The 72,089-nt window shown below is 43.6% G+C and overlaps 1 long non-coding RNA gene and 1 pseudogene across 1 annotated transcript; one reads left to right on the top strand and one right to left on the bottom strand.

Annotated features, from left to right (window-relative positions):
• Positions 1 to 35,592: 35,592 nt before the first annotated feature.
• Positions 35,593 to 46,620, bottom strand: LOC136485958 (uncharacterized). The gene is made up of 3 exons (XR_010766618.1): positions 46,576 to 46,620; positions 35,861 to 36,012; positions 35,593 to 35,771 (listed from the first exon to the last, which is right to left on the bottom strand). It is a non-coding gene; the product is annotated as an uncharacterized lncRNA (long non-coding RNA).
• Positions 46,621 to 61,259: 14,639 nt separating this feature from the next.
• LOC136489283 (uncharacterized) lies at positions 61,260 to 64,022 on the top strand (annotated as a pseudogene).
• Positions 64,023 to 72,089: the final 8,067 nt, after the last annotated feature.

Raw genomic sequence — 72,089 nt, 5'->3', positions numbered from 1 at the left:
ACTTCTATAATGGTTTCAAAATTGCGCGGCCAAATATACTACTTAACACGTCAATGATGCTGTTACTTTGTATATACCACTACTACGAAAATAGTTTTATAAGACATGTTATTTTTAGAAGCAGTCAAAAAAGTTTTGTCACCAAAAATACCTAGTCAATTTCAGAGGCGGCCAGCCTATCTTAGGAGGAAAAAACTACCAAATGCCGAAGAAGCTGAGCAGGTAGATGAGGAAGCAATGACGGTGAATCGGAATTTGGAGAGCATCTGAACGAGACTGACGACATAGAGTGGCCTGATGGATCAGATCTTCTTGCACCACCTATGCATGTGTAAGCTAATGACACTGTGAACATGGCCAAGAAGATGATGTTGGTGGGCCAAATCAAGTGTGATGACACAGCTGTAGACCCGCGCACACCTGGGCCAGCGGCTATCGGACTGCCACAGCAGCCGCCGAACGTGGCCAAGAAGAACGGGTCTTCAGTGACTTCCTCTGCTACTGGGGACAAGGGCGGGTGGGGGTGGGGGTGGGGGTGGGGGTGGGGGGGGGGGGGTGGCGACCACGGGGAGAGCGGCACTCGGTCCTCGTTGCCGGCATTGAGATGAGCGAGTTAGTACCTGTCGTTTCTTTTTCCAGGGCCCCAACACGCAATTCTCTTTTTCCAACGGTTGAGGTCGAAACCAAGAGTATAATTAATGGTCTGACCGAACATTATTTAAACAACAAATTCTAGCCCAGGACGAAAAAAATTAGGGGCCATGTGTTTTGAACTATATACAAGACATCCAAACAGGCCCTGATGAACAAATACACCACATGCATGCACCTTTATGCGTCAAGTGATCACTTGATGACAAATTAAGCAGAGATGTCTGCCAACATACATTCATTTGTTTATATGGTTGCACTTTCTCCTACACTAGGAGCTTAGAGACGACTCCTACGTGCTGGAGGCAAAAAAACTTGTGCATATACAGGAGAAACTCAGCAATATGGGAGATAGACAGACACGCGTCTCATGTACCTTATGCTACTGGATGCCGACTGGTGAATCATACTAATTAAATGCACTCAAAAACGCTATATATATAAATATATAACTCACGCGCCACATCAACAAGAAATCCATTTTAGTCTTCTCCTCAAAAGAGGGCGTCACTGGTCTGGCTAGCTAATCAGTTGGAAGTGTACAAAGCAGTCAAATGATGCTTCTGCATGCAGTTTCACTGGTAGAGAACCGAGCTTTACTCCCGGTGGGGAACCCCCTCTAGTCCCGGTTCCCCACCCGGGAGCAAGCATCCGGGACTAAAGGGGGGGTCCTTTAGTCCCGGGTCAGGAACCGGGACTAAAGGTCACCAACCGGGACTAAAGGTGCCTCCTGACATGCCACGATGGCCGGCACCTTTAGTCCCGGTTGGTAATACGAACCGGGACTAAAGGTTTTTTTCTTTTTTCTTTTCTTTTCATTTTTTGTTTTCTTTTCAAAATAGGTTTTCGAAGTCGTATTGTACGCTGCTAATTATACATTTATACGCGCATATAGTATGTTTCGGTTCAAGCACAATGAACGTATTAAATCACACAATTCAAGCATAGAAATATATATATATATATATATATATATATATATATATATGCATGCATGCATCATATATATATTTACATGCATGCATGCATATGTGTATTTTACATTATATTATTTCATGTGCATATATTACAAAAGATTGCATTATAGTTGTTGTGACATAACAAGTTTCTTCTCATCCTCTAGCTTGGCTTCAATGGCAGTGTTGGGTCGAAGTAGAACTCGCCCTTGGAATCGATGACCTGCTCATTAAAAAATCCGGCTATAGACTCTTGAATTGCTTTGATTTGGTCTTGCCGTATGACCTTTTCCTCCAACCATCGAGTCTACAGGTTTGAATTAAAGGAAAATAAATTAATATATGTACATATATATATATAAAGACATAGTAACACAATCAATAATAATAATTAAATGAATATATAGTGTATTTTTAACGTACTTTGAGTCTCTCTGTAGGAGTTCTTTGGGAGAGCACCTTGATAAACTTGCAAACATAGTAACCACAGTAGTTGTTCCCCTGTTCCTGCCTCAGACACCACTTTACGAGAAAAAGATTTGTCATCCAATCTGGTGATCCGGTGAAAGCTATATGTTTAATTAATAAAGATGATGCGATTCAGGGGACTTACTTTCAATGGGATTACATTCAGTGGCGCTTTGCATTTTTCCATGTGTTGCTTCTCAATAAAGGTTTTCCAAACACTGCCCAATAAAAAATTTGCCACGTCATCAGATATAGTTAATCATCATGTTTGTGTGTATATATAGTTGCTAGAGATCCCGAAATTACCTCTGGATAATATCTATCATATCTTGGTAGTCTTGTTGTGGTTTTCTCATCGAGTCATAGATTATCAAGTGACTTTTCACCAGATCGATGTCCATCAATATCCAGTGATTGCTGCATGTGTTTATAGGATATAACGCATAACACTCATTAATTAACTAGAATCAACATATGAGCCATTAAGGCTATGATCGACATGATTAACACTCACTTGAAGTTATAGGGAAAGAGTATATCCTTCTTGTGGCGTTGGTTCACTAAGAAGTTCATGAGGTTACTCTCTGACTCAGACTTCCAATTAGTCATTGGAGTAATTGGGTCTTTGAATACTATATGGGGATCAACAAAACCAATTTCATTGCAGCCTTCCTTTCTGAGCTCTGTCATTGTAAATCTGCATATATATAGTACTTGTTAGGATAATTTATATGCATATACACACATATGATTAGTTTAATAATAGATCGAAAGAATTATTACTTACAGGCAATAGCAGCTAATGATAACTTTGTCCAGAGAGGTCAGGTGGCATAGTTGATGAAATTCTGCAAAGTCAACATACATAACATCATCGCCACGGAACCAATGTTCGTCTCTAATTCTGACACCAACGCAGAAGTCTCCACTGGTAGACGCCTGCATGTACCACTTGTTTAGCAGGTACATTTGCGTCCCCAGATCAGATAAGGCTTGAGGGTTGTATAGACTCTGGCCTAGTACAAATTTTTTCTTCCAAATATCAACCTCCGCCGCACTCTCAATGTTTCCATCACCAAACATCTGGTAAAGGTCGAGACCAGTCTCATCAAGAAATTCACCAAGGTGATCCAAATCGACATCCGGAGGTATGTTTGCCTGATGCATTAATCCTAAATTCGAACCATATTCATTACCAACAACTAGCGGGGGGATTGATTGGTGCGCTTGTTGTCCGAGTTGGGCAACTCCTTTCCCTGCCCGCTTCTTTTTCTGTGCCGCCTCAATTGACTTGGTGAGAGTGCGGTCATAGTCTGATAACGTTGATTTGGACGGCTTACGAGATTCCCGCTGTTGATGCTGGTAAGAAGTCACCTTTTTTCTTAAAATATCCGGAGCTACGAAGAAGTACGGTTTCTCTGGGTTTCTCCTTGCTTCTTGATTCATTTTAAGTTTGTCATAGAATCTAGACATGTCTTTTTTATATGCATCAGTTCCTTCTTCCTTCTCTTCAGATATTATTTTGGGAATAGCCCTTGGTTTCACGGTGGCTTTCTTTGCAGGTGGGGACTGATTCTTCGTTTGAGGGGCTGGCCTCTTGCTAGGCTTCTTGGTAGGCGGGGGTGGGGGAGGCGTTGGAGACCTCCTTGGAGGTGTTGGCAGCGGCGTTGGAGACCTCCTTGGAGGTGGCGGCTGCGGCGTTGGAGACCTCCTTGGAGAGGGTGTGGATGCAGCCTCGTCTTCCAACACAATGTCATCGTACAGAGCACTATGATGATCTGGCGATTGAACAATTGGATTTAGGTTGGGGGAGGATCTGCTACAAAAAAAGGAATGACATATTATTATGAGCAGATTGTTAATTATTTAAGCCAATACAAATTAATGATGTAGTGTTTTCATCCGCACGTACCTATGGTGAGGTAGTTCAGGAGGAGGTGGAGCCGACATCCCTGGAATGATGATGTAGCGCTTGCGCCATAGAATGAATGTCTTCTCCGCTTCTCCTAGAGTCTTCTCGCCATCACCTCCAGGAATGTCAAGAGGCAAATCACTAAAACCTTTTTCAGCTTTATCTACCGAGATGGTGGCATATCCTTCTTGGATTATATTCCCATGAATCCTTGGTGTCTTGGTTCGGTCGATAGGATTAACAAGACCGATAGCCACCTTGATTGTGGAATTCTCCTTCGGAATGTGTAGCTCACACGTTGTACAAGGTTCAGTGACGTCATCCACAGGGAAGCGCAGTCCTGTGTCCCCTTGATTTGGTATCTCCGTGGAAGCGCAGCTGCTTTTCAACTGAACAGATTGGCTAATGTTGATTCCTGGCTCTGATGCCTGCTTGCTTGCACTCACTGCTATTTGCACTTGCCTTTTGATTTCCTCCTGCATTCTCGCTTCAAGGTTTTTTTCCCGCTCCTGTGCTTCACGCACCGCTTCCTCCAACCTCTAGAGCCGGTGTGCCTCTTCTTCCTTCTTTCTCTGGCGACTTCTGTAGGAAGGTCTGTCCTGAGGGAATCCATGCTCCCACGAGACACTTCCTTTGCCTCTAGTTCGGCCACCATGTTCAATAGTCCCGATGGCGTATGTCAGCTCATCCTTCTCTCTGTTGGGCCTGAACGCACCACTAGCAGTAGCTCTCTGAGCATAAAACAATCTTTCTGCTGCTTCTTGCAATCTTGCGCCATAAACGCACTTCCCTGTCTCCTGGTCTAGTGTTCCCCCATGAGCAAAAAACCAATTCTTTGCACGTTCTCCCCACTCGAGTGATTCTGGTCTGATACCCTTGGCAAGAAGGTCTGCTTCCATTTTGTTCCACTTCTTAATGGCAGTTGGGTAGCCACCTGATCCCAAGGTATGGTGGTATGTCTTCTGTTGGGCATTACATTGGTTCTTTATCACCCGACTCACACCCTCTTCCGAAGTCTTATACTGTACAAACTCATCCCAATAGGGCCTCTGCTTTGAGATCGGGCCTGGGACAGTAAAATCTGGTGCTATGTTCTTCTTGACATACGTCGTGTATAGGTGTTTCTTCCAAGTCTGAAACTGGGTGGCCATCTTCTTCATTGTCCAATCCCTAACTCGCTCCTTCAATTCATCACCATCTATTATATCATCATAATCATCTGTTTGGAGCGTGAAATGTACCAAGACATCATTCCAAATTAACGCCTTGTCACGATCGGAGACAAAACTGATATGAGGAGCATTGGTCTTCTTCTTCCATTCACGGGTACTAATCGGGAGCCGGTCCCGTACAAGGTAACCACAGTGGTGCACAAATTTCATTTTATTCGGCCCCCCCGGTTCTCCTGTATCCACATTGAACTCCGAGATGATGAAGCGACCCTCCAATGGCTTTTTGGGACCTCGAACATTTTTACTCTTCGTTGTAGTTGTTGATGTCGATCCAGAGGGCTACAAAACATAAACATTATTTTTAATGTCATGAGCACACATAAGACATATGATAATATATATATATAGCTAATAATAAAAAATATATACTTGGCCAATATGTTGTTGCTCATTTTGTTCAAGAGCTAAGTACTGACTCCCGTCATCTACATCCTCTTGCACGTTATTTTTAGCACCATCATCGCCGGCAACTTGAGTGCCAGTGTTGATCAAATTCATCATCAACTCCTCCTCATCCATATTTCTCGGGTCGGCCATCTAGCTTCAAAAAACAAAACCAATATATAGTACGTCAAATCTTTGCTTATTACATGCGTAAAATCTACAAACAATATGCATTATTAAATCTTGCCCCTCGATCACGGACGCAATTCGCCACACTAGGACGAACTACATCGGTACTAGGGCGAATTAGGGCACGAGAAAGGGCGGTGTGACAAGAGTGGCGGTGCTCCACTCCGCCGTATATATGTCTATACACATGGGTGAACGAGGGCGGCGGTGCTCTGCCGTATACATAGAAACGCATGGACGAAATGCATATGAATACAAATGACGTATATATACGTGTCGGCGCGGTGGCCGGTGTGCTGACGACGATGACGTGAGGCGGGCCGGCGTGCTGACGACGACGACGACGTGAGGCGGGCCGGGGCGGTGTCGGTGCGTGATGTTGTGATCCTATGTACCATGTGATCAACCATGTAGTCATTCATCATATGAGAAAATTCTATGTTAATAATATAAGTATAAGTGATATCAAAATTCTATGTACATATATATATATATAAAACGCTTAGTTTACAAACTGGGTATCAAAATTGAGTTCCTATTTGACCATTATATATCCTACAACAAATCCTTCAAAAAAAAAGACCCTACATGAATATATTTGGATAAAATTTCGTTAACAAACATTGATCTATGAAGATAGAAAAAATTCTTCTATTGAAACTGCATCTTGAAATAATGGCATATCATATAGTGATGAATATATGGCGGTTGATGGGCTGGATCATTAGTGGATGGTTCGTAGCGTTGTTTCCAAATAATATATATAGCGTGTTTATTATACAAGCCATGAATTTACATCGATCTAATTAATTTCTAAAGTAATTTCATTGGTGATCCTTAATTATACTTGTCATTTAGAGTTCCAAATATTCAAAACTTGCCTTAAGATATGTTTTTATTTAAAATCATTTAGAGTTCCAAATATTCATTTTTAGTTTCTAGATTTTGTGATTCAAAATTTGGAATTTTCAATCGACCTCGACCGTTGACATGGCTTACACCAAAGTTGTAGTTTTCGACGTGATCTATAACTCGGCAGTGGAGGGCTCGGACGAATGTACAAAGAGATCGACGAATATATCACCTCGAAGCTCGGCAGTGTACGTACTGGAGGGCCTCGGGCCGGCGCGGTGGGGCAACGCGCGGTGGAGGGCCTCGGGCGCGGAGGAGGGCGCGGTGGAGGGCCACGGGCAAGAGCGGAGGAGGGGCACGGGCGCGCGCGGTGGAGGCCGCACGAGGAAGAAGACGGCGGCGCCGGTGTCACGGAAGGCGAACGGACGCGGCGCGAGGAAGAAGAGGGCGGCGGTGTTCGACGAGGAAGAAGACGAGCGGATCGATCTGCCAGGCGCTGGAGGTTATATAGCAGAGGAGAATTACTCCTGGTGCCAGCCACCAACCGGGAGTAAAAACCCTTTACTCCCGGTGCGTATTACCAACCGGGAGTAAAGGTGCCTTTACTCCCGGTGCATGTTACCAACCGGGAGTAAAGGTATACCTTTACTCCTGGTTGGTAACACGCACCGGGAGTAAAGGCTTTTTTTTGGCGGGCCACGAAACTGCAGCCCACCTTTACTCCCGGGTGGGCTTCCCACCCGGGAGTAAAGGTGGCCTGCAGTTTCGTTTCCCGCCTGTTTTAAGCAATAGTCTTGTTAAATACAATAGAAATGCAATAGTTTTTATTAAATACATAGTAAATTAAATAAAAGGCATAAAATTATTTTGTTAAAAATATGAATTTTATTTTTGTTTATTGCACATAGGAAAAATCGATAACCTAACTTTTTTTATTTTTTGTTAGAATTATAAAACATAATGTAACTAATATTTATTATTTCGTTAATGCAAAAATGTAGTGTTTAATTAAAATTATTAAAATTATTGGTTTTGGACAGGAAATTTGTTTTCACATCATTTTAACGTTAATATTTTAATTTTTCATCACTCAGTATCCTAATTTAACTTTTTGAGAGAGAAATCCCACCAAATCAAACATTGATTTAATTTGAAACATGACATAATAAACATCTGAATTCACAATTATTACATAATATCTCAAACACACACTATATTAAATCACTATATCATCAAGTGGGCACAGCAGTGAACTTCTTCTTTACGTATGTCCCTTGGTTATGATCGCTTCGTAACCATGGAGTGTCCTCATCATTTACCAAGATGCTAGGGTCTTTGTTCACTTTGAATGGCGGAATTCGGTCATCCTTTTCATATTCTTCTGACATGTCCGACTTGTCCTCAATTCCCACGATGACTCTTTTCCCTGAAAGAACTATGTGGCGCTTTGGCTCTTTGGTTGAGTCATTATCGTTTTTCCCTCTTTTTGGTTTGGTAGACATATCATTGACATAGAACACCTGATTCACATCCTTGGCAAGGACGAATGGTTCGTCTTTGTACCCAATATTACTAAGGTCTACTGTTGTCATTCCATACTCGTTGTCTACTGTTACCCCGCCTCCGGTCACCTTGACCCATTGGCACTTGAACAATGGGATCTTCAAAGTAGGTGCATATTCTAGTTCCCATATTTCATCTATGCGTCCATAATATGTCTGCTTATTCCCATTCGGGTCTGTGGCATCTATGCGGACACCACTGTTTTGGTTGGTACTCCTTTTATCTTGGGCTACTGTGTAGAATATGTTCCCATTTATCTCGTACCCTTTGTATGTGACGATATGCCATGATGGTTGCATAGCCAATAAATACAGTTGCTCATGGATGCTCTCATCACCTTGACATTTTTTTCGCAACCAACCGCCGAAAGTTTCCATGTGCTTATGCGTAATCCAAGCTTCAGTCTTCCCTGGAAACTCGGATCGTAAGAGATCCTTGTGTGTCTCAATATACGGATCTACCAAAGAGGAGTTCTGTAGAACTATGTAGTGCGCTTTATTGAAATAATCATCATCCGTACCAATATATGTTTTCCTCCCTAGTGTCCCCTTTCCGCTTAGTCTCCCCTCATGTCTCGATTCAGGAACACCAATCGAGTCAAGGTCGGGAATAAAGTCAACACAGAACTCAATGACCTCTTCTGTTCCATAGCCCTTGGCGATGCTTCCTTCTGGGCGAGCACGGTTGTGAACATATTTCTTCAGGACTCTCATGAATCTCTCTAAGGGGAACATGTTGTGTAGGAACACAGGACCGAGAGTGAAAATCTCCTTGACTAGGTGAACTAGGAGGTGTGTCATAATATCAAAGAAGGAAGGAGGGAACACTAACTCAAAGCTGACGAGACATTGAACCACATCATTATGTAGTTTAGCTAGATCAGTTGGATCAATTGCCTTCTGAGAAATTGCATTGAGGAATGCACATAGCTTTACGGTGGCTAGACGTACATTTGGAGGTAGAATTCCTCTTAATGCAACTGGAAGTAATTGCGTCATGAGAACGTGACAGTCATGGGACTTTAAGTTACAGAATTTCTTCTCTGGCACATTTATAATACCCTTTATATTCGAGGAGAATCCAGATGGTACCTTGATGTTGTTTAAGCATTCAAACATGATTTCCTTCTCCTCTTTGCTTAGAGTGTAGCTAGCAGGACGTAAGTAATGGCGTCCATCATCTGTCTTCTCTGGATGCAGGTTGTCTCTTTCTCTCAAACAACGCAGGTCCTGTCGTGCTTCAAATGTGTCCTTAGGCTTTCCATACACACCCATAAAGCCTAGCAGGTTCACACAAAGATTCTTCGTCAGGTGCATCACGTCGATCGAGCTACGGACCTCCAGGACTTGCCAATAGGGTAGGTCCCAAAATATGGACTTTTTCTTCCACATGGGTGCGTGACCGTTAGCGTCTTTCGGAATAGGTTGGCTTCCATGTCCTTTTCCAAAGACGACTTTCACATCATTGACCATATCGAGTACATCCTCACCGGTTCGGTTGCGAGGCTTGGTCAGGTGGTCTGCTTTCCCTTTAAAATGCTTACCTTTCTTTCTTACGGGGTGATTTGCAGGAAGAAATCGACGATGGCCAAGGTACACGACCTTTCGACATTTTTTCAAGAATACACCTCTAATATCACCGAAGCAGTGTGTGCATGCATTATATCCCTTGTTTGATTGTCCTGAAAGATTACTTAGAGCAGGCCAATCATTGATTGTTACGAACAACAATGCTCGCAGATCAAAGTGTTCCTGTTTGTACTCATCCCACACACGTACACCTTCTTTATTCCACAAAATGAGAAGTTCATCAATAAGTGGTCTCAGGTACACATCGATGTCATTGCCAGGTTGCTTCGGGCCTTGGATGAGCACAGGCATCATAATGAACTTCCGCTTCATGCATAACCAAGGAGGAATGTTGTAGATACTTAGAGTAACAGGCCAAGTGCTATGACTACTGTTCTGCTCTCCAAAAGGATTGATACCATCTGTACTTAAAGCAAACCTTAAGTTTCTTGCGTCATTTGCAAACTCCAGGAATTCTCTGTCGATTGCTCTCCACTGGGACCCATCAGCAGGGTGTCTCAACATATTGTCTACCTTACGGTCTTCTTTGTGCCATCGTAACAATTTTGCATGTTCTTTGTTTCTGAACAGACGTTTCAAGCGTGGTATTATAGGAGCATACCACATAACCTTGGCAGGGATTTTCTTACGTGGACGTTCGCCCTCAACATCACCAGGGTCATCTCGCCTGATCTTATACCACGACGCATGGCATACCGGGCATGCATCCAATTTCTCGTACTCTTTGCCACGGTATAGGATGCAGTCATTAGGACATGCATGTATCTTCTCTATTTCTAGCCCCATAGGACAGACAACTTGTTTTGCTTCGTAGGTAGTGGCGGGCAATTCATTGTACTTCGGAAGCATCTTCTTTTGGATTTTTAGTAACTCTCCAAATCCCTTGTCAGATACACCATTCTTTGCCTTCCATTGCAGCAATTCTAGTGTGGTTCCCAACTTTTTCTGCCCTGCATCACAAGTTGGGTACAACAATTTCTTGTGATCTTCTAGCATCCGCTCGAACTTGATCTTCTCCTTTTCACTTTCACATTCTCTTTGTGCATCACGAACGACCTGACAAAGATCATTAGCCGGCTCATCTTCTGTGGCTACCTCTTCTTCAGCTTCTCCCATTGCAGTATCATTGAAGCACGCACCATCAGGAATAATATCATTGTCGTCCCATTGTTCTTCTTCATCTTCTTCCATTACAACACCGGTTTCTCCGTGCTTTGTCCAACAAATATAGTTTGGCATGAAACCCGACTTGAACAAGTGTGAATGAAGAGTCCTTGAGCAAGGATATTCCACCGTATTCTTACATATGGCACATGGGCAGCACATGAAACCGTCGCGTTTGTTTGTCTCGGCCGCACGTAATAAAGAATGCACGCCGTCAATGAACTCTTGTGAGCGGCGATCAGCATTATACATCCAATGACGGCTCATCTGCATTACATGACATAAATATCATATTAAAACCTAGATCATAATTAATTATTTATACAACATGCGTGCCACCACAAAAGATACAAATTTATGAAAGCATCGCTACAATGTAGACAATCCCAACTACCACTAAAAGAACTAAAGCTAAAATACATTTCAGGAGCACAAGGATTTCGCGACCAATCTCAACTAAAACAGACAGATCCCCCGATTGTGCAACATCTTTGGGCTTCTTCGGCTGGATCACTGCCTCATTAGCCGCCGTATCTGCCTGTTGTGCAAGATATTTTTGCACGAGTTCAACATACTCTTCCTCCCAGTAGAAGCCTGAACATCGTCCACTGCTATCCCACTGAAATTAAAACAAAAAATTAGAACTTTAATCACAACCATCATGAAAATAGGTATAAACTAACCATAATCATTAAATACGATAAAATAACTCACATTGCGATCCGGACACTTGTAGAAGATACGCTCCTTGTTGGGACCCTCCTTCTTCACTCGGTACTCCATCACAATCTTCGTCTCATCACGACACTTGCCGCATGGAATGAGAGGAAGGCCCGGCCTAAGTCGCTTTGGAAACCCATGAGAGGCCGAGGACCCGGAAGCAGTTGCCATCTACTCTCTATACTCATTTTTTAATACACTATAAATTTCTTCTTTTATAAACAAATAAAATTAACAAACTATAAAATTATCTAGATCTCTAAACAATGATATTTTTAATGGTCATTGTGTTCTCGTCTTTTACTGCGGCAGGTAAGTAATTCATATGATATTTCCGCAAATTAACAGAAGAATGGGAATGTACACACATAACAGACTACTACGACGATATCGGGACGTGTGAATAAATAACCATCCGTACTAGTTGACCTTGCTTACGTGATCATCTCGGCGAGCATTTCTCCACCGGACAGCACCGTACTTGGTCAAGGAAGAGCTCCGATTCTATGAGGAAGGGAACACGGTCTCCCACGACCGTTGTCGCTCTCCCTCGTAGAATCAAAGCTCCTCCTTGATGTCCGTTACCGCTCGACAGAGAACATGCTTGCCGAGCTGAACACGGTCCGCAAGTTCAACTAGTACGGATTTTCTATAATTTTCTAACTATTTTCTAAGTTTTTATTTATATATACTACGTTTAGGTACGGTGATTGACAGACTACTACGACGATATCGGGACATGTGAATAAATAACCATCCGTACTAGTTGACCTTGCTTACGTGATCAGCTCGGCGAGGATTTCTCCACCGGACGGCACCGTACTTGGTCAAGGAAGAGCTCCGATTCTACGAGGAAGGGAACACGGTCTTCCACGACCGTTATCGCTCTCCCTCGTAGAATCAAAGCTCCTCCTTGACGTCCGTTACCGCTCGGCAGAGAACATCCTCGCCGACCTGAACACGGTCCGCAAGTTCAACTAGTAAGGATTTGCTATAATTTTCTAACTATTTTCTAACTTTATATTTATATATACTTTAACCTTCTTTCATGTAAATATGCAAGCTTAAAGTGATTTTGAGCTCAAATTGCTTACAAATGAAAAAAAACCACAATAAAGAACCATAAATATATATAGTGAATAAAATGGCATAAGAAAATGGTAAAAAATGAGAGTATGAGATTGGTAACCTTTACAACTGAAGAATCGACGGAGGAATCGAAGAATGGATGGAGGAACAATGGAGGGAGGGAGGAAGCAAGAACACTACTGCAGTGAGCTGCAAAATGTGCTGAGCTCGGGCTCGGGGAGGAAGGAGGAGACGGCCGATTTATAAAGGGAGAACATTTAGTCCCGGTTGATAGATCCAACCGGGACTAAAGGTAACTTTCCAACCCCGGGCGCAGCCACGGCCCGGGAGTAGACCTTTACTCCCGGTTGGAGCCACCAACCGGGAGTAAAAGTATACCTTTAGTCCCGGTTGGTGGCTCCAACCGGGACTAAAGGTCCCTGCCACCTCTGTCTGGCGTAGTAGCCGTTGGGCAGGGACCTTTAGTCCCGGTTGGATCCACCAACCGGGACTAAAGGTATTTCTAGTCCCGGGGGCAAAAAATTTCAGGACTAGAGCCCATTTTGGCCGAGGATCAAAGGTCTGTTCTCTACTAGTGTTTCTCAGAACACTAGTGGGATATTTCCATCCAATTGAAGAGTGAAACCCAGACAGATGCGTACAGGTGGTGTCAAGCTAGTTCCACCATGGGTTGATGGCCACACTAAGTTCCGGATACCTCCCACACTTACTACAAGGGATCACAACTATTGGTGCGTTTGGCTGTTGATGAATATAATTATAAAATCTAACAATTGAAATGGACCACCAGTTATTACTTGCAACTGTTGGGCAACTGACCACAAGTAGCAACTATAGATTGATGGGCAGCGGCGGCGTACCTCGTCGACCGGGAGCGGATCGGCACGCTGGCTCTCGGTCTTGGTGTGGGCGGGCGCGCCGCGGCTCTCTTGGCCTTGGGCACGGGGTGCTTCGGCGGGCAGTGCGGGACGCCGGGGGCGGGCGCCGGGGCGGCCCGGCGCGGCTACAGGAGGCCGCCGGCGGTGGTGGCTGGGGTGGAAGAGGGCGGCCGGCGTGGGGCGCGGGGCGGCCGCCGGTGGGAGCTGAGGTCGGGGGAGGGGCGGCCAGGCGCGGGGCGGCGCGTAGGCGGGGCGGCCAGCGGCGTGGCAGGTGGGCGGCGAGGTGAGCGGCGGCGGGGGTAAAGAACCGAGCGCGGGCGCGGGCCGGAGGGAAGAAGAGGGATTTTGGGGAATTTGGGCCGACGTCGGTTTTTTAGGTTTTGGGTCTTTGCCGAAGGCCCAGATCCAGGGCCCTCGGCAAAGATGTTTTTATTTTTTCTAAAAAAAATCTTTGTCGAGTGCCCCTGGCCCAGCACTCGGCAAAGACAGTCTTTGCCGAGTGCCAAGCTGGCACTCGGCAAATTTTCAGTTTTTTTTTGTTTTTTTGACCCCAAATTTTTTGTTGGGCCCACCTACATTGTTTACAACTTCATGTTCAAATTTGGTGCTTTTTCTAGTTTTTTTGTTATATTTGGTTGATTAATTTGATTATGTTGAATTTTTATATATAATTCAAATTTGAATTGCAAGTGCATGGAATATTGTAATCTAGTGCTTCGAAAAATGTTATTCATGGTATTTGGTGTATGTTGATTCTCTATCCATGAACTCGCATCAAATTTCACGCATCTTCTTCACGTAACATGACGAGTCACTTGCCGGAAAAGTGTTTTAAAATTATATAAAGTCCATACGAAGTCCAAAAATCATGAAACTTGTCGAGGTGTCATGTTATCGCATGTGTAGGCTGTGGTAAAAAATTGAGAATGTTTCGAGCAAGTTGCGACGTCAGATGCATAAAACCCAGACATCTCCACAAGTTTCGAGCAAGTTGCGACGTGGAGATGTCTGGGTTTTATGCATCTGACGTTGCAACTTGCTCGAAACATTCTCAATTTTTTACCACAGCCTACACATGCGATAACATGACACCTCGACAAGTTTCATGATTTTCGGACTTTGTATGGACTTTATATAATTTTAAAACACTTTTCCGGCAAGTGGCTCGTCATGTTACGTGAAGATGTGCAAAATTTGATGTGAGTTCGTGGATAGAGACTCAACATCCACCAAATACCATGAATAACATTTTTCAAAGCACTAGATTACAATATTCCATGCACTTGCAGTTCAAATTTGAATTATATATAAAAATTCAACATAATCAAATTAATCAACCAAATATAACAAAAAAACTAGAAAAAGCACCAAATTTGAACATGAAGTTGTAAACAATGTAGGCGGGCCCAACAAAAAATTTGGGGTAAAAAAAACTGAAAATTTGCCGAGTGCCAGCTTGGCACTCGGCAAAGACTGTCTTTGCCGAGTGCTGGACCAGGGGCACTCGGCAAAGAATTTTTTAAAAAGAAAAATTTCAAAAACGGTTAAAAAGTCTTTGCCGAGGGCCTAACGGTGATGCCCTCGGCAAAGATTGACGGTAGGGGATGGAAGTCGTGTCAGGCGGTGTTGCCGAGGGCTTAGCCCTCGGCAAAGAATTATTGTTGCCGTGTGCTTGTATGTGCCGAGGGTCTGGCCCTCGGCAAAGAGTCTTTGCCGAGAGCCTGAGCATTTGCCCTCGGCAAATCCTTAGGCCCTCGGCAAAGATGCTCTGTCCGGTAGTGATGCGCTTAGAGGACGAGAGTTGAATCTGCATAGGGACTTCAACTTCTATGGAGGAGACAAACCATATGACTTTCTTTTTTATTGGATAATTTGACTGCAACACAACTTAAGGATTTTTTAGGTCAGAAGAGAAGTTATCGTTCATCAACCTATCAATAAATAGGATATAATAAACCGAATGTTTTGAAACCAGGGACTGAGCCGATCGATAACTGGTATTTGGTCTTAATAATCTTAAATGTATGATTAAATTATTTTGTTGTAAACAATATGTTGGATACTATATTTGTTGCCATAGAGTTTGGGTGTGAAACGCTGGCGTAGCGATGGAAAAAGGAGTACTTGTTTTACTACATTGGAAAGGAAAAAGATCATGGATACATTACATGCAACAACATCCTGGTATTGTCTGCATCCATGAAATGAGTCAAGCCATGCATGCTGTCCTGTCCATTTTATTACTCTATTCAATGTAGAAACCCGCTATTATCATTTGTGCTGCCTTTGACTTCCAACATGACCAGTTCCGAGTGGAGGAAAAAAAGTGCAGCAACATTCATTTGGATTAATATGAACCTCGCATCTGATCTTCTTTACAAACTTTTTCAGCCTGCGTTCCTTGACTCCACATTCCGATAAGCATTTGTCGTTAGTGCATGGGTGCATAGGGTCACATAATGTTTCCTCTGCATGCGATACAATTTACATCTCACTTAGAAAACCATGAACAAATTAAATGATGGAAATATATAAAAGCAGATAGATACGTACCATCGTCGCAAGACGATAGCGTCGAAGTCAGTATCACAAGAGCAATGCATAGTGCAGCACAGACGATCCTCTTTGTTGTGCCTTGGACGAGTGCCATGTGCAGAAGTAGAGTTTTTGTATATCTGTATCACTTCTATTCTAGTATCCTTGTTGCCTTGTTTGTTCATAATTATATAGATGACGTATCTTTAACTTAAAATACCATATACATATCCGTGTGCCACCGTCCCGTATTAGTTTTAATATGTTATCTAATAAAGGAGACCATATTCAATATTTTATTTATTCATCTTTTGTTCGGTGTTTATTCTTTTTGCATTGTTCATATTAACATCGAATGTAAATGAGAACCTTTCTATAACAATTAATGTCATCAAGTATGGAGAAGAAATTTTCATCCTCTTTACTTTTATGCTCAGATGCATTGTCACAACGAATGGGTGTACGACCTGTTTGCCTGCCTTCTTGGTAGGCGGGCAGGAGGAGAGAGAGTGTACAGACAGACAAATAGATAGATAGATAGATTGATAGATAGACAGGTGGACAGACAGGTAGACAGGTAGATAGATGGACAGATGGACAAATAGACAGGTAGACAGATGGAGAGCTGGGCAGACGGAAAGACAGACAGATAGATAGATAGATACATGGATGTATTGCGCATGGAGATTACCAGATACAAGAATCCGTGTGCCACCGTTCTGTATTAGTTTCAATATGTTATCTAATAAAGGAGACCATATTCAATATTTTATTTATTTATCTTTTGTTCAGTGTTTATTCTTTTTGCATTGTTCATATTAACATCGAATGTAAATTAGAACCTTTCTATAAAAACAAATGTCATCAATATGGTGAAGAAATTTTCATCCTCTTTACTTTACATTTATGCTCACATGCATTGTCACTATGAAAGAAAGCATTTTCGCCAGCGACACTTTCACTGCTGGTTTTATAAAAATGGTCTGTAATGTTTTTCCACGATGCTTTGTAATACAAACCGATGGTCAAAATCATTTTCACTATCAGTTCATATTACGAACCATCGGTGAAAATCATTGACACCGTCTCCCTGCGTGTGCTTCCCCATGTCAACTGACAAGCAAGGTCCACTTGGCTGTGTGTCACCAATCACCACATGACTAGTGCACGGGTGGGGCCATGGATCAACAGGCCCATGTGCCTCTTCTTCTTTTCTCCTACCGGCCACAAACTCACACACACACGCACTCTCCCTCACCCGCTCTTCCATTTACTCCTCTCTTCCTCTTTCTCCAAAGCCCATCATGAGTCTTTAACTTAAACTAGTAGAAATGCACGTGCGGCATGCACGTGCTTATCAAAAAAAATCTTTGTAATGAAACAGTAATAATAACAATGAAACTCTGGAGAGTATTCGCATATATCATTTTGAAAATTATTGAATGTACTGGTGCCACATCTCTAATACATCTCTGAAGACAATATTTTTTGTGCTCTTTCCAGTGGGGTCAACATCCTTATTTGTGTTGGCCAAAACCCACGCACTATTACGAGAAACACCTCTTGACAGTGCTACATACAACTAGCCATGGGAGAAAACTGGTTCAGGGAGATACACATCAACATTTGGTATGGTCTGACCTTGGGCTTTATTTATTGTCATTGCAAAACTCAACCTTATTGGGAACTGCTTTCGCTTGAACTTGAATGGCAATGTATGGTCTTTGGAGGGGGGACATGGGAATCCTTGGTATGAATACTCTGGTTCTTGCATGATCTCCATTAACTATTTCAGCATCAATTGTATTGTTCTGAAATCCTCTAATGACCAATCTAGTGCCATTGCAAAGACCGTTGTGAGTATCAAGATTACGTAGTAGGATAACAGGGCAGTGTTTTTTAACCTTAAGCTCATGAGGAGGCAACCCATTAGGTGTAATAGAATTTAGAAAATCAAGAGGGTAATTATTCCTTGTATCATCATCCACTGAGTCAAAACTATAGTATAACTTCTCATTTACAGGAAACCTCTCGATTATTATTCCATTCATTGCATCGACATGCTCATTTGTATTAGAAAGAATCACACGTTTGCGCATATAATCTGCAGAGGTACAATTTGCCTTGAGTTTCGGAAACACTTGTTCGATAACGTTGTCAATTGGATTGTCTTCTGAACTTATTTTATTTGCATTCTTATTGGAATTTTGCCTCAATTCCACGATGATATCATCAGGCAATTGAACTTAATTGTCACCAAATGTTTTTTTAGTTCCATTCCCAATTCTTAACAGGTGCTCCGCAAACCAATTATCATTTTTAGCTCGCATGTTATGGGTAAGCCGAATCCTTTGTACATTGCCCCATATATATGACTTTAGTAAAGTAGCATCAATGATCCGTGCTCTTGTTCCTCGTACAACGGGAAGAATTTGTCTGAAGTCACCTCCAAACAACATGACCTTACCACCAAAAGGTTGATTGCAACCCATTATACCTTGCAATGTTCTGTCGAGTGGTTCTACTGCTTGTCTCTTTGTCATGGCTACTTCATCCCATATTACCAAGGCAGCCCTGCTAAGCAATTCAGCAGTACCACTTTGTTTTGTAAAGCTACACATAGTGTTATTATCTAGCTTTATGGGAATCTTGAAGCGGGAGTGTGCAGTGCGTCCGCTGGGCATGATACTTGCTGCAATACCAGATGTGGCTGTAGCAATTGCTATAAGATTCATGGAGCGCACCTTTGCAAGCAAAGCCTTATAAAGATATGTCTTGCTGGTTCCTCCTGGTCCATCGACACAAAATACCTAGCCAACTTTCTTCTCCACATGATTCATAATCAAGTCAAAACCAGCTCGCTGCTCAGCATTTAGTGTTTGTATCATTTTCAGATATTCTTCTTCATATCCAATATTCAATTCTTTCATAAGCTCTCTATAATGGTCTCTTGACATCTCATCTAATCAAATAAGTGTAAAGGGTCATTCAAAATTCAAAATGATGAATAAGAAGCATTAATTATTAATTATTAATAAAAAAAGTTTTTGGGAATTTTAATATTTATCAGTTTACCTGAGGCATCTAGTTCAAGAAGTCCATAGTTTGTAATGTCTCTACCCATATATTTAACATGTATAGATATATCTCTAAGCCCCATTTGTTCAACCATTTTGGAGTTGCAATTTGAGCGACGATAATCCTCATACATTGAATCAATATGTTTGTCCCATAGTGCTCGGACATTATTACACTCGTAGAAAACTATGATTGATGCAAATAGCCTCCTCAGAGCACAAGGCATCTTGAATTGTGTAGATTCAGTGAGGCAGTCATCTAGGCGCTTGTCAGTTTCCATATAGCCCAAGGCCTCACAGGCATCTCTAAATGTTGCATATGTAGTTCCGTGTCGACTTCTAACATGCTCGAATGAAGTTGCACCCCTGACATGGTTAAGAAGCACATGGAGATAGTATCGCTCTCCTTCAGCAGGATGGGCATACACCAATCTTCCAATCTGACCACCTTTTTCTCTAGGTTTCCAAAACTTTTTTGACTTTATCCAAGTGAAGTGCTCAGGGAACTTTCTATATAAATACTTTCGTGCGCCAAGATCATACATGTTTGTGCTGAAGTACTCTGTAAGCATGGACCTCTGAGAGTTAGGATTTTGCACAACATTGTTTAGATCATCCCTAGCTTTGTAGGCAACCATGTGCTTTCCTGGAAGGTGAACTTGCATTTGTAACACAGAAGGTGACATATCATACAAAGGAAAACCATATAATCTATAGATTGCCTCTATAGCTGTTATACACCTTCTATCTCTATACTGCTTAATCTCATTAATAACCAGTGGTTTCCCATCCATATTTGCCTGAGCTTGATTTATCGAAGCCAAAACACGGTCGTGGCCCTTAAAGACATACTTGTATAGATACTTGGCACACTTTATGCTGCTGCAAACCTCTACATTAATATGACAATTATACCTCATTAGAAGGATTGGATTGTATGGCACAACCCATCTGTTGTCCAACCATTCCCTTCTTATTTTTACTTTTTGTCCATCATCTCTCCTTCTATAAATAGGATATGAGTTCTTTCCCTGCAGGGTGGTTTCACAAAAGTCACGGGGATAATGAAAGCGGCAATTACCATCTATCATACATTGGCACTTACGGTTGAGGACACCACATGGTCCATGCATCATATGTTTGCACACAAGTCTATGCAATTTTGGATATTTCTTCTGATCAGGAAGCTCTACCGATATATACTTGTCATAATCATCGGGAGTACGTACTTTGTTCTCGTCTTCCATAACCAAAAGGAAGTGTTCGTGTGGTAATCCCCTTTTCTAAAACTCAGTGACATGTGCCAAGGCAGCAACCTTGCCCAAATGATTTTTTAAGAAGGAAATCTTGGAGGTCTCGTAGCTTTGCTCTATAAACCCTTGGCACGATGTCTGGACAATCTTGTGGCATTTGTCCTGGCAATAACTGTTCTACTATCTCATCCCAATATGGATTAGATGTCATTGTCACACAAAAAATCTGGCTTTCCATATCGAGTAATCAAAGCCATGGCATCCATATACCTTGAGTGCACATCACGGTCACTTCCTGGGAAATCTTTTGATAGTACAATTCTATGACCAACTTGTGACGCACGGGCTTCTCCAGCTGCAAGAGTGTCTAGAAGGCCCTGGTGAATATATGTGTTAAAATATTATAGGTTTTCCTTGGGTTTGAAAATAGAAAAATCAACTTTTTCAACTCAAATACATCTAACATGGTATAGATCAGCACGAATTAGATCTTGATGCGCCTATTTTGAGTACCAATCTAATCGCATTGACTCCACCTTCACATACATATCAATAGCCCATTACTGAAAAAGCCTCCCACCATGAAACATGACATTAAATTCTTTGTCATGAATTCGTAGCCTGAAACATAGATATTCCCTAGCGCTGATGTATCGCCGTGACTCTGTAATTTACGTTCATAATAACAACAAAAAAGATTAAATTTGATTATATTTTGAGTTTATTGAATGGCTGAAACGTCTTAACTTCATCATGTTGAGAAAAATAATAATTAATAATATTTCGAATAGATAAAAAATTTTGCAAAGGAAATAACCTTCTTCTTCATGTACATTCGTCTCTGAGACATCATTGATCTAAACAAGCATTGGGCCTATATAATAAAATATAATATAAATATAAAACTAAGAAATTTGTAGTTAAGAAGGTTCACAAGAATCTACAGGACATCTACACTAAGATGGTCTTGAGCTTGTGATATCCTCATTGGAATGAAATTGATTATGACTTGGAAAAGCGCTATCACTTCGAGGAGCAAAGTCATGGCCAATGCCCTTAGCAATGGAGAATTATGCTAAGAAGGTTCGGGTGACACCAAGAACTAAGAATTATATTCCAAGTTCGAGCAACTTAACCGGAATCATTAATGTTTTGAAGATTGGTGGTAGATTCTCTTTCTAATCAAGAAAGTGAAAAGGCTCCGTTGGAAGGTGAACATATGAAGAAAGAGGTCTAATAAGTATGGACTAAAAAGGAAAGGTAGCCTAGTGATTGAAGTTACCTGAGAATTGTTCAAGGTACCTGTCAAAATCTTGGAATCAGTTGGGCAAGTTACTTGGAGTAAGGTCCACAGGTATGCAAGGTAAAGAAGAATCCAAAGGCGGAGAGTCTGCATCTCTTTTGTCACCATCTCCGCGAATCTCGAGGACGAGATTCATCTTAAGGGGGGTAGAATTGTAACACCCTAAAATTTTCAATTTTGAAAATAGGATTGAAATGAGTTGTTTGTGAATTTTTATGCACATGAAATATAGGAAAAAATATTTTTCATTTTATTAAAATTCATCATAAGGAGTAGCAACATGGATGTACATACATGCTAGTACATTTGGCCTATTACAATGAGTGGTTGAATCCAAAATTCAAAATGAATTCAAAAAGCTTTTGGAAATGAATTTGGATATGGCATTGAAATAAAATAAAAGAAAATTTGAAAATAAAAGAATTTAAAAAGTTGTAAAATTTATTTTTGCAAAGCCTACCAAAATTGCTCATTTTTATTTGAATAGAAAAGTGTATTTGAAACCCTATTCAAACTTGATTTGGTTCATATTTGAATGTAGTTTTGAAATAGAAAAAAAAAGAAATTATTCTTCTCCCCTCATTGTCTTTCGGCCTGGCCCAGCTCTATCCCTTCCTGCATAGCCTAGCAAGGCCAACGGCCCATCCCTCCTTTCCGTTTTCCCCGCCTTGGCGCCGGCCCATTCTTGCCGGCCCAGCTAGCAGGCCGTGCCGCACCGTGCCTCCTCTTCCCTTGTGCGCAGTCACTGACGAACTGGGCCCGCATGACAGCCGTCTCCCACCTCGCGCCATCTCCTTTCTCCCATCCACGCCGGACACCGTCGCCGAGTCCGCCTCCACTACGCCCGTTGGCGTGCGTTCCACACACGACCCTCTCATAAATAGCGCCCAATGGCCTCGCCACTGTCCTATCCAGCCCTAGCGCAAGCCGCCACCCCTATCTGAGCTCACAGCACCGCAACCCTAAGCGCCGCCGCCGCCGTCGGTTTGTTCGCTCCCCGTTGCTGAGATATATCTCGGTGAGTTCGTCGTGCCGCCCTCTTGCTTTTTATGCTCTCGGTTCGCTCCGTTGTGGCCTGTAGGCTGTTCTTCAATATCGCCGACGAGCTTCCTCACCGCCGTGCATGGTGCCGCCACCAAACTCGCCACTGGCCATGCCACCCGCTCTCTCTCTAATTCATTTCCATCCATCCGATCTGTGATCAAGGGCCAAGAATAGAAGATACCCTTTTGTCGCCTTTTTGCTAAAGAGACCCCCGACTTTTACAAAATCAACCCGCGGTCCATTTTGTGTCTTCCTCCTCCCATCTAATCTCAGCCATCCAATCTCAATCCAACGGTTGAGATTAACCCGTATCGTTTCGGCCCGTACTTTTGCTAAAGGGTCCCTGCAGCGTAATCTACCCACCATCTAGCATAGTTTAAAATAATTCAATCAATGCCCCTAGTTTTTATGTTTTGACCCATGTGTTTTCTTAAAAACGATGCCAAGTCCACAGAGAAGTTTTAATTCATTTTCTTTTATTTTAAAACTAAAAATGAGTTCAAAATAATAACAAAATTGTCCACTAGATTTATTTACGCTATAACTTTGTCGTTTTAACTATGATGTGACCTGTTCCAATTGCATTAGAATCCTATTTATGTTGTCTACATGTTCATACTACTGTTAAGTATGTTTTCAACTTTTAAAATTCGTGATTAGATTTAATCTATTATTTTAATAAAGGAAATCTTGTCTAAATCCTAACTTATTCGTTCTAGCTCCTATTCGATCCATTCAAGATGTGTTGGATTCGTGACGACGTAAACTACGCATTAGTATCAATGTCAAGAGCTCTGGAATATCATGGTTTAAATCCTAACTTGATTAACAACTATTCAACTGGACTTATAAAAAAATATGATAAATTTCACTTCGGTTTTCAATACCAAATATAAGTTTGACTTAATTCAACTTAGGTATTTCTCTGAAATATCTTATAGATGTTTTTATATCATAGAATAAATGAAGCTTATGGTTTTCTATTTTAGAAGCAAAATCTTTCGGTAGTTATATCTTTTCAACAGTAGCTCCGATTAGTGTGCTTTTCGCGTCTGTGTGTTCGTAGCAATACATAGATTTGTTTTTAAATCCTTTTCCACTGAATGGTGTATTGTTCTAATTTGGCTCTATTGTTTGCTTCATGTATGATTTAATGGATGCTTGTGTGGTGCTTTATGATCTGGTCCAGTCGGTGAGCTATACGAGATAAATCAAGAAGCAGATCTTTGAAGATTTGGATTGGAAGAAGGATCTAAGTTTGAGGCAAGTATAGCATGGGATCTTTCTTGTCCTATACACCTTTAATCATTTAATTCATACTGCATGTGTCTACCTTGACTACCACTAAGGATTTTCTAGTACTAATGGTATGATGCTAGTGCTCAACTAAAGTCATGATCATGGTTGTAGTTGAGCACTAGCATCATACTACCCAATGCAATATCCCATAGGTGACAAGGTATGAGGTAACAAAGTACTAGGAAATCCTTAGTGGTAGTCAAGGTAGACACATGCAGTATGAATTAAATGATTAAAGGTGTATGGGACAACAAGCAACATCCTATGCTATACTTGCCTTAAACTCTGATCTTCTTCTAGTCCAAACCATCAAAAAATTGCTTCTGTTTTCACCACGTACAGCTCACCGACTGGACATGATCATAAAGTACCACACAAGCATCCATGCAATCATACACGAAGCAAGCAATAGGAATAAATTAGAATAGTACACCAGTAAGTAAAAAGGTTTTAAAGATGTTCTACACGTTGCTACAATCACACAGGCACGAAAAACACTCTAATTAGAGCTATAACGAAGAAGATATGAATTAAACAAGATTTCCTTTAATAATTTTATAGATTAAATCTAACCTCAAATTCCAAAAGGTCAAAATATATTTAACAGTAGCTTGAACATGTAGATTACTCAATGACGAATCTAATGCAACTTGAACAGATCAACTCGGAGTTAAAATGGAGAAATTATGGCCTAAAGAAAACTAGTGGAAAAACTGTAAATAAGTGGATCTTCTATTTCGAATTAAAATACATAAAAATTGGAATTTTGAATCTGGAGTGGACCGTGGGTTCTAATATGGAAAAGTGCAGGGGCTCTTTAGCAAAAGTGATAGGCGAAGGGGTACGGTGAGATCTAAGCCGTTAGATCTAAGATGGACGGCTCAGATTAGAATCGAGGAGGGAGAGAGAGCCACCGGCTGCCATAACAGTGCTAGGCGCCATGGCCAGAACGAGCGAGCTAGCCGGCGTAGTGGGATCTAGGCCCACGGGTCACGACAGCACAAGGCGAGGGCACCAATAGAGAGAGGAAGGCAACCTGAACTCACTAAGGTAGTTTACCACGGTGCGGAGCGGACGGAGGCGGTGCTGTGCTTGGCGAGGTGGCCAGCTCATCGGCGGCTAGAGTTTGGCAGCGCTGCGTCGACTTGGCGAGGCTCCGGCTGCGCTGAGAGTTATGCCGGGGTAGCGGCGCGGTGCGGGCTCGGTATTTAAGGCTCGGAATAAACATGGGGCGCACGCCAGGGAACGAAATGGGGCAGCGGCGAACTCCTATGCGGCGGCGGTGAGTCCAGGTCGGCGACGGCTCGGGGAAGAAGAAAGCGATGCGACTGACAAGCGGGGTCACGATGACAGTGAGGGAGAGTGAGGCAGAGAGAGGGGCGTGGCATGCTACTGTGCCACGGGCGAAGCAGGCCTGAGAGAGGAAGCTGGGCTGGCTGAGGGAAGGAGAGAGTTGAGTGGCTTGCGGTGGCTTACTAGGCCAGTGGAGAGGGGAGCGGCTGCGCGGGGAAGGAGAGAGGCCGAGCTAGGGCTCGGTGCGGGAGAAAAGGTGGAAGCGGGCTGGTAGTGAAGAGAATGGGATGGGGAGCTGGGCCGGCTGGGCCAGAAGGGGGAGGAGGGTAGTTTTGCTTTTTCTCTTTTTTTATTTCAAAACCATTTTCAAATCATTTTAAAAGCATTTGAAATTATTTTGAATTTTGGGCAAAACCACTCATCACAATAAATAAAATGCAACGGCATGGATGCTCAAATATGTTGCTACCTTATGATAAATTTTAATTTAATGAAAATTTATTACTTCCCTATGTTTTCATGAGCATAAAAAATCAAAATTAAATCTTTTTAACCCTATTTCAAAAACATGAAATTTTTAGGGTGTTACAATTCTATCCCCCTTAAAATGAACCTCGTCCTTGAGATTCGGAAGACGTTGACTAGGAGATAGGGATATTCCGTCTTTGGATCCTTCTTTACTTTACATAACTGTTAACCTTACTCCAAGTAACTTGCCAAACTGATTCGAAGATTCTGACAGATACTCGAAACCATACTCTGGTAACTCCAATCACTAGGCCACCTTTCCTTTTTAGTCCATACTATCAATTCTTTCTTAAAATATTCACCTTCCAACAGAGCCTGACGAATCTCTTGGTCAAAAGGAGATTCTACTACCAATCTTTAAAACATAAAGGATTCTAGTTAAGTTGCTCGAACCTTGAATACAATTCATAGTCCTTGGTGTTGTTTGAATCTTCTTAGCATAACTCTCTCTTGCTAAGGGCATCGGCAATGACTTTTCCTTCTCCAAGTGATAGCACTTTTCCAAGTCATAATCCTTTGACTACTTCAACCCAACAATGACAGGGTGCATCATAGTGGATATAAAGCTCTTGTCCTGATCTGGCAAAGCTAATACATAGTTTTTACTTCAACCCCTTTTTTTACTCCTTCAAATACTTAGCTAAGGTCTCTTGATCCAAGCACACTTAAAAGCTTCTTTAGTAGCTGTATCAATATCTTGGTAATATTGGTTAAACTTCCCTTGAACTTCTAACCAAATCTCATCGTTGAAAACTCTGAGTTTCTCTCTCACATCCTTGAGTACCAGCTTTCTCATTAGATTAATCAATTCTTCCAAGTGAGAGCTAGGGAGTATAACTGAACTTCATATGGAACCTTGAGCATTCAGACCCTTCTTAGTTGGATAGTTTGCATATGCATGATCGTCTATCTTATTGATCTCCTCCAAAGGTTTCGATCCTAGGACCTGTGGGTTATAGCCCACCACGCTTCCGCTGCGCTAACTAGAACGTAGGATACTTCATCTTGCAAATTCTTCAACTTGGCTACCCCCTTAAGATGAGATCAACTAGGGGACACAAAAGGGCAGGTTTCACCTTCTTCTAGATGAGCTAACTAGTATCAAGACGTTCTGACATCCCAATGATACTCTCGTGCATGTGCAAGAACAAGAAATCCGAAATTCCTCGCAAGCAGAAAAACAATAGCTCAGTAAAACATCTGTAACTCTCATTCTGTTAATCCAATAGAGTTATAGCTTATACCGTTGGAAAGCTTATCAAATCCTCCACAACTTCCTTATAGAACGCTTTTCCAAATTCTACAGTTCAAGTATTCAAAAACAGTGCAAAACCGAAACTGTTCTAGGCTTCAGACAGCACAGGTGCATCGTCTTGTGATTTTCATAAGTCCATAACCAACATAGCTATCAAGGTGGTTCTTGTGGTCGGAGAAAGATGTTGGAGTATACTGTTGTACAGAATTTTGTCATGATTTTTGGTAGTCCAAAGATAGAGATATAAACTGATAAAGATAGGTTGCTACGAAGGCAGGATAGAGAAATACAGGAGAGAACCAAAACCCTACTATTTATTTCATTAATCCTTATACCTTAGGCCTATGAACTAAATAAAATTGTTGGAACACCCCCAAGATTATTGCAATCATTACAAATATTCAAAACAAGCATAAGCATAATGACAATTCAACAAACAATAAAGATGCACAACTCAATCATTGACTCGACTTGTGATACTATCGTCCTCATTGTACTAGGGGTAACAATCCAAAGACTCATCTTCAGATTATGCAAGAAGGTGGTGAGGAACAGTTCTAAAAGCATATCAAATTAAGGAGTGAAGATGAGAACAATGACTTTAAAATAAGCACCAAGGTAGACTGATGCAGTGGAAAGCTAGGTTTTAGTAGTAAATGTATCTAGCGGTGCAGACATGGATGGGGTCACACGCGCTTGCGTGTAGAAGTGTCCTGTGTGCGCCTGTCAGTAAGATGCCTAAATGCAATAACGAACTCAATGGTGGAGGAAATGCAACATTGAGTAGCTGCCAGCCTCATATTGATAAAGAATGACTTATAAAAGACAGATATCCTGATCATCCATCTGGATGTATCATATTATCATCCACTTGTGTCTCAAATGTTACATCTCCTCCATTTCCTTTGTCTTGGTTATACTCACACCGACATTCATGGTGTTGTGAGACTCAGAGAGATTGCAACAGGATAGATACTAACGATTAAAATCTATAATCTAAGTGCGCACATGGCAATAGAAGGCGTCAGGAACATCATCTGCTCATCTGGGAAAAATCAAGCAGCAGCAGTTGGAGTGTAATCTTCGTTTCCTTCCATTCACGCAGCTCTACCTTCTCCCGACATGGGACATTGATACAGTGTTTGGTGTTTTGACCACCGGCCTGAGAGAGGGATCGCCTTCAAGTGGACAGGCTGCTGTTGGTTGCTCAGGACTCGAACTGAATGTACTACGGGGCAGATGATCTTGCTCTGCACTGCGCCTAGTGCTGCTCCTTGTTTGCGCTAACATTTGATTTCCTGGGTTGGTGGCGCGACGTTGATGTGCAGTCGACTTAACCATGCAAATGGTTGGAATTGGTTGACCGAACATGACCCAGGCTATCCAAGTTCATAGAGCTGTATAGAGTGTAAAGCTCCAATCATGTTCTATATATGCCTTGAACCTCCTAGCTGCATGTCAATAGAAACAGGGTTACAGCATGTCAACTGACACTCGATCCTCTGTCTCAGGATGCACAAGATCATGAGAAAATCATCTGCATCTCAGACCATCACAGATGCAAGCAAAATATGACTGTCTATGTGTAATCACATAATTTTGCAGGTGATATGAGGGTGACTGAGCAGAGCTAGTCACTACTGGAGGCCGCGGCTTTGCCGAGTGTTTTTACACTCGGCAAAGAGCCCTTTGCACTCGGCAAAGGCTTTGCCGTGTGTAGCACTCGGCAAAGAGCCCTTTGCACTCGGCAAAGGCTTTGCCGTGTGTAGCACTCGGCAAAGTCCACTCGGCAAAAATTTTCTCGGCAAAGGGTCTTTGCCGAGTGCTTTTTATCTGGGCACTCGGCAAAATAAAAAATAATTTGCCGAGTGCTTGGGGCGGCACTCGGCAAAATATTTTCGGCTGTTGCGGCGCCGGCCGTTAACGGTTATTTTGCCGAGTGCCTGACCCAGCACTCGGCAAAAAAAAAATTATTTTTTTAAAAAATTACTTTGCCGAGTGCCCTAGCACTCGGCAATTTTTTTTTTTAAAAATCACTGTGATCACATGTGGAGATGTCTGGGTTTTTGGCATCCGACGTCACAACTTGCTCGAAACCTTCTCAATTTTTTACCACAGCCTCCACATGCGATAACACGATGCCTCGACAAGTTTCATGATTTTCGGACTTCGTTTGCATTTTATATAATTTAAAATCATATTTTCTGCAAGTACCTCGACATGTTACGTCAATGAGATGCTCGAGATTTCATGTAAGTTCCTAGATACGGTCTAAATATACCCTAAATATCATTAGTATCAATTTTTGGATGACCAAAGTCCATTATTCCATGTACCAGCAGTTCAAATTTGAAATATCCCGAAAAATTCGACAAAACGAAATAAACTAATGAAATATTTAAAAAAAATCAAAATTGCCCCAAATTTTAAAATAGAGTTTGAAATACTGTCACAGGGCCCCAGAAAAAAATTAGGGCCCAAAATAAAAAAAAAATATTTTGCCGAGTGCCATGCGGGGCACTCGACAAAGTGGGCTTTGCCGAGTGCCGGCCCAGGAGGCACTCGGCAAAATATGTTTTTAAAAAATAAAAAAAAATTTGTCGAGTGCCTGGGGCTGGCACTCGGCAAAATAAGTTTTTAAAAATAAAAAAAAAAATTGCCGAGTGCCTGGGGCTGGCACTCGGCAAAATAAGTTTTTAAAAATAAAAAAAAAATTTGCCGAGTGCCAGCCGTTAGGCACTCGGCAAAATCTGACGGCAGGTGGCCGCCGTCACGGGCCGGCCACCTTTCGCCGAGTGGGATCTTTGCCGAGTGCCGCGGCTCTCGGCAAAGCCCAGTTTTGCCGAGAGCCAGGCTTTACCGAGTGCCTGGCACTCGGCAAATCCACCTTTGCCGAGTGCTTTATTTTGCCGAGTGCGGCACTCGGCAAAATATTGCTTTGCCGAGTGCCCCGATAAAAAGCACTCGGCAAAGTCTCAGGCACTCGGCAAAGTCCAGTTTTCCAGTAGTGAGTGTAATAGCGTTACAGTTGAACAATTGAATGTGCGTGATCTCATTCCAGAACGTGCTATGCTGCATTGGAAAATAACGTGGGTATCTGTCACATGCAAGTTCTTTTCATGAGGGCAGGGCTGGTAAAATTAGGGGCCTTTTCGAAACACTAAAATGGGCCCTTCTGGCTTAAATAGAACAATAAATGCTCCTATGGCACCAACATATAGCATTCAAGGAAATATTTTCAATCATAATACAAGACAATTAGTCAATTGTGTACAGAACTTAAGAATTAGACTCGCTGCTTGTTGGCACTGGTGTACAGGTGCCCAACCATGTCAAATTTTCGAGGAATCCATGGCACTACAATAGTTTGGCACTTGCTAGTACAGCCTCCTAGCCTCCCTTGCCGCCGCTTTGCAGTTGACACTTTGATGTTTGAAGTAGAGTAGTCGAATCAAGATTCCTTGACTGTCTAGCCTAGATGGTGACTCATTGACTTTGATTGAGAATGAGGAGTCGGACAGGTGGACGGATGTAGATGGAACTGCTGAGTGCTACTCCTCTTTGGACAACAACTGAATTATTGTAACCCGAATTATGCATAGGATTGTTATAATCAAAATGTTTGGGTCCCTGATTATGGTAATTGATTATGGTTGGGTAAAGTAAGAATTGTCTCTTGTAGCAGCGGATCTCTTGTGGATGACAGGATACTAGTATCATGTGGGGTAAACATACACTTCTACACATATGAACATTAGAGCCACCACCCTTTTTTCCCTTGACTGTTGACTTTCGAACCGCACCTACAAAAGCCTTCTACTTTGGAGTGTTTGTGTCCCTAGATTGTGTTGATTGATTATGGTTCGTTAAAGTGAGAAGTATTTCTTGTAGTATCGGATCTCTTGTGAATTACAGGATACTAGTATCATGTGGGATTAATATACACCTGTAGTAGAATTGCTTGAGGGCCACTTGCTACAGCCTACAGACCTTGCAACTTGATTATTTGATCAATATATACCAGGTTTCCAACTTGGCAACATGGTTTGATGGATCCGAGGCCTAGAACAGACAAAGCAAGCATATGACTGGGCTACTCATATGTGATTATGCATGTGTAGCATTGACCATATTTGTTATTAATAAACTCGCCACTAGCTTCCGATTCTCTTTCGTTATGTGAACAGTACTCTGATCTTTTCCTTCCCTGTCTTAAAATATATATGTAGCTGTAGTCTTGCCCTTGCCTCCATCCCAAGAATTATAAATTTTTAATGTTAGCTTTGTTCTAAGTCAAACTATCGTATATCTGACCAATCTTAAATGAGAAGTTACCGGTATTTGTATATAATACTAGATAAAATAGCGTTTGTTTCACTACGGAATATATTTTCATGGTACAATTACTTGGTATCATAATTATTATTAATACTTCTATCTGAAAATCTCCACTGCCGTAGTTTCCATGATTCGACATGCCTGTTTGAAATTGGGTCGATCGGCCTCCTTATGAAGTACGGACCAAAACCACATCAAATACGTCACCCTGAAAATAACCTGTAAATAAGAGTGTAACGCTTTTTTATCAACACCTATGTCATTTCTGGTCAACCCGTTTGATACATTCTTCCCATGTCTCAGAGAGACCCAAAAACTGGTGAAGAGCCAAATGATTTGAATGGCGAATGGTCAAACCATGCTTCAAAGGAAGTATACCTGAGTAAATCACAGAGTTCAATTGTCATAGTGTGGTTGAAAATAATGTTAAATCATTCACATACGAATTATACTAACTTCAGTTATGCTGTTTGATATTGGATAATGCATGTACCAAAATTATGGAGAGAGAGTTACAATCCAACACATAGACCCTTACAACATAAGAAGAGAACGTTCTTTTCCAGTCAATGTACAAGGAAAGCACCGGAAGCAAAACAACTAGGCTGCATGGTCAAGGGTACTTGTCGAAATATCCAACAAGAACTCATATGATGAATTCCCAATTCCTTGAACAAATCATCCCTGACTTCCTGTACAAAGGAATTCTGTAGTAGTGTTGCTTGAGGGCCACCTGCTACAGCCTACACACTTTGCAACTTGATTATTTGATCAATACCAGGTTTGCATCTTGCGACATGGTTTGATGGATCCAAGGTCTACAACAGACAAAACCATGGAAGTAACACCAAAACAATTGGCCAACTAATTCACATGATGTACCAAATATTGATCCAAGAAACATATAGTATATGTTTATCGAGGGCAACATGTCAAGCTACTAGTAGTTAATTAGATGCGTAAAAATTTGGTGTATGCCACCGACAAGCTGAATGTCAACATCTGTCGGTTTTTGCCATTTCCCTGTCAGGTTTACACTGACAAGGAAATTTTGGTTTCCAGTAGTGTGATGCTTTATGTCAACCTTATAATCAACCGGTCCTGAAATTGTCAGTACAAGTTATTATTATGGATTCAAAAATTGTACTGGATGCATTCTATATAAGGTGCATGTGCTCAAGGTTTGTTAAAACGACAACCATATTATCTGGAGAAACTCTTTAATTGGGTTTATTCAATGGCTTTGATCTATTAAAGACGTCCTACACTACTACGTAAAGTTTAATGGAGGCAGGCATTTTTTATTAATGGTGGCGGGCATTGCAACCGCCTCCAATCAGAGGTCACCGCTAATGGGGACTTTACGGAGGCGGTTGCTTTGCCCGCCTTCGTAAATCAAACAAGAAAAGTAAAAAAAAAGAAAAACCCGTGAATAGGCCCTCCGGGCCCATCCATGTGCCCGCTGAGCCTATCCACGGGCCACAGTCACCGCAGTCGCTCGCCAGAACCCGGACAGCGCGCACCATCGGGATCCGGCCTCCTGCCGCTTGGATCTGGCCTGCCACTACAGGATCAAGACGCCCGCCACCGGGATCTGGTCTACAGCAGCCCACAATAGCCACCCTTTGTCGGGCTCCACGCTAGCTTGCTCGAAGCTTGCTCGTGGTTGCCGAATCGGGCCGCTGCTTGGGTGGGGGAGCGACGCGCTGCCGAGGCCGCCCACCACTGAGGCGTGCGTACGCACCAGGGCCACCAGCGTCCGCACCACCTCCGTCCGCGCCGCCGGGGCCGCCTCCATCCGTGCCAGGGCCGCCCACGACCGAGCCAGGGCCGGCCACATCTGTGCCACCGGGGCCGGCCACTCTCGTCAGCCAGGGCAGACAGAGGAAGAGGGAGAAGGGGCGCCGCCGTTGGAGGGAGGGGATGAGATGGCCTAGTTGAGGGAGGGAGAGGGGCCACCGAAGGGAGAAAGAGATGGCTGAGGGAGGGAGAGGGGCAGCTCATGGAGGGAGAGATGCTGATGGAGGGAGAGGGGCGGCTCAGGGAGGGAGGGAGACGACTAAATGATAGGGAGTTCGATGCTGAGGTGAAACCCTAACTTCTATTTATATATAAGCCCGATAGGTGTATTGGATACGGACTTTTGCTAGGTCTCATGTATATTTTCCCGGACAGGCCTTTTAAGAGGCCCGCCTCCGAAAATGGCCTAATTTTTGGCCCGCCTGGTATTTTAGGAGGTGGTTGAATTTGTGCCCGCCTCCGTTAATGTTTGGGCACTGCCTCCTAAAATCATTTGTGTAGTAGTGCTATTCCCTTTCTTATATATATTCAAATTTGACAACCAAAAAATTATCAGAAATACTTATCTTATATTAGAGAACTTACCCATATGTCCCTCCAAAAAAAGACTCCGAGCATTGCCGCAAAGATCACTACCAGCTTGATTAGAGCCAACAATGATACAGTGTGACCGCTGGATCTTTAAAAGACTGGTATCACTGCCAGTTTGTAGTGGGAACTAGTGGTGGTATGAGATCGGCATCTAAAATCTTAATCAAAATGGATTTCATAAGACGAATTCACTTCTGCTGCACTCTCCCTCCCTCTAAAGTACTTCCTCATTATCAACAACTCCCCGCCCTATTCCCTAGCTCGTCATTCTCTCTACAGTGGCCTGACTGCAATCGCCCTTTCCTCGTCTCATGTTTCCATTTTTGGATCAATATATCTCTACTCCTCTTGACGTCATCTTCTTGACACTACTACAGGATGACCTTGTTGTCCCGGGCGGTAACGGCCTTTAGTCTCGGTTACCGCGCCGGGACAACGATCCCGGGACTAAAGGTGGAACCTTCAGTTCCGGGTCATCGAGCCGGGACTAAAGAGGGACCTTTAGTCCCGGTTGGTGTTACAACCGGGACTAAAGGCGTTCCAGCCGAGCAAACGTGGCCGCATCCTTTAGTCCCGGTTGGTAACCCCAACCGGGACTAAAGGTTCCTTTTTTTTCTTTAATTTGTTTTCAGTTCAGTTACACATATTTGTTTAATATATAATTGTTTTTATGTACGTATTCTACGCTGCTAATATAAATACACGCACGCATATAATTACATCTAATTCTCATCTCGAGCATTATTATATTCGAATAAAGTATGAAACTATATATATTATAGATATATATGTATATATACAACACTTTCATAATCTTGTTCTCGAAAATAACGATATCAATAAACATTTAATTTACATCATTTATTCCTTAGGATCAAAGTAGAACTCGCCGTTGGGATTTAGCACTTTTTCTAGAAGAAATCCTGCTATTGACTCTTGAACTGCTTTCAGATGGTCTTTTTGCATGACCCTTTGTTTCAACCATTCAGTCTTGCATTTGAAATAAAAGGAAAAGTATTAATACATATATACATATATATTCATTTAAAAATAAATAAAAAAATTGATATATACATACTCTGAGGACATCTTCAGGAGTTCTTCTTATGTGTGCAGTGATAAATTCACAAACATAGTATCCACACAAGTTATTACCTGGTTGCAGCCACAAACACCACTGTACGAGAAGAAGATTATTCTCATCATCTCACACGTAAATTGAAGTACGATATAGTAATTAAACACGTGGGGAAGTATATATAGTACAACTTACTGGTATTTCAACTACATTAAGTGGTGCCTTGCGATCCTTGCGGTGTTGCCGAATAAACTCTTTCCAAACCCTGTGCGACCAATAATGTACGATCGTTAATAAATTATGGCAAAGTCTATTCAATAATAGTTGTACACGAGAGATCGAAATTACCCCTAGATAATGTCTATCATATCTTGGTATAGTGCCCGTTCTTTTCTCAACGAGTCCAAGATTACTAATCGACTTGAGTTTAACTCAATGACAATGAGTATCCAGTGAAACCTGCATTGGTTTATACACACACGTACGTGCATATAAGTTGTATTGATATTACATAAAATGTGTAGACTACATTATTATTAACACTTACTCAAAGTTGTACGGGAAAAGTATTGTTGTCTTGTCGTGTTGCTTCACGAAGAACCTCATGATATTCTTCTTTGCTTCAGATACCCACTGCTCCTTGGCAATAATATCGGTTTTGAATACGATATAAGGATCAATGAAGCCAACACTGGTGTCTTGTATTCTTTGGAGCTCTGACATCTGGAATCTATATATAAATATAAGTTACATGTGAGGATAATTATATACACGTACGCATGGAAGTGAGTTTATTAAATAAAAGTACGAATCACTTACAAACAAAAGGAGCTAATGATTGATTTGTCCAGAGCGTCCATGTGGTATAGTTGATGCAATTCTTCGAAACTAATATGTAAGATGTCATCGCCACGGAAGTAATGATGGTCTCTAAATCTGACAAAGATCCACTCCTCACCCCTGCCACACGCCTGCATGTACCACTTGTTGAGCAAGTACATTTGCGTACCCAATTTATTCAGAGCCGTAGGGTTGTACAGACTTTTGCCAAATTTATAAGTCTTCCAGGTATCAACTTCCAGGTTCTGGATTGGAGCTTTGCCCATCAATTGATCCAAGGTTAAACCAGTTAGTTCAAAAAAAGCATTAAGGTCTTGAACCGATACTTCTCCAGAGTTATCTGGTCGATAGACTTCTATGTTGGAATCATATTCATTAGCAACAACAAGATTTTGCATTGGTTGCTTCTGTTGTCCGAGCTATGGGACATCCTTCCCTGATGCTCTTTTCCTTTTCTTATCTGCATCATGTGACTTCACGAGGGAGCGGTCATAGTCTGATAGTGGCGGGGGCTTATGAACTTTAAGCATCTTTTTCTTGTGAGCTTCGACCTTCTGCCTCAGCAGATCTCGTGGTATGTAAAAGTATGGCTTCTCCTTAAGCTTCGCTTGTCTCTGCTTTTGGATATCTATAAAAAATCTTTCACTTTTTTGTCTTCTTCAGCTGCTATTTGCTCATCAGTCTTTTCAGGAAGTATTTCTTGAGAAATAACTCTTTTTTTGGGGTCTTCTTTGCCGCCAGGACCTTAGACATCTCTGTAGTGCGTTGCTGTGGAGGGGGTCAGCGTGGTGTTGGAGACCAGCATGGAGGCGATGAGGCCGGTGTTGGAGACCGGCGTGGAGGCGTTGGAGATCGTTGTGGAGGCGGTCGGGCCGGTGTAGGAGTTGGAGATCATTGTGGAGGCGATGGGGCTGGTGTAGGAGTTGGAGATCGCCGTGGGGATGAAGTCGTCTCGCCCCCCGTGACGCTGTGATGAGATGGGGAATGAATGATTGGGCAAGGCTAGGGGGAGACCCTGCTACAAAAACAAGTTGTGAGTCAATTATTTTTGAAGCCAATATAAAATTAATGGAAAATAATATTTCATTCACTTTCATTCATACCTAGGGTGAGGTAGGGGAAGCGGTGGCGTCCTAGGAATGATGATGAAGCGTTTGCGCTATTGAATAAATGTCTTCTCTGCTTCTCCTAGTGTCTTCTCCCCATCACCGCCTTCAATGTCAAGAGGAACATTGTTGTAACCTTTGAGCACTCTATCGACCGAGACGCTAGCATATCTAGGTTGAATAACTGACCCATGGATTCTTGGTGTCTTCGTTCGGTCTATTGGAGATACAACCCCGACAGCCACCATGATTGATGCATTATTACCATCTGGAATGTGCAGCTCACATGTTGTTAGAGGCTCGGTAATGTCATCAATAGGGAAACGCAACCCAGCGTCATCTTGAATAACTGGCAGCTCCGTGGAAGCACAACTGCTGTTCATCTGACCAACGGGGCTAATGGTGACTCTCGGCATTGATTGCGATTGCATTTGACTCATTGCTAGCTTCACTTGCCTCTTGATCTCCTCCTGCATTCTTGCCTCAAGAGATTTTTCTCATTCACGTGATTCAAGCAATGATTGTCATGACTCATTAACAAATTACTCCAATACACGGATTCGGTCTGCCTCGTCATCCTTCTTTCTCTAGCGGCTTCTGTAGGTATCCTTCTCTGCTAGGAATGCTTGTAGCCACGGAACCACCCCATAGCCTCTTGTTCGACCACCATGTTTGGGATTCTCTAGGGCATATGTCAATTCATCCTTCTCTCTGTTGGGCTTGAAAACACCACTATCAGCTTCTTCCCTAGCACGAGCTAGTTTTTGTGTTGCTCTCTCAATTTTTTGGCCGAAAATTAGCTTGCCAGTGTCTAGGTCTAGGCTTCCCCCATGAGCATAGAACCAATTCTTCGCGCGTTGAGGCCAGTTCTTCTCTATTGTTTCAGGTATGATTCCCTTGGCAGTAATCTCTGCTTCTAGGTTCTGCCACTTGGGAATAGCACTCCTATAACCACCTGATCCCATGCGATGATGGTATTGCTTCTGTCAGGCATTCTGCCGATTCCTCATCACACGTTCCTCACTCTCTTGAGATGTCTTGTATTGTATGAAGTCATCCCAATGGGACTCCAACTTGACAAACGCCTTAGCATTGAAATCCGACGTTTCATTCTTCAAGATAAACTTTTTATACAATGTCTTCTTCCAACTCTAGAAAAATGTTGCCATCTTCTTCGTTGTCCAATCCCTCACTAGCTCCTTCAAAGCATCATCTGCTTGTAATGTGAAATGCTGAGTGATATCTCTCCAAGCTAGGTTCTTGTCACGATTAGATACAAAACTAACATTAGGAGCGGATATCTTCTGCTTCCATTCACGAGCACTAACTGGGATCCTATCCCTTACAATGAACCCACATTGATTGACATATGTCTGAGCATATGGTCCCAATGGTTTGCCGGTGTCGGTGTCGAATTCTGATATTATGAAACGGCCCTCTAATGGCTTTTTTGGCCCTCGGACTTTCCTACTCTTGCCGGTGGTTGATGTAGATCCAGAGACCGACTACATGAGTAGAAACACAATGATTAACAACAAATATACGTACGCATGCATCTATAAGAGATGATAGATAATCGAATATACCTCGCCAGTATTTTCTTGCGCGACAATTTGTTGATCTTCAACCACCGGGATATTCAGGATATCCTCATAATCAGCAAAGTACTGACTCGTGTCATCTACATCCGCATTGGTGTCGGCATTGATAATATCCGCCATTATGTCATCATTCAAGTTATCATCCGGAGCAGCCATTTGTATCTTCAAGATAACACATAGATAGAATTACTATGGCACATAACATAAGTACATGTGATAACACATATAGAATTACTAAATCCAATTAAATATAATAACACATAATATTTCATAAGGATAAACAATAATAAGGTATAGGCTTTAGAATCGAATCAAAAAACACTTTCGATCCAAAAACATGGAAATAAGTACATGTATATATACACATAGAATGATATAATTTTCTCTCTCTCTCTCTCTCTCTCAACACATAGAAATAAGTGCATATGTATATATCTAAATAAAGTACTAATTAAATTTTAATACATTTAAATCTAATTAACATATATCAAAAACTATCTAAAAAACTAACTAAAAACTAAGAATACACTACTAATTAAATTTTAATACATTTTAATCTAACATATATATCAAAAACTATCTAAAAAACTATCTAAAAAACTATCTATATAAACTATCTAAAAAACTATCTAAAAACTAGCTGGGGCGGATGGCGGGCCGGGCAGGGCGTGCTGGCCGGCCACGGGGCCATGCTGAGCACATCGCGCGAGGCGTACGACTCGGTGACGGCGAGATCGCACGGCCAGGCGAGACGACGACGGCGCGGTGCGGCAGACGAGAGCTCGACGGCCGCCGGGCGGGGCTCGACGACGAGGCTGGGCGGGAAGCGATGCGGGCGGATTGGCGCGGTCGGGCGGGGGTAGACAATGACGGCGGCGCGGCAGAGACGAGCTCGACATGGCCGGGCGCGGCAGAGATGAGATCGACGTGTAGATCGAAAAGTAGAAGATGAACAGGCAGGAACCGTTCGATATATATAGGCCGGGACCCTTTAGTCTCGGCTGGTAACACCAACCGGGACTAAAGCTCCTTTAGTCCCGGCTGGTAAGCCGAGCCGGGACTAAAGGTCCAACCTTACCAGCCGGGACTAAAGGAGCTTTAGTCCCGGTTGGTGTTACCAGCCGAGACTAAAGATATTGTTGGGCGGGCAACTCCGCCCACCCTTTAGTCCCGGTTTCTGGCCTGGGCTGGGACTGAAGGCCTAAAAATTTTGATAGCCCGCTAGAGTAATTGGAAAGGCCTAGGATTTTGATTTTGTTCTCCTTGTTTAATACTAGGTTAATCAATTAATTCTATAGCAACTTCAATACTTTGCAATATTTATTTTAAAAAATACTATTGATTAACTAATTATTTATTGTAAATAGGAAGATTTTGTAACCTAAAGTTTTTAATTTCTTTTATGAATATAGAATATAAATGTTACTAATACTAAGTATTTTGTTAATGCAAAAATATATTTGTAACTTAAAATTAATAAAACTAATATTATTGGATAGGAAATTTATTATCATATTATTGTAACGTCAATGTTTCAATTTTTTCTCGATTTTTGACCAAAATGACAAGAAATTTTTGTTGAACCTATAAAAATAAAGAAAATGTAGTATTTTTGTTCTACAATTTTTTTCAAATAAAAAAACGGCCTATATAAGGATTGTAGATCTTGATGAGCTGAACAAACTTGGTATTCAAAACTTTTCAAATTGAGATAATCTAGGGTTCCGAAAACTAGTTTGTAGGCGTCGAAATTTAAAAATCACAAATTTGAACCATCTAAACTATCTCAAATGGAAAGTTGACCAAAACAACAATTGTAGATCTTCATGAGTTTAACAAACTTGGTATTCAACACTTTTCAATTCGAAGTCATTTAGAGTTCATAATACTAGAGTCAAAGTGTTCTTTTTCATTTTACCAAATTTGACTTGGTCAAACTTGCTCAAATGAGACACTAAATGACCTCAGATGAAAAAACTCTGAATACCAAGTTTGATCATCTCAGCAAGATCTACAATTTTTACATAACTCATTTTCTCATTTGAGAAAGTTTTATCAAACACTAGTCACAAATTCTTGAATCTCATATAGACTTTCTAAAACTATGTCACACACTTGTGAAATTTGAACTACATTTTTTTCAAACTTTTTCAAATGAAAAAATGGCCTATATAAGGATTGTTGATCTTGATGAGCTAAACAAACTTGGTGTTCAAAACTTTTCAATTTGAGACAATCTAGGGTTCCGAAAACTAGTTTGTAGGCGTTGAAATTTAAAAATCACAAATTTGAGCCATCTAAACTTTCTCAAATGGAAAGTTGACCAAAATAACAATTGTATATCTTGATGATCTGAACAAACTTGGTATTCAAAACATTTCAATTTGAGACAATCTAGGGTTCCGAAAACTAGTTTGTAGGCGTCAAAATTTAAAAATCACAAATTTGAACTATCCAAACTATCTCAAATGGAAAGTTTACCAAAGCAACAATTGTAGATCTTGATGAGTTTAACAAACTTGGTATTCAAAACTTTTCAATTCGAAGTCATTTAGAGTTCATAATACTAGAGTCAAAGTGTTGTTTTTTCATTTGACCAATCAAACTTGCTCAAATGAGACACTAAATGACCTCAGATGAAAAAACTCTGAATACCAAGTTTGATAATCTCAGCAAGATCTACAATTGTTACATAGCTCATTTTCTCATTTGAGAAAGTTTTATCAAACACTAGTCACAAATTCTTGAATCTCATATAGACTTTCCAAAACTATGTCACACACTTGTGAAATTTGAACTACATTTTATTCAAACTTTTTCAAATGAAAAAATGGCCTATATAAGAATTGTTGATCTTGATGAGTTGAACAAACTTGGTATTCAAAACTTTCCAATTTGAGACAATCTATGATTCCGAAAACTAGTTTGTAGGCGTCAAAATTTAAAAATCACAAATTTGAGCCATCTAAACTTTCTCAAATGGAAAGTTGACCAAAACAACAATTGTATATCTTGATGAGATGAACAAACTTGGTATTCAAAACTTTTCAATTTGAGACAATCTAGGGTTCCAAAAACTAGTTTGTAGGCGTTGAAATTTAAAAATCACAAATTTGAACCGTCCAAACTATCTCAATTGGAAAGTTTACCAAAGCAACAATTGTAGATATTGATGAGTTTAACAAACTTGGTATTAAAAACTTTTCAATTTGAAGTCATTTAGAGTTCATAATACTAGAGTCAAAGTGTTGTTTTTTCATTTGACCAAATTTGACTTGGTCAAACTTGCTCAAATGAGACACTAAATGACCTCAGATGAAAAAACTCTGAATACCAAGTTTGATCATCTCAGCAAGATCTACAATTGTTACATAGCTCATTTTCCAATTTGAGAAAGTTTTATCAAACACTAGTCACAAATTCTTGAATCTCATATAGACTTTCTAAAACTATATCACACACTTGTGAAATTTGAATCATGCGGGCACAACAGTGAATTTCTTCTTGACGTATGACCCTTGGTTATGATCTTGTCGTAACCATGGAGTGTCTTCATCATTTAACATGATGCTTGGATCTTTCTTCACTATGAAGGGTGGAATTCGGACATTTCTTTCACAATCTTCTGACATGTCTGACTTGTCTTCAATTCCCACTATATTTATTTTCCCAGAAAGAACTATGTGGCGCTTTGGCTCATTGATCATTGAGTTGATGTCTTCGTTTTTTCCTCTCTTTGATTTTGTAGACATGTCTTTCACATAGAACACCTGACTCACATCGGCAGCAAGGACAAATGGTTCGTCTTTGTACCCAATATTGTTGAGGTCCACTGTTGTCATTCCATACTCTTTGTCGACTATTACCCCTCCTCCGGTCAGCTTCACCCATTGGCACCGGAACAAAGGCACTTTAAAATTAGGTGCGTAGTCTAGTTCCCATATCTCTTCTATGCGGCCATAATATGTTTGTATATTCTCATTTGGATCTGTGCCATCTATGTGAACACCACTATTTTGATTGGTGCTCCTTTTATCTTGGGCAACTGTGTAAAATGTATTCCCATTTATCTCGTACCCTTGGTACATGAGGATATGCCACGATGGTTGCCTAGCCAACAAATACAGTTGCTCATCAATATTGTCATCGCCTTGACATTCTTTTCGCCACCAACCACTAAAACTTTCCATGTGCTAATGCCTAATCCAAGCTTCAGTCTTCCCTGGAAACTTGGATCGTAAGAACTCCTTATGTATCTCGATGTATGGATGCACCAATGACAAGTTCTGAAGAACTGTGTAGTGTGCTTTATTGAAATAATCATCTTCGATGGCAATATATGTTTTCTTCCCTAAAGTTCCTTTACCACTGAGTCTCCCCTCGTGTCGCAATTCGGGAATGCCAATCGAGGCAAGGTCAGGAATAAAGTCAACACAGAACTCAATGACCTCCTCTGTTCCATAGCCCTGGGCGATGCTTCCTTCAGGCTTAGAACGAACTTTCACATATTTCTTCAAGACTCCCATAAACCTCTCGAAGGGGAACATGTTATGTAAGAACACAGGTCCAAGAATACTAATCTCCTTCACCAAATGAACTAGGAGGTGTGTCATGATATTAAAGAAGGATGGAGGGAACACCAACTCAAAGCTGACAAGACATTGAACCACATCATTCTATAGAGTAGCTTGTTCCACTGGATTAATTGCCTTCTGAGAAATTGCATTGAGGAATGCACATAGCTTCACGATGGCTAGATGTACATGTGGAGGTAGAATTCCTCTTAAAGCAACTGGAAGCAATTGCGTCATAAGCACATGGCAGTCGTGGGACTTTAAGTTTAGGAATTTCTTCTCTGGCACATTTATTATACCCTTTATATTAGAGGAGAATCCCGATGGGACCTTGATGCTGCTTAGACATTCGAACATGCTGTCCCTCTCTTCTTTGCTAAGTGTGTAGCTAGCAGGACTTAAGTAATGACGTCCATCATCTGTCTTCTCTGGATGAAGGTTGTCTCGTTCTTTCATGCCCTGCAAGTCCTGGCGTGCTTCAAGTGAATCCTTTGGCTTCCCATACACACCCATGAATCCTAACAGGTTCACACAAAGATTCTTTGTCAGGTGCATCACGTCGATTGCGTTACGAACCTCTAGGACTTGCCAATAGGGTAGCTCCCAAAAGATGGACTTCTTCTTCCACATGGGTGCGTGTCTCTTAGCATCTTTGGGAACAGATTCGCTGCCTTGTCCCTTTCCAAATACTACTTTCACATCCTTGACCATTGCGAGTACATCTTCCCCGGTTCGGTTATGAGGCTTCTTCCGGTGGTCTGGCTTACCTTTAAAATGCTTCCCTTTCTTTCTTACTTGGTGATTCATAGGAAGGAATTGATGATGGCCAAGGTACACGACCTTTCAACATCTTTTCAAATATATACTATCAAAGTCATCAAAACAATGTGTGCATGCATTATATCCTTTGTTTGTCTGACCTGAAAGATTACTTAAAGCAGGCCAATCATTGATTGTTACGAACAACATTGCTCGTAGGTCAAAGTGTTCTTGTTTGTACTCATCCCAGACACGTACACTTGGTTTGTTCCATAAAACTAGAAGTTCTTCAACTAATGGCTTCAGATAGACATCAATGTCGTTGCCAGGTTGCCTCGGATATTGGATGAGGATCGGCATCATAATGAACTTCCGCTTCATGCATAACCATGGAGGAAGGTTGTAGATACATAGAGTAACTGGCCAAGTGCTATGACTAGTGCTCTGCTCCCCAAAAGGATTCATACCATCTGTACTTAAGGCGAACCTTAAGTTTCTAGCCTCATTTGCAAACTCTGGAAATTCCCTGTCTATCGCTCTCCACTGGGACCCATCAGCTAGGTGTCTCAGCATATTGTCTACCTTACGGTCTTCTTTATGCCACCGCAACAACTTTGCATGGTCCTTATTTCTAAACAAACGTTTTAAGCGTGGTATTATAGGAGCATACCACATAACCTTGGCAGGGATTTTCTTTCTAGGACGTTGTTCACCCTCGACGTCACCAGGATCATCGCGCCTGATCTTATACCACGATGCTTTACATACCGGGCATTCATCCAAATTCTCGTATTCATTGCCATGGTAGAGGATGCAGTCATTAGGACATGCATGTATCTTCTGGATTTTTGATCCCAAAAGGCAGACAACCTTTTTTGCTTCGTACGTAGTGGTGGGCAATTCATTTGGCTTTGGAAGCATCTTCTTTATGAGGTTCAATAAATTCCCAAATGCCTTGTCAGATACACCATTCTTTGTCTTCCACTGTAGCAATTCCAGTGTTGTACCCAGCTTTTTTTACCCCTCTTCGGCCGTCGGGTATAGCAACTTCCTATGATCCTCAAGCATGCGCTCGAACTTAACTTTCTCTTTTTCACTTTTGCATTCTTGTAGTGCATCACGAATGGCATCGCCAAGAGCATCACCGAGATCATCTTCTGCCGCTACCTCTTCTTCATCTCCCCCCATTGTAGTATCATCAAAGGCACCATACTGAGCAATAATGTCATCAATGTCTAAATCTTCTCCTTCACCTTCTTCCATCATGACCCCGCTTTCTCCATGCTTAGTCCAACATATATAGTTTGACATGAAACCTGACTTAAGCAAATGTGAATGAAGACTCATTGAGCTTGAATATTCCTTTAAATTCTTACATAGGGCACATGGACAGCACATGAAACCATCCCGCTTATTTGCCTCGGCCACACCTAAGAAATAGTGCATGCCCTCAATAAAGTCTTGGGAGCGTCGATCGGCATTGTACATCCAATGGCGTGACATAATCTGCATTACACGACAAATTATGAAAACCTTGAACATAATTAAGTATTTTATTACACAACATAGATGACACACACACGGTTGATTAATTAACTAAGCCTGGCTACAACGTAAGCAATCCCAACTATCACTAAACAAACTAAAACTATAATGCACTTCAGTAACATAATTATTTTGTGACCGTACGCAACTAAAATAGTCAAATCATTCGTCTGTTGAATATCAATAAGCTTCTCCTGCTGGCTCACTGCCCCATCATCAGCAGCCGCTACCTCAAGCACACCCGAATTCTGCACGTATGTAGCATAATCTTCCTCCCAGTACCAACCATCACATCCATTGCCCTCCCACTAAAATTAAAGCCAAAAAATATTTAGTCAAAAATATTCAAGAAAATCAGGTCAATTAGCCATAATAATCAAATGCGTAAGAAACTCACATCGCGATCCGGGCACTTGTAGAAAACACGACCCTTGTTGGGTCCCTGTCTCTTGACTCGGTACTCCATCACAATCTTCTGCTTACACTTGCCGCAGATAATGAGAGGGAGTTCTGGCCTCAGTCGTTTCGCAACCGAACGAGAGGCCGAGGACCCGGTACCAGTTGTCATCTACTTTCTATACTTATTTTTGCAAACTAGTGTAAATTTCACATTTTCTAAAATAATATATTTAAACAAAACTAAAATCATTTATTTATCTAACTAAACCATGAAATATGTACTATGTATAATACTAAAATACCAAACTATCAAGTGATTTTATTATTGTAAATCATCATGTGATTTTGAGCTAAAAATGACATAGAAATCATAATCAAATCCACCATATCAAGTTACTTTCTATACTTATTTTTGCAAACTATTGTAAATTTCTCATTTCTAAAGTAATATATTAAAAAAAATAAAAATATTTATTTATCTAACTAAACCATGAAATGTACTACATATACTAGCAATACTAAACTATCAATTGATTTTGATGAACTAATTTAACTTTTGTTTATCCAAACATATATGCAAATCATCATGTGATTTTGAGCTAAAAATGACATAAAATCATAATAAAGTCCAACATATAAAGTTACACATGCATCTACATCGCAAAATGAGATAAGCTACTGATAAAACATAAGAGGATTAAGTTTGTTACCTCCAAAATCGAAGAGCAACACCAATGGAGGGGGAGAGAGCAAGAAAGCAAGCTGAAGAATAGAGGCAGTGAGTTTGAATGGAATGGCTCGGGCTCGGGGAGGAAGAAATGAGCTGTTCTATTGGCCGGGATAATTAGTCCCGGTTAGGGGGCCAAACCGGGACTCAAGATTAATCTTTATTCCTGGGGCATCACCCAAACCGGGACTAAAAGAGTCCCGGTTGGTAATACTAGCCGGGACTAAAGATCCCTGCCCCGCGGGCGACCGTTGGGCAGGAACCTTTAGTCCCGGTTGGTATTACCAACCGGGACTAAAGGAACCTCTAGTCCCGGGGGCAAAAAATGCCGAGGCTAATGCCAAATTGGGACATCGTTCTAAAGTCTGTTCTCTAGTAGTGTGATCTGTATCCCTAATACTTAAATATTGGAATTAATAAATTAACATGTGCTACTACAAAACTGATCACTACACCACAGCCAATCTGTAGCGACTCCAAATCAGTCGCTATAAGTTGTTATACGTTATAGCGACCGATGTAAAAGTCGAAGTAAGTGGCGTCGCTATAAGTCTATAGCGACCGACAGGGTTTATAGCGACCGATAGTTGGACACTAATATTTATAGCGACCGATAATCAGTTACATGTTTTAGCGATCAATGGTGTGAGGATATCAAAGTTTTTAGCAACCAATAATCTGTCGCTATAAATTGATATGATCATATAATTAATTTCACATTAAACCATATAATTTTAGGCTTGTTTAACATCCATACAAGTTCACAGTACACATCAACCACACAATTGTATAAACACATGTCATATATTTCACTAAAATCAACATTTGTACAATTGTACTTTAAATAAATTTTACAAATCATCTACCACATAGGCATACAACCCATGAACTACTAAGAGTTATCTACAAGTCACCTGCCACATAGGCACACAACCCATGAACTTTTGAAGAGTTCACTATACAGAAGGCCAAGCCTATATACCATAGCAACCCAAAGCAATCCAAAAACTACACACCAGGAACACATCTTAGGGCTCCACACCTTTTAGTCCATCTTCCATGAGAACTCTGAATCGCTTGTTGACACCATCAAGCATGCTGCTTACTAGCACCTCCTAGAACTACATGCCTGAAATCCACATGCAATCACATATAAGTATTCTAGTTTTCAGCTAGGGTCAAATAAGTAGGTAGGTGCAGTAAGAATAGATCACTCCTCTACCTACCACACATGTTTTTTCAATCGAACCTATTTCTTGTGGCAATGCCACCTGCTGCACCTATATACTGTTGGAACTGATGGGTTTCGACAAAACATTTTTTAAAGCCACATGGGAGAAAGAACCATAGATTCACATGGGTTTCTTATGGCTATTGTCTTTTCTTACACAGATTTGTAACACCCAGTTTTAAGAACAAAACCAGATATACACCACACATGAGCCCAGGAAGTCAAATCTCACATACAGCTACAAATAAGGGTAATATCAATAGGCAATGCTCAATATATAACATACTTAGTATAAAGAATATGACCTTAGATAGCAAACAGCGGAAAGACTTCTCCGATCTTTGGGGTGAAGACTCCAATTCCACAGGGACAACTGACTAGTTGATCACAAGCCTAATTCCTCTTGAAAAACTCCACTGAAGAACCTCCATCTAGTACCCATCCGAGATTTTGCCAAAGTATTGAAATAAAACAAGCATAAGCTACTACCGCTTAGCAAGCATAACATGAGGGGATGCAGGTTCAAAAGGCTTGACATGGCTGAACTACGGTAAGCACTTTTAGTTGGTCATATTTTATTACTAATCATAAGTTGCTAAGTTATGCTTAGGCTCCCAACTATGAATAACTAGAGATATCAGCAACTTTAATTATAACCCAAACCATCCGAGTAACCAACTATTCATTAAGGGTCCTGGCCACTCGTGACCGTGAGCACGGCTGATATATCAATTTTACACTCCGCAGAGGTTGTACACTTTCACCATGAGTTGTGTAGCCCATATGCCCAGGTTAATTACTCCCAAAACACTTCCAAGGTGAGTAGGCAGGGTACACTACGAAGCTTTTCGCCAGTCATTCTAATAAGGAGCAGTCGCTAAGGATTGCATCTCCCAAGTGTTATGGAGTCATCTCCAAAAGTGGCACTGATACACGGAACATAGTACACACCATAGGGATGAGGCCCATACCCAGCCCGGTATGCCCCTCTTTCCTTTTCGGTAAACTGCTACAAACTAGAAAGAGCAAGGTACTAGACTAAGACCAGAGCCATATAGTCCTCATGGTTGTACTATAAGTCCTGGGTTGTCACTTAAAGATAAGTCCTTATGGAGAGAAACTAGAGCACCCTAAGAAAAGGCCCAATGCTCTAGCCCCCTTGGTTCCATGTTGCTAAAGAAACATCTTTTAATACCATGTTGAATATATCTTTAAGTGTATTCTTTAATCAATATTAGTTGGAGCAAACTGAGCATACTACCCACGTGCAAAACCCATAGGTATATCAAGGATAGGATAATAAATATCAAGGTAGGTAGACTCCAAGAAGTTCATATGCATATGAATTGAGATTGCATTAAAGTAAATAAGTATCAAGGAGCCTCATATTATACTTGCCTTAAACACCGATCCTTCGGTAAGCTTTAATCCTCAACGTTCTTCTTCTTCTTCTTGGTCACCACGTATATCTCACCGATTGGACGAAATCATAAAGCACCACACAAGCATCCATACAATCACACATGAAGCAAACAATAGAACTAAATCAGAACAGTACACCAATCATAGAAAAATAAGTAAAAGAGTTTGAAACACGATTCTACGTATTGCTACGAACACACAGACGTGAAAAGCACACTAATCGGAGCTATGGTTGAAAAGATGCAACTACCGAGGGATCTACTCATAAAACTATTAGCTTCATGTATTTTTATTATATATAAAAACATATATAATATATTTTATAGATAATATAAATTAAGTCAAACTTAGGTTAGAATTATAATACTAAAGTAAAACAAATCATATTTTATTTATAAACCCAATTGCATAATTATTATTCAAATTAGAGTTTAAACCATGAAATTCCAGAAATAGTGGCATGGTAACTACTGTTACTAACGCATAGCGTCGCTTTGAATCTAACAAAACTTGAATGGACTAAAACGGATCTAAAATGCAGAAGGTATGATTTAAACAAGATTTCCTTTATTAAAATAATAGATTAAATCTAACCTCGAATTTTAAAAGTTGAAAACATATTTAATAGTAGTATGAACATGTATATTATGGAATTACGAACCTAATGCAAGTTGAACGGGTCAAATCGGAGTTAAAATGGAAAAGTTATGGCCTAAACAAATCTGGTGACAAATCTATGAATACCTGAAAACGTATTTTCAATCTAACCGAAGCAAAGTACGCTTTCAAAAGAAGAAAATGAAATCAGAAAACACGCAATGGACCGCGGGTTCTATTTCGAAGAAATTGAGGGGCTCTTAAGCAAAACGACTGTTGAAAGGGTATGGCCTGATCTGGACCGCAGATCACGCGATGAACGGCTAAGGAAGGGCGGGGCTTATTCCGTCGGCCGGAATAGGACCAAGCGGCGAGCGGCCATGGCCGGAAACAGAGCACCTCGCCAGAGTACTCCCATGTGGCGATTCCAGGCTTGATTTCTTCAACGAACAGCATGGGGAGGTAGATAAGGTTACAGCTAACTCTATGGAGGTATAGGTTACAGCACACGCGATTCGGCGGCTCGTCTTCGACGGCGAAGTCGCGCAAGGTACTGAGAGCGGGAGAGCGAGGGGAAGACGAGTTCAAAAGGTTTATTACCTCTACACGTAGCTCGGTAGAGGCTTAGGTCGGAGGTGAAGTTGCGGAGGCGACTCGGCGGCATCAAGCTCCACGCAGCGGGATCCGGGCGGCGGCGCTAGGCTAGCTCGAGGCGAAGCGGTGCGAGATAGGGCGCGGGATAGGCGGCATGGTGCGGGGCTCGCTATTTATGGGACGAAGGGACTTGCAGCGCAAGGCAACGGCGGACTCGGCAAGGCCATGGACACTCGGCGCAGCGGCGGAGGAGTCCGGGTAGCTCACGGGTGGAGGTGGGAGATGGAGCTGACTGGTGGGGCCGCAACGTCAGCGACACAGGGCGTGGGTCGGGCTATCAGTGAGGGAGAGAGGGCGCGGCGCGAGCTGCTGCTGAGTTGGGCTGCAGTAGTGGTTCGACCGGTGAGGCTTTACTGGGCCGGTTGGAACGGGCCAAAGGGAGCTGGAGGCGGGAGCGGGCTGCGGCCGAGGGCGAGGTGGGCTGCTGTGGAAGGAGTACCAGCGTGGCTTGGGCTGGTTCATCGGCTGGGCCAGCATCGCGAGAGGAAAGGCCAAGCTGGGCTCGCGCGGGAGAGAAAAAAAATGGGGAGGAGCAGTGGGCCAGAGGAGAGGGAAGGAGAAGAATCCCTTTTCTATTATTTCAAAACCTATTTCAAATATGAGCCAAACCAAATTTGAATAGAATTTCAAATACACTTTTCAACTTAATTAAAAATAAGAAATTTTGGTAAATTCTCAAAAGTAAATTTTACAACCTTTTTAAATTCTATTATTTTCCAATTCCCTTTCTCTTTCTTTTCTTTTTCTTCAAAGTCATTTTTAATTTATTTCCAAAAGCAATTTAAACCATTTTGAATCTTGATTCAAAACCACTCAACCAAATAGATCAAATGCCCCGGCATGTATGCACAAACATGTTGCTACCTTATGATAAATTTTAAATTAATGAAAATTTTTATTTTCCTATATTTCATGAGCACAAAAATACAGAATTAAATCATTTTAATCCTATTTTCAAAAGAGGCAATTTTTTGGGGTGTTACAAGATTAAAAGAAGTGAAACTTAAAATAAGCTAGTAGCAAAAGTATCATGTATGGAAAATAGTAGATATAGGCTACAGATGCTTAGTTCAGCCAAACTGAATAACATAAGAAATATTAAGAAATTAGAGTACAGATTATAGCATAGATTGTTTTAGGGTCCAATAATTTTATAGCAGCGGTCCTTAACGATGGCTAGCGTAGATTGCTTCTGCTCAAAGACCAAACCTAAACAAAAAGCCACAATTTGTTTAAGACATGTATGTTTTCTACAGACATGACAAGATGTCCAGTTACTTGACAAATAAAGTCTATATATGCAGACAACATGATTTGCAGGCTTGATTCAATTAGAAAAAATAACATGTAGTGCTGATAAGTGGAACTACAACCCTTCAAAGTTGCATCAGAAATTTAGAATCAAGTGCAGTGATCTCAAGTGGCAATCTAGGTTACTCTTTCTGAAGCATCAAGTGCAGTGATCTCAAGTGGCAATACATTTCAAGTGTTTTTACTGGCTTAACAATGGCATCATCTACAGTGCAATACTTTGTAAATGTTTTTACTGGCTTAACAATGGCATCATCTACAGTGCAATACTTTGTAAGTGTTTTTACTGGTTTAACAATGGCATCATGAGCTTGGTCATGATTTTGACACAGTCAAAAGATGTGGTAAGATTTCTGTGAACATTACATGAGCATGTTGTTATGACCGGCACCCATTATAGGCGTAGGCCCATCAAGGGCTAGGGCTGCCGGCCAGAGGGGGGCATAAAAGTCCATAGTTATTTTATTTAGTCATATTATTATTAGAGATATTATTATTAGAAAGAAGTATAAATACCTGTAAAGACTTGGAGATTGGATTAAGCAGAAACATACCTAATTGTTTCCGGCTTCCCTTGGGAGCCGGGAGTTCTGCCCTAGCCCTCGCCTCCTCGATGCAGCCACGGCGCTGCCACGCCGTCTTCCTCGTGCACTGCGACCTCGCGCTCCGATCTCCCACTCGTACAACCTGCGATCCCTCTCCATCAGGACCCGGGTTCATAGCAGCTTGGTATCAGAGATTCCAGGCATGATGACCTCCGCTCCGCTCAGCCACGCCGCTCCACCGCCGCTGTCATCCATGCCATTGCCCACGGCGTCCTCCGAGCTTTCAACCGCGTCCGCATCCAACTCGCCGGGCGGCTCGATCACCCTAGACACTATGGCCGGCGTGGTCGATCAGATCGGCCGCAACATGGACCAGCTTGGCCGCAACATGGTCGCCATGCAGGCGTCCTTGGCCAGCCTCCTGCCGCCACCTACACCATCACAGCCGCCGCCTCCTACCCTGCCGCTGCCAGGCGCGCCTTAGGTGTCGCACCAGACGCGCTTCTCCTACGGCATGCCCCATAGCGGGCCGGGGGTGCCTATCCATCTGTTTCAGTGGCCGCCCTCCCCGTCCCCCATACCATCGTGGGCGATGTTGGGGTCGACTGCGCCGTCGGTGTATACGATGGCTACCTCTCCTACGCCATCCGCGGTGACCACCTCCGTCGCCCCTCCAGCCCCAACATCCGGCATGTTCTACGGCGGCATGGACGGGTCGCTCTGCTACGGCGGCGCTACCAGGTCGGCCGCACCGGCGGCCCTTGGGACTGACCACGGAGCGCACAGGGGTGCCCCAGCGACACCGCGCTTCTACAAGCTCGAGTTCGCCACCTACAATGGCGGAGTGGATCCACTGAATTGGCTCAACCAGTGCGAGCAATTCTTCCACGGCCAGCGCACTCTCGCCTCGGATCGCACATGGTTGGCGTCGTACCATCTTCGCGGCGCTGCACAGACATGGTACTACGCACTTGAATAAGATGAAGGCATGCCAGCCTGGGAGCGTTTCTGCGAGCTATGCCAGCTTCGCTTTGGACCACCGACGCAGGGCACACGTTTGGCGGAGCTTGCTCGAATGCCCTTCACCTCCACGGTCCAGGACTACTCGAAGCGCTACAACGCCGTCCTCTACCATGAGCGCGACCTCAACACTCATCAAAAGGCGCAGCTCTACGTCGGCGGTCTCCCTGAACATATCAAGGTGCGTCGAGATGCAACATCCGCAGGACTTGCAATCCGCCATGTACTACGCGCGGTCTTACGAACGTCGCGCGACAGCCTTCCTACCTGCACAACAGCCACAGCAGCAGCGCAGCGTTCGTCCACCGGCGTGCCCTGGCCTTCCGCTAGCTCCCTGGCCACCTATAGCTCCATCCTCGGGGACTGTATCACAGCAGCTCCCGACGACAAACCCCGGACAGCCGCGATTCCGCCGATTGTCACCAACGGAGCAACTTGAACGACGTCGCCAAGGCCTCTGCTTCAACTGTGACGAACCCTACGTCCGCGGGCATGTCTGTCAATGCCTCTTCTACTTGGTGAACAACGACTACGTCGACGCCGAGATCACTGCCGAGGTTGCAGCCTCAGAAGCGTTCCAGGAGCCGACCACGGTCACCCCTCCAGTCCTAGAGGCCACGGGGGAGGCGTCGGCCACAGCTGGGGTGCCACCCACAGTTTCCCTCTATGCGCTCGCTAGGGTGCGCCCAAAGAATGCCATGCTTCTGCCCGTGACAGTACGGGGCCACCATCTGGTGGCTCTCCTTGACTCCGGCTCGACGTCCAATTTCATCAACGCCGATCTCTTCAGTCGTCTAAAGCTTCCCTCCGTTCCGCATCCCACGCTATGGGTGCTCATGGCCAGCAGCGACCACGTGCAGTGCCATGGACTCGCCCGCAACTTCGCCGTGACCATCGGCGCCGAGGAGTTCTCCATCAACTGTTTCGGCATCAGTCTCGGCGAGTTCGACCTCATCCTCGGTTTCAACTTCCTGTGAGTCCTCAGTCCCGTACTGTGGGACTGCGAGAGCCTCTCCATGGCCTTCACGCGCGCTGGTCGCCATGTCTTCTGGACGGGGCTGGGCTCCTCCGCCGAAGACACCACCAGGCAAACAGCGGTTCGGGCGGTCAGTGATGACTCGGGGCAAAACCTCTTGGACCAGCTACTCCTTCAGTTCGGCTCGGTCTTTGACGAGCCATGCACGTCCCTATGACCACTGGATTCACCTCCTACCGGGCACCGCTCCAGTCGCCGTCCGCCCCTACTGCTACCTGTAGCTCCAGAAGGACGAGTTGGAGCGGCAATGTGCCACCATGCTGGAGCAGGGGATCAGACGTCCCAGCACATCCCCGTTCTCTGCATTGGTTCTCCTGGTTCACAAGGTGGACAACTCCTGGAGGTTCTGCATCGACTACCGCGCCCTCAACGTGCAAACCTCCAAGGACAGGTTTCCCATTCCGGTGGTGGACGAGCTCCTCGATGAGCTCCACGGCGCCCGCTTCTTCACAAAGCTGGACCTTCGTTCCGGCTATCACCAGGTGCAGATGCACCCGGCCGACATCAGCAAGACAGCATTCCGGACACACCAGGGCCACTACGAGTTCTTGGTGATGCCTTTTGGCCTCTCCAACGCTCTGGCCACGTTCTAGGCATTGATGAACGACATCCTCCGCCCCTATCTCCGCACGTTCGTCCTGGTGTTTTTTGATGATATACTGATCTATAGCTCCTCGTGGGTGGAGCACTTGCAGCACATCGGCGTCGTCCTCAACGCTCTCAGCGGCCACCGTCTCCACCTCAAGCATTCCAAATGCTCGTTTGGGGCCTCCTCGGTGGCCTACCTTGGCCATGTCATATCCGCCGAGGGTGTCACCATGGATGCAGACAAGATCGTGGCGGTCACCTCGTGGGCCATTCCGCGGTCTGCCCAGGCCTTGCGCGGCTTCTTAGGCCTCGCCGGCTACAACCGGAAGTTCATCCGAGACTTCGGCGTCATCGCAGCGCCACTGACACATCTCTTGCGGCGAGACGCGTTCGCCTAGGACACCGAGGCCGACGCGGCCTTCCTGGCGCTCAAGGGCGCCCTCACCACGGGGCTGGTCCTTCAAATGCCTGACTTCGATAACATCTTTACGGTGGACAGCGACGCCTCGGGTGTAGGGTTCGGTGCCGTCCTTCACCAGGGCGCGGGCCCTCTCGCCTTCTTCAGCAGATCGTTCGCCGCACGCCACCTTAAGCTCGCCGCTTACGAGCAGGAGCTCATAGGATTGGTGCAGGCGGTACGACACTGGCGGCCATACTTGTGGGGGCACCACTTCCTCATCCGGACAGACCACTATAGCCTCAAGTACCTTTTGGATCAACGCTTGTCAATGGTGCCTCAGCATTAGTAGGTCAGCAAGCTGTTCGGTTTCGACTTCGCCATCGAGTACCGTCCGGGCCGCCTCATCACGGTGGCAGACACCCTCTCCCGCCGCGACGTCGACACTGCTCCCGACTTTGGCGCTACAGCAGCCGCCGCGAGCATCTCTGGACCGTCTTTCTCTTACATTGACAACGTGCGCCGCGCCATGGCGACAGCGCCGAACACCGCGCTCCTGTAGGAACGCCTGCGCGCGGGTGAGCTGGTCGCTCCCTAGCGCGAGGACGCCGGACTACTGCTGCACGGTCATCGCATCTTCGTTCCCGACGTTGGCGACCTACGCCATCAGGCTATACAGCTCGCTCATGGGGCTGGCCATGAAGGCATTCAGAAGACACTACATCGTCTTTGTTCGGATTTCTATTTCCCGGCAATCGCACGTCCGTGCAGGATTGGGTGCGCTCCTGTGCTATTTGTCAACGCAACAAGACTGATGCTTTTCGGCTGTCGGGGATCCTGCAGCCGCTAGAGGTGCCGTCCTAGGTGTGGGCGGACATCTCCATGGACTTCATCGAAGGGCTGCCCAAGGTAGGCGGCAAGTAGGTCATTCTCACCGTCATCGACCGCTTCTCCAAGTATGCGCATTTCATTGCGCTCGGTCATCCCTACACTGCCACGTCTGTCGCCCGCGCCTTCTTCGACGGCATCGTCCGCCTTCACGGGTTTCCGACGTCCATCGTCAGCGACCGGGACCCCGTGTTCACCAGCCACGTGTGGCGCGACCTCTTCAAGATGGCCGTCGTGAATCTGCGCATGAGCACGGCGTTTCACCCTCAGACGGACGGGCAGTCGGAGGTGGTCAACAAGGTAATCACAATGTATTTGCGCTGTGTTACAGGTGACCGGCCTTGCGCCTGGGTGGATTGGCTTTTGTGGGCGGAATATTGCTATAACACGTCTTTCCACACCGCCCTCCGCGCGACACCCTTCGAGGTGGTGTACGGCCGTCCCCCGCCCGCCATCCTGCCATATCAACCGGGGACAGCACGTACTGAGGCCGCGGATGCTCTTCTTCACAGCCGTGATGACATGCTCGCTGAGGTCCGTCAACGCCTTATTCAAGCTCAGCAACTTGCGAAGAAGTACTACGACGCCAACCACAGGGAGGTGGAGTTCGATGTTGGGGCGTGGGTCTGGCTGCGCCTCCTCCACCATACGGCGTAGTCGCTGGACCCTCGTGCCAAGCACAAGCTGGGGCCTCGCTGGGCTGGGCCCTTCCGCGTGCTGGAGCGCATTGGCCGCATGGCTTATCGCCTACAGCTGCCTGACGGCGTGCGCCCCCATGATGTCTTTCACGTTAGCCTGCTGAAGTAGCATTGCGGCGATCCTCCGGCGGCGTCCGGTGTGCTGCCCCCAACGCAGGACGGCCGCATTCTGTCAGCCCCAGATCGGGCATTGAGGGCGCAGCAACGCCGGGGTGTCTGGAGTGTATTGATTAAATGGCTTGGGTTGGCTGAGGACGATGCTACATGGGAACGCGTCGACGACTTCAAGGCTGCCTATCCCGACTTTCAGCTCGAGGACGAGCTGTTTTTGCAGGCGGGGAGAGATGTTATGACCGGCACCCATTATAGGCGTAGGCCCATCAAGGGCTAGGGCTGCCGGCCAGAGGGGGGCATAAAAGTCCATAGTTATTTTATTTAGTCATATTATTATTAGAGATATTATTATTAGAAAGAACTATAAATACCTGTAAAGACTTGGAGATTGGATTAAGCAGAAACATACCTAATTGTTTCCGGCTTCCCTTGGGAGCCGGGAGTTCTGCCCTAGCCCTCGCCTCCTCGCTGCAGCCACGACGCCGCCGCGCCGTCTTCCTCGTGCACTGCGACCTCGCGCTCCGATCTCCCACTTGTACAACCTGCGATCCCTCTCCATCAGGACCCGGGTTCATAGCACATGTTCATTTATTCATTGCATAATGCTAGAACAGCTTCCAGAAATTTAGAACTTGCCTCAGAGAAAATGAATTGACTAGGAGATAGAATCATCATAAGAACTGACCTCAAAGCTGGATCCTGCTCCTCTTTAAACAATTTCATGGGGCCATTTTTTAGTGTTAAATCCGTCACTAGGGACTGCACTGAAATTAAATTAAATTTATTAGGTCAGATATTTGCTTCAACATGTCATACATATATTTTAAGGCATCAGGCATGTACCAATGTTGGATAATGTAGAGAATTTCAGACATAGAACTTCTCACATGTGAAGATATAGAGTACCAACTCAGACTTTTCAAATGTTAGCATTAACAGACTAATTTCAAATCTATAGCAATAACAGCACAGCTTCACCTGACACTGACAAGTATCAATTTACAGTTTTTTTCTACACTAGATCAATGCTTAAGCTTTTTGGGCATACAGTTGAGAATAGATTGTGGTTCAGTTTTCATATAGGTGAGGACATTTGGAACGAGGAAGCAAACCAAGGCACTAACTAATTTATGATGCCATAGGGTTAGACACTGCATTAAGCTTTCCATGTCACTGAAGAAAACCAACATGGAGGTACAGAGTGATTGCAGAATCTTCACAAGAACAGTGGCATTATATGTAACAAAAAAATCAACTTATAATCAAGTAGTAGCAGGACACCTAGGTGTGGGTTTGACACCGTCGTCCTAAAGCATGAACAGGGTGATGCCCACCCAGCTTTCGCATTCGCGTCGTCATCGTCATAAGATCCGAGCACTCGTGGAGCTCAGGCCGGCGCCATCCAGCTACCGAGGAGAGGGGAGGCCAGGAGAAGAGAGAGGGGAGGGGAGCTGCACAGTGAGAGTTTGGATGACTACCTTAGGGATGCCGATGGCAAGCGTTCGCGTGGCCCAATCGTCGTGTAGTCGGATGCCACCGGCGAGGGCTCCTGCCGGAACTCGTGTGGCCCCACCCATCCGAGACCACTCGAGTTGCCCTTTGTGGCGGCCTGGACCGCATCGGCAGTGAGGACGGTATCGGCACAGGGGGGGCACGGCGGCGGCGCTGGAGGGAGCGCCCCGACAAGCGCGGCGTGAAGCTGGAGGAGCGCCCGCGAGGAAGTGCGGCGCCGGGGGCGTGGGATTGGGATTGGGATTGGGCTAGGCGGCTGCTGCTGCATGGGTGCACTCAAGGATAGGGTTTTGGAGCAGGTGGGCCACAAAATTGCACGTGAGTTGGCTGGGCCAAGCGTGGCAAAATGAAACAGGCTATAGCGACCAATCGTTTGACTCTATTGGTCATTTTTATCGACCGATTGTTCGAGAAAATAGCTCAATATATATAGCAAACGATGTTGAGTTGGTATAAGTAAAAATAGCGACCGATGATCCGTTAGAAATTTATAGCGACCGATTGTTGGTCGTTAATACTATGTTTTGGCGACCGTTGTCTGATGCTACATGTTGGCTGTGGTACAGTGGATTTCTAGGGATTAAAAATGGTTTTAGAGCCATTCAGAAAAAACGCCACTATGTATACGATTGTAAAGATCATGCGTTTTCATTGACGGATTTTTCTAAGGTCCTTGAATTGATTTTCATGGGAGCTTGACATCAAAACGGCTAGTGGAGATCAATTTTTAGGAGCTGTTGACTTAACAAATTGCTACTATGTCAATCGCCCCTAAAATATTTTTAAGAAAATTGCAAAAAAAGAATTTGGCAGTTCGCTGAAAATTGATTTCCTGGGTCAACTGATTCACATGATGTACCAAATATTGATCCAATAAACATATAGTATACGTTAATTAGGTGCGTAATAATTTGGTGTATGCCACCGACAAGCCGATGCTATATGTCAACCTTATAATCACCTGTTCCTGAAATTATCAATACAAGTTATTATTATGCATTCAAAAATTGTACTGGACACATTCTATATAAGGTGCATGTGCTCAAGGTTTGTTAAAAAGTCAACCATATTATGTGGAGAAACTCTTTAATTGAGTTTATTCGATGGCTACATGGGTCATTTGATATTCCCTTCAGTTAACTTAGATTTTTTTGGAATATCTTGTATTACAAGACAGAGCACTTTCTTGCAAATATCTTGATGCTTATTTACTAAGGTTTGTTACACTTCCGATGTTAAAGCTGGCACCTTGTTTACCCTAGTTTATTAAATAGAAATACATAAATGCTCATTTTATATATTACCTCGTGTGAGATAATAACCAGAACCATCAGATAATTATGTTTTTCTATAGCATCCTAGAGAAGCTAATAATAATTAGACATGTGTACTTTAATGGATGTATGCCACTGAGACATGCTTGTCCTATATGTGAATTTGTTGGGACCCGGCGCATGTTGGGCTTGTTCTTAGGAGATTCGATTTGTTGTGGCAACATGTATGGAACATGAGTTTTTTTTTCGGGTGCGATGTTGACAGGTTGTGTATGTACTGGATTGTGTGCTCATGCTATGCAGGGTCTGATCCATCAACATCATAGACTGATTTTTTTGGCATCCTTGGCCTTGACCGGCAGCATCCTGTCCAGGAGGGAGAGAATGGTATGGGACCGAGGAAGACGACACATAGGTGCTGGACCTGGAGTGGGTGAAGACCCAAGCAAAAAAAAGTTTCTTTAATATAGGTCAGATTTCAGATTAAATTGCTAAGATATACATTCAAATATGGAATTGTCTTAGCAGATGAACTTGTTTGCAATAAACCTCTTCATGCAGTTCATGCTCCTAGGGAACATCAGTGATACCTTTTTGCACGTGGCCGCCTAAACCTTATGGCAAATTTTGCTATTGGACATGCCAAATGACGCATCTTTGCTGGCGGACACTGCATTTTCCATCTTTTGCCGTGAGACACTCTGGTTTTTCGAAATACTGCCAGTGGGCACCGCAACCCAGTTGCACCCGGTTTTGGAGAGAGAAAACTTCGTTTTGGACATCGGGTGCCCCTGAACCAGACTTGGCGCCGTCCCAACCTGGTCTGGTTCGACCCAGTTGTAACGACCGGCCCGCACCCGACTCCGTCGTTAGGGTTCCAGGCTCGCCATTTCCCCAATCCCGCTGCCGCCGCTCACTCCCAATCGCGCCGCCACCCACTCGTCTCCACTGCTCGTCGCGCCGCCGTCCACCCAGAGCCCGCCGCCGCTGACAGATCGAGCCTCAGCCGTCATCTGCCATGGGGGGTTGAGGATCTAGAGTTCCCCCGCGCCCCGAAGATGAAGTCCCCCAGCTCGAAGAACGGGTAGTGCCCTAGGTCTCTGCCTAGGGTTCCGCAATTCAAATGGCTAGTGAAAGGGTGAGTCTTTTGAATCCCTACTATTTGCAGATGAATGCCTACAGATGTGGTAGAATGCTTGCGGTTTTGAAATCGTTTAGTTTGGTTGTTATCCTTTGTGTTGATTTAGGATGGATCCGACTTCCGCGTGTAGACTGGCGATTAGCGTACCTGCATATGTAGAGCAAAGACCAGATGGGCTCGATGATTATCATGTAACTGCTAATTACATGCGTGTGGTAGACAAGGATAAATTCTCTTGGATGGGGTTTCTTAGGTGCCTTGGTGAGGAGATAGTCCATGGGGTCGACCAAGAACTGCAGGTCACCTTCTTTGACAAAACCAAGGATGAGACAGTGCGCATAGATTCTGATTCTGCTCTGTTACATGCATTTGATGTGTATTGGGACAGTAGGAAGGTGCCACTGACTGTACATGTTGTTGACACTGGTCCTCGTTTGCTAAAGTCTAAGTGTTGTAATGCCAATGCCTCTCAGTCTTCTCAGTCTGTTATTATCACTCAGGAGAATTAGGTTAATTGTCAGCCAATAGCTATGATCTTCTGTGATGAACTTGTACTGTCTAATCTAGTAGCTGATGACAATGGTGAAGCTGTTGATCTTAATGATGATGGTAATTGTGAGGCTAATGCTAATGGTGATGAGGGTCTTAATCTTGATAATGATGGTGAAGATGATGATGCTATTGCTGAAGAAGAAGAAGAAGATATTGCTGAAGATGACTAGGGAGAGGCTGATGAAGTGGAGTATGTAGGAGTAGATGATGAGAATGAGAAGTACAAGGATGGGGTCAATGATGATGGTGATGCTAACCCTGCTTACTATCCTGACAGTGACCCAGAAGATGATGACCCATTAGTTGTGGACGATGGGAGGGACTGTGACGGTGTTGTTCATGTCGCTGACATAGATAACCCTAAGATAGGTCTTGGTGTTACTTTTGAAGATGGTTTCTGCTTTAAGAGATGTATTAGACAATATGCTGTGCTTAATGAAGTTGAACTTGTAGTTCCATATAGTGTGTCACGGCGGTACTAAGCATATTGTAAGGCCAAGAGATGTCGGTGGAGGATTCATGCATCTCAGTTACCTGATGGCAAGACATGGCAGGTATGTGAGCTTTGTAATGCTTCATTTAGTTTAATTTAGTTATCAATTGTTGTGTGCTAACAATTGGTTGATGGCTGTAGATTAAGAAGCTACCACACAAGCATAATTGTGCCAGCACAAGCAAATTCCAGAACAACTGTATGGCTAACAATCACTGGGTGAAGGACAGAGTTATAAACTGGCTAAGGGAAGATCCAACTATTGGAGCTAAAGATTTGAAGCAGAAGTTGGAGGAGAATTTTTGTGTACAGCTGAGCTACTACGTGGTTTGGGACGGCAAGCAAATGGCCTTAGATGAGATCATGGGTGGCTGGGAAGATAGCTTTGTACATGTGTTTTCTTGGAAAAGGGAGATTGAGAAGAGGACTCCTGGCAGTGTTGTAGAGATTGAGTGGGAGATTGTAGATGAGAAGAGAAGATCCAGTAGGATGTTTGTAGCACTGAAGCCATGCATAGATGGCTTCCTGCAAGGTTGCAGACCTTATTTAGGAATTGATTCCACAATTTTGATAGCAAAGTGGAAGGGACAGTTAGCATCAGCTGTAGGGATAGATGGCCACAACTGGATGTTCCTAGTGGCCTATGGAGTATTTGGCAGTGAGACCAAGGAGAATTGGGAATGGTTCATGAAGATGCTGCACAAGGCTATTGGTTCCCCAAATGGTCTTGTTATTTCAACTGATGCAGGTATGTTGCATTCATTGTGCTCTTGTTTTTCAATTGAGTGTTGTATGTTCCCCACCTGACTTGTTTCCATGCTTACTAACTGTAGGCAAAGGAATAGACAAGGCTGTTACCAAAGTTTTCAGTAATGGGGTGGAGCACAGAGAATGCATGAGGCGTTTAGGTAAGAATTTCCAGAAGAGGATTAGGGGAGAAGTGTTTGAGAGGAACTTATGGCCTGCATCAAGGTGCTATAGATAGACAACCCATGATAGGCACTGGAATGAGATGCACAAGGCATGCCCCAAGGCAACTTGGTGGCTGCAGGACAATCACAAGCAGCTATGGGCAAGGTGTAAGTTTAGCACAGCAAGCAAATGTGACTATGTCACAAACAACATAGCAGAGACTTTCAACAGTTGGATCAGGGAAGAGAAGTCATTACCTGTTGTAGAGCTAATGGACAAGATAAGGCAGTTGATAATGGAGAGATTTTGCACCAGGATGCAACTGCTGTCCAAGTTTTCTGCCTTCAAGATTCTGCCAGCTATCATGAAGGAGCTAAACAACAAAAGTAGAAATCTGAAGTACAACATTCACAAGAGTGGCCCAATGGTTGGTGAAGTTGGAGGAGTCAACAAGGACCTAGTCCCTTGGAGGTTCATTGTTGATCTAGACAAGAGAGAGTGCACCTGTAGAGGTTGGCAGTTAACTGGTCTGCCATGTGTTCATGCCCTAGCTTTCATTGGCACCAGAAGGGTAGACTTAGAGGACTATGTTGACCACTACTATTCTATAGACATGTTCAAAGCAGCCTATGCAACTCCAGTGCCTCCAATGCCAAGCAAGGATGAATGGGAAAAGCTGAACCTTGGCTTCAACCTCCTTCCTCCTAAATGCAACAGAGCAGCAGGAAGGCCAAGGAAGAGAAGGATAGTTGGAGTTGAAGAAGGTGGGTCCAGCAGCAAGGGCAGGAGAAGGTGTAAAAGGTGTGGTGGATTTGGACACCTGCAGAAAACCTACAATGAAACTGTTGCAGACCCTGATGCACCACCACTTGCACCTCCAAAGAAGAAGAGAAGGACTTATAAGCCAAAGGTTGTTGAGATCATAGAAACAACAGAAGAGCTAGCCAAGAAGAAGAGAAAGGCCTCCACCAAGGGGAAACAAACCAGCAAGAAGAACAAGACAACTCCAACTGAGCCTACACCTCCTGAGCAATCAGTGCAGTAAGTGATCCATTTCTTGCCAACACTATTCTTAATCTAAAGCCAAGTGTAGTTGATAACATGGTCACATCTGCCATCTTACAGGGTTCCAAGATCCCCAGTCACTAGGAGGCAGGCCAAACAGCAAGCTGGAGGTAGCCTAGGGGCACAGACTAGGAGTCAGAGCTCAAGCGCCTGCACTAGGAGCAAGAGGGGAGGGGCCTGATGCCTGCACTGGGTACATCAAGACAGAAGCAACCTTTTTGAGCCACCTGTGCTTTTGGTGTGCTTTTGTGTGGTTCTATGAACTTGCTATTGTAATCTGTGTGCTTTTGAGCCTGGATATTGTTGGTGTGAACCTGGTATTGTAATCTGGTAATGTAGTGAACCTGGCTATTGTTGGTGTGAACTTGATATTGCCATCTGGTATGATGTTCCATAATTAATGATCTGGTATGCCTGTGTTTGTCATGCTAAAATTAAGTCAGCTGTTAAGTTGAAGGTAGTGATGCTGCAATTTTAACTTTACAACTAAAAAAGGGAACAAATCAAGTTGAAGTTACTCCATTCAAACTGCATTTCATTCATATTTCACAAACATTACAAAGCATACTTCATGCTTGCTTGTACAATACCATGCACAAAGCAAGAAAGCAAACAACACCTACAAACACACGGGCCCCAACCATCATCCTAACAACTATTTGCTCTCCAGCTATTCTAGCCACAACAGTGCTCTGAGCAACTACAACATTGTTCAAGTTCAACAGAGAATTCTCCAGAGCCTTCAACGCAGCCATCACTGCTGCACCATCCATGCCATCTCCAGCGCTCTCTGGCTTCCACATGAAGAAGTTGCAGGTACCGTTGCCCTATTTCACAGCGAAAGCCAAATCAATAGGATGAACCCTACATCCGATTTCAAAACGCCCAAATGTAGCAAGAACAAAATCAAGAAAACTCACCCAGTCACGATTCCTGCAAGTGTAGAACGGCTTGTCTGGATTTTTTGTGGTTCTCGACGTCCGCTCCACGACCGTCGCCGTGTGGCAGAAAGGGCACAGCGCCTGCCCCTCTCTCGCTCCACGCGACCCAGTCGACGAAGAAGCGCCAGATCCTGTAGTCATCTTCTATAGGCCCGCTCTCCTGTCGACGACGCCCGCCAACCTACGCCGCGCCGGCACCCCCGCCCGACTGGCCGCCGCAGCCTATGCCGCCGCCGCCTCTACGGTGAAGAGGGGGAACGAGGAACAAACCGTTGTAACGACGAAGTCGGGTGCGGGCCGGTCGTTACAACTGGGTCGAACCAGACCAGGTTGGGACGGCGCCAAGTCTGGTTCAGGGGCACCCAATGTCCAAAACGAAGTTTTCTCTCTCCAAAACCGGGTGCAACTAGGTTGCGGTGCCCACTGGCAGTATTTCCAAAAACCAGAGTGTCTCACGGCAAAAGATGGAAAACGCAGTGTCCGCCGACAAAGACGCGTCATTTGGCATGTCCAATAGCAAAATTTGCCAAACCTTATTGATGGTCTCTATCTTCTTGGGATCAATCTCTATGCATTTGTCATGATTAATGAAGCCCAAGAACTTTCTAGCCCATACACAAAAAGCTCACTTGTGTGGATTCATCTTCAAACCATACCTGCGCATCCTTCCAAATGCAATACACAAATCGGCCAAATGAGATTTATGAGTAACTAATTTGATCACAATATCATCAATATACACTTCCATGATCACCCCAACAAACCGAGTTGATAAGTAGCACATGCATTCTTTAACCCAAAGGTCAACACAACCCAGTCAAAACGACCAACAAAAGCAGGACATGTAAAGGCCGTTTTGGACATGTCCTCTTTGCCATAAATATTTGACTGTAGCTGGCATTACCACTAAGAAAACTGGTAACCCGATGTCCCGAAGCATCGTTAATAAGCATCCCAGTAGGAAACCTTTCCAATACGCAATCTTCAAGTTTCCCATGGCCAAAAAATAGATCAAAACTGTGTTGGAAACTAAGGGCGCGTTTAGATGCAAATTTGTTTGGGTTTTGGCTACTGTAGCACTTTTGTTTGTATTTGACAATTAGTGTCTAATTATGGACTAATTAGGTTCGAAAGTTTCGTCTCGCGATTTCTCACCCAACTGTGCAATTAGTTTTTTTTTCGTCTACATTTAGTACTCCATACATGTGCCGCAAGTTTCGATGTGATGGATACTGCGCAAAAAAATTTGGGAACTAAACAGCCCCTGGACTCAGAACAGCAGGGAAACCGGCATGACCGGTTCCCAAACCAGTCTAGACTATTTTATTGTGGCTGGGCTGCTTTGTTGGGCCGGGTACAGGAAAATTGGCCTAACTAGTTTGAGTAGTCGGCTAGGCTCGTTTTGGCAGGATTAGCTCGAAACCTCCTTTTCTTTTATTGGACTTAATTCAATTTTGCTATCCCAAATATATTTCTTCAGTGTCTTCATAAAACGAACTTGATGGTGTAGTCCAATATTCCATTTGGCACATTTTTTGAGGTCAACAACCACCTCTGTCTATATCCATCTGTCCCTAGAAATTGAGCTCTAGTGGCAGGCCACCATTCATATTGCCCCTAGAAATCGATATTTATAGGCATTTCATAAACTGGCTCACTTCTAGAAATTGTCTTCTTGATGCTTTAAATAGGACACAAAAAAATAGTTATTTTTTAGTTCCCGGTGTGCTTCTTTTCTCGTAGCAGCCACAAAGTCACACTCTCTTTCTCTTTCTCCCTCACTCTTCACTTTATTCCTCCTCCATTCCTCTCTTTCCCACGGGAAGCATGAGTGGTACAAGGGCCTCACTCTCCACTTTACTCCTCCTTCTCGTCAGGTCAAGCGCTCCGCCTCCATATCCAGCTCGCGCGCAAATTATTGCCTGGCCCATCAGTGCAATGACCAAACCTAGAGTCTTTTCTCCACCAAATCCCAAATCCAGATAAGCGCCGCCACCTGTTCTTTCCTCTCCTATAGGCCACCGCCAATTTTTTCCACTCCCAAAACAGTACGCTCTGTCTCCCTCCCCTTCCGATTCCAATCCGCTGCCAGTCTCTTCATCCCGCTCGACCGCGCCCCCTCTCCCTCCCACATCCCGCGCCACCCACCCCAAATCCCCCTGTGCCCGGCCCTGCCCTCACAGCTCCCGAGGCCGCCCACTCTTACAGCTACCGGTGCCGCCCGCTGCGCACGACAGCGCTGACCGGCCTTCTGTAGCGACAGCGCCTCGCAGACCACCAAAGCCACCGCCTACCCAGCCCCTGCTCCCCAAGGTCCACACTCCGCCTGCTCCCCAAGGCCCATGCGCCGCCCCACCCACTCCACTTCTTCGTTCCTAGGTCGTGGAGTTCGCGAAAGGAAGCGGCAGTGTCCGAGGGTGGAGATCGTGGTTGCTGCACGCGAGAGGAAGCCGCACCCGAGGTGAGATAATGTTTCCCCGCCGCTCCCCTTCTGTAACATCCAAAGTAAATGAAATAAAGGGAAAAATAAAAAAATGAAAATACTGTAGCGCAGGTACAGTACCGTGCACTACTAGAGAACAGACTTTAGAACGATGTCCCAATTTGGCATTAACCTCGGCATTTTTTGCCCCCGGGACTAAAGGACCCTTTAGTCCCGGTTGGTAATACCAACCGGGACTAAAGGTCCCTGCCCAACGGTCGTCCGCGGGGCAGGGGCCTTTAGTCCCGGCTGGTATCACCAACCGGGACTAAAGGTAAACCTTTCGTCCCGGCTGGTAATACCAGCCGGGACTAAAGCTTTTAGTCCCGGTTTGGGTGATGCCCCGGGAATAAAGATTAATCTTTAGTCCCGGTTTGGACCCCTAACCGGGACTAATAATCCCGGCCTATAATTCAGCTCATTTCTTCCTCCCCGAGCCCGAGCCATTCCATTCAAACTCACTGCCTCTGTTTAGCTTGCTGTTGTTCTTGCTCTCTCCCCCTCCATTGGTGTTGCTCTTCGATTTTGGAGGTAACAAACTTAATCCTCTTATGTTTTATCAGTAGCTTATCTCATTTTGCGATGTAGATGCATGTGTAACTTTATATGTTGGACTTTATTATGATTTTATATGTAAACTTAGAAAATTGTAGAAAATCCGTACTAGTTGAACTTGCGGACCGTGTTCAAGTCGGCGAGCATGTTCTCTGCCGAGCGGTAACGGACGTCAAGGAGGAGCTTTGATTCTACGAGGGAGAGCGGCAACGGTCGTGGAAGACCGTGTTCCCTTTCTCGTAGAATCGGAGCTCTTCCTTGGCCTAGTACGGTGCCGTCCGGTGGAGAAATGCTCGCCGAGTTGATCACGTAAGCAAGGTCAACTAGTACGGATGGTTATTTATTGAAACATGTTTTTGAGCTATAATTTGATGGATATTTGATAACTTCAGACCTACAAATGTCATCTACAAATGTTACTATCCTCGGCAACCTAAACATCCGCGAGCTCGCCGATATCGAGCAGGTCACTTAGAATTATTTTTTCCATGAAATGAACTACTTAGAAATCATGCCTTTTTTTAGAATTAAATTTTCCATGAAATGAAAAACTTAGTAAATAGTTAGAAAATTATAGAAAATCCGTACTAGTTGAACTTGCGGACCGTGTTCAGCTCGGCCAACATGTTCTCTGCCGAGCGGTAACGGACGTCAAGGAGGAACTTTGATGCTACGGGGGAGAGCTGCAACGGTCGTGGAAGACCGTGTTCTCTTTCTCGTAGAATCAGAGCTCTTCCTTGGCCAAGTACGGTGCCGTCCGGTGGAGAAATGCTGACCGAGATGATCACGTAAGCAAGGTGAACTAGTACGGGTGGTTATTTATTGAAACATGTGAAATCCGTACTAGTTTTGTTTAAATATATCATTTTAGAAAATATGAAATTTACACTAGTTTGCAAAAATAAGTATAGAAAGTAGATGACAACTGGTACCGGATCATCGGCCTCTTGTTCGGTTGCGAAACGACTGAGGCCAGAACTCCCTCTCATTATCTGCGGCAAGTGTAAGCAGAAGATTGTGATGGAGTGCCGAGTCAAGAGACAGGGACCCAACAAGGGCCGTGTTTTCTACAAGTGCCCGGATCGCGATGTGAGTTTCTTACGCATTTTATCTTTATGGCTAATTGACCTGCTTTTCTTGAATATTTTTGACTAAATATTTTTTGGCTTTAATTACAGTGGGAGGGCAATGGATGCGATGGTTGGTACTGGGAGGAAGATTATGCTACATACGTGCAGAATTTGGGTGCGCTTGAGGTAGCGGCTGCTGCTGATGAGACAGTGAGCCAGCAGGAGAAGCTTATTGATATTCAACAGAAGAATGATTTGTCTGTTTTAGTTGCGTACGATCACGAAATAATTATGTTACTGAAGTGCATTGTAGTTTTAGTTTGTTTAGTGATAGTTGGGATTGCTTACGTTGTAGCCAGACTTAGTTAATTAATGAACCGTGTGTGTGTCATTTATGTTGTGTAATAAAATACTAAATTATGTTCAAGGTTTTCATAATTTGTCGTGTAATACAGATTATGTCACGCCATTGGATGTACAATGCCGATCGCCGCTCCCAAGACTTTATTGAGGGCTTGCACTATTTCTTAGGTGTGGCCGAGGCAAATAAGCGGGATGGTTTCATGTGCTGTCCATGTGCCCTATGTAAGAATTTAAAGGAATATTCAAGCTCAATGAGTCTTCATTCACATTTGCTTAAGTCAGGTTTCATGTCAAACTATATATGTTGGACTAAGCATGGAGAAAGCGGGGTCATGATGGAAGAAGGTGAAGGAGAAGATTTAGACATTGATGACATTATTGCTCAGTATGGTGCCTTTGATGATACTACAATGGGGGGAGATGAAGAAGAGGTAGCGGTAGAAGATGATCTCGGTGATGCTCTTGGCGATGCCATTCGTGATGCACAACAAGAATGGGAAAGTGAAAAAGAGAAAGTTAAGTTCGAGCGCATGCTTGAGGATCATAGGAAGTTGCTATACCCGACGGCCGAAGAGGGGCAAAAAAAGCTGGGTACAACACTGGAATTGCTACAATGGAAGGCAAAGAATGGTATATCCGACAAGGCATTTGGGAATTTATTGAACCTCATAAAGAAGATGCTTCCGAAGCCAAATGAATTGCCCACCACTACGTACGAAGCAAAAAGGTTGTCTACCCATTGGGATTAAAAATCCAGAAGATACATGCATGTCCTAATGACTGCATCCTCTACCATGGCAATGAATATGAGAATTTGGATGAATGCCCGGTATGTAAAGCATCGCGGTATAAGATCAGGCGCGATGATCCTGGTGACGTCGAGGGTGAACAACGTCCTAGAAAGAAAATCCCTGCCAAGGTTATGTGGTATGCTCCTATAATACCACGCTTAAAACGTTTGTTCAGAAATAAAGACCATGCAAAGTTGTTGCGGTGGTATAAAGAAGACCGTAAGGATAGACAATATGCTGAGACACCCAGCTGATGGGTCCCAGTGGAGAGCGATAGACAGGGAATTTCCAGAGTTTGCAAATGAGGCTAGAAACTTAAGGTTCGCCTTAAGTACAGATGGTATGAATCCTTTTGGAGAGCAGAGCACTAGTCATAGCACTTGGCCAGTTACTCTATGTATCTACAACCTTCCTCCATGGTTATGTATGAAGCGGAAGTTCATTATGATGCCGATCCTCATCCAAGGTCCGAGGCAACCTGGCAACGATATTGATGTCTATCTGAAGCCATTAGTTGAAGAACTTCTAGTTTTATGGAACAAACCAGGTGTACGTGTCTGGGATGAGTACAAACAAGAACACTTTGACCTACGAGCAATGTTGTTCGTAACAATCAATGATTGGCCTGCTTTAAGTAATCTTTCAGGTCAGACAAACAAAGGATATAATGCATGCACACATTGTTTTGATGACCTTGATAGTATATATTTGAAAAGATGTCGAAAGGTCGTGTACCTTGGCCATCGTCGATTCCTTCCGTTGAATCACCAAGTAAGAAAGAAAGGGAAGCATTTTAAAGGTAAGCCAGACCATCGGAAGAAGCCTCATAACCGAACCGGGGAAGATGTACTCGCAATGGTCAAGGATGTGAAAGTAGTATTTGGAAAGGGACAAGGCAGTGAATCTGTTCCCAAAGATGCTAAGGGACACGCACCCATGTGGAAGAAGAAGTCCATCTTTTGGGAGCTACCCTATTGGCAAGTCCTAGAGGTCCGCAACTGCAATCGACGTGATGCACCTAACAAAGAATCTTTGTGTGAACCTGTTAGGATTCATGGGTGTGTACGGGAAGCCAAAGGATTCACTTGAAGCACGCCAGGACTTGCAGGGCATGAAAGAACGAGACAATCTTCATCCAGAGAAGACAGATGATGGACGTCATTACTTAAGTCCTGCTAGCTACACGCTTAGCAAAGAAGAGAGGGACAACATGTTCGAATGTCTAAGCAGCATCAAGGTCCCATCGGGATTCTCCTCCAATATAAAGGGTATAATAAATGTGCCAGATAAGAAATTCCTAAACTTAAAGTCCCATGACTGCCACGTGCTTATGACGCAATTGCTTCCAGTTGCTTTAAGAGGAATTCTACCTCCACATGTACGTCTAGCCACCGTGAAGCTATGTGCATTCCTCAATGCAATTTCTCAGAAGGCAATCAATCCAGTGGAACTAGCTACTCTACAGAATGATGTGGTTCAATGTCTTGTCAGCTTTGAGTTGGTGTTCCCTCCATCCTTCTTTAATATCATGACACACATCCTAGTTCATTTGGTGAAGGAGATTAGTATTCTTGGACCTGTGTTCTTACATAACATGTTCCCCTTCGAGAGGTTTATGGGAGTCTTGAAGAAATATGTGAAAGTCCGTTCTAAGCCTGAAGGAAGCATCGCCCAGGGCTATGGAACAGAGGAGGTCATTGAGTTCTGTGTTGACTTTATTCCTGACCTTGCCCCGATTGGTGTTCCCGAATCACGACACGAGGGGCGACTCAGTGGTAAAGGAACTTTAGGGAAGAAAACATATATCGGCATGGAAGACGATTATTTCAATAAAGCACACTACAC

This window comes from Miscanthus floridulus, chromosome 10 (assembly GCF_019320115.1).
Source record: "Miscanthus floridulus cultivar M001 chromosome 10, ASM1932011v1, whole genome shotgun sequence".
NCBI lineage: Eukaryota > Viridiplantae > Streptophyta > Magnoliopsida > Poales > Poaceae > Miscanthus > Miscanthus floridulus.
This window is presented reverse-complemented; position numbering and strand designations above follow the sequence as displayed.